Source organism: Salvelinus fontinalis, unplaced genomic scaffold (assembly GCF_029448725.1).
Source record: "Salvelinus fontinalis isolate EN_2023a unplaced genomic scaffold, ASM2944872v1 scaffold_0080, whole genome shotgun sequence".
NCBI lineage: Eukaryota > Metazoa > Chordata > Actinopteri > Salmoniformes > Salmonidae > Salvelinus > Salvelinus fontinalis.
In genome coordinates, this window is record NW_026600289.1 from 40,708 (window position 1) to 112,796 (window position 72,089).

General features: G+C 41.0%; 1 protein-coding gene across 1 annotated transcript; it reads left to right on the forward strand.

Moving 5' to 3' along the window:
- Positions 1 to 20,690: 20,690 nt before the first annotated feature.
- Positions 20,691 to 58,433, forward strand: LOC129842961 (NACHT, LRR and PYD domains-containing protein 3-like). Its single transcript, XM_055911682.1, has 10 exons — positions 20,691 to 20,826; positions 35,535 to 35,651; positions 36,006 to 36,090; positions 36,219 to 36,450; positions 39,988 to 41,752; positions 42,039 to 42,212; positions 51,746 to 51,919; positions 54,745 to 54,918; positions 55,559 to 55,605; positions 56,095 to 58,433. The coding sequence occupies exons 1-10, from the start codon at positions 20,759 to 20,761 to the stop codon at positions 56,625 to 56,627; spliced, it is 3,369 nt and encodes a 1,122-aa protein (XP_055767657.1). The 5' UTR covers positions 20,691 to 20,758; the 3' UTR covers positions 56,628 to 58,433.
- The last annotated feature ends 13,656 nt before the right edge of the window (positions 58,434 to 72,089 follow it).

A 72,089-nucleotide genomic window follows, 5' to 3' on the forward strand; every position in this document is an offset into this window, starting at 1 on the left:
TGTATGTTATCTGACTAGATACTGTATGTTATCTGACTAGATACTGTATGTTATCTGACTAGATACTGTATGTTATCTGACTAGATACTGTGTGTTAGATACTGTATGTTATCTGACTAGATACTGCATGTTATCTGACTAGATACTGTGTGTTAGATACTGTATGTTATCTGACTAGATACTGTATGTTATCTGACTAGATACTGTGTGTTAGATACTGTATGTTATCTGACTAGATACTGCATGTTATCTGACTAGATACTGTGTGTTAGATACTGTATGTTATCTGACTAGATACTGTATGTTATCTGGCTAGATACTGTATGTTAGATACTGTATGTTATCTGACTAGATACTGTGTGTTAGATACTGTATGTTATCTGACTAGATACTGCATGTTATCTGACTAGATACTGTGTGTTAGATACTGTATGTTATCTGACTAGATACTGTATGTTATCTGGCTAGATACTGTATGTTAGATACTGTATGTTATCTGACTAGATACTGTGTGTTAGATACTGTATGTTATCTGACTAGATACTGTGTGTTAGATACTGTATGTTATCTGACTAGATACTGTATGTTATCTGACTAGATACTGTATGTTATCTGACTAGATACTGTATGTTATCTGACTAGATACTGTGTGTTAGATACTGTATGTTATCTGACTAGATACTGCATGTTATCTGACTAGATACTGTGTGTTAGATACTGTGTGTTATCTGACTAGATACTGTATGTTATCTGACTAGATACTGTATGTTATCTGACTAGATACTGTGTGTTATCTGACTAGATACTGTATGTTATCTGACTAGATACTGTATGTTATCTGACTAGATACTGTATGTTATCTGACTAGATACTGTATGTTATCTGACTAGATACTGTATGTTATCTGACTAGATACTGTATGTTAACTGACTAGATACTGTATGTTAACTGACTAGATACTGTATGTTATCTGACTAGATACTGTATGTTATCTGACTAGATACTGTGTGTTAGATACTGTATGTTATCTGACTAGATACTGTATGTTAGATACTGTATGTTATCTGACTAGATACTGTATGTTAGATACTGTATGTTATCTGATTAGATACTGTATGTTAGATACTGTATGTTATCTGACTAGATGCTGTATGTTAGATACTGTATGTTATCTGATTAGATACTGTATGTTAGATACTGTATGTTAGATACTGTATGTTATCTGACTAGATACTGTATGTTATCTGACTAGATACTGTATGTTAGATACTGTATGTTATCTGACTAGATGCTGTATGTTATCTGACTAGATACTGTATGTTAGATACTGTATGTTATCTGGCTAGATACTGTGTGTTATCTGACTAGATACTGTGTGTTATCTGACTAGATACTGTATGTTATCTGACTAGATACTGTGTGTTATCTGACTAGATACTGTATGTTATCTGACTAGATACTGTATGTTAGATACTGTATGTTATCTGACTAGATACTGTATGTTATCTGACTAGATACTGTATGTTATCTGACTAGATACTGTGTGTTATCTGACTAGATACTGTATGTTATCTGACTAGATACTGTATGTTATCTGACTAGATACTGTATGTTATCTGACTAGATACTGTATGTTATCTGACTAGATACTGTATGTTATCTGACTAGATACTGTATGTTAGATACTGTATGTTATCTGACTAGATACTGTATGTTATCTGACTAGATACTGTATGTTATCTGACTAGATACTGTGTGTTAGATACTGTATGTTATCTGACTAGATACTGTATGTTATCTGACTAGATACTGTGTGTTAGATACTGTATGTTATCTGACTAGATACTGTATGTTATCTGACTAGATACTGTGTGTTATCTGGCTAGATACTGTATGTTATCTGACTAGATACTGTGTGTTAGATACTGTATGTTATCTGACTAGATCCTGTGTGTTATCTGACTAGATACTGTGTGTTATCTGACTAGATACTGTATGTTATCTGACTAGATACTGTGTGTTAGATACTGTATGTTATCTGACTAGATACTGTATGTTATCTGACTAGATACTGTGTGTTAGATACTGTATGTTATCTGACTAGATACTGTGTGTTAGATACTGCATGTTATCTGACTAGATACTGTGTGTTAGATACTGTATGTTATCTGACTAGATACTGTGTGTTATCTGACTAGATACTGTATGTTATCTGACTAGATACTGTATGTTATCTGACTAGATACTGTGTGTTAGATACTGTATGTTATCTGACTAGATACTGTGTGTTATCTGACTAGATACTGTGTGTTATCTGACTAGATACTGTGTGTTATCTGACTAGATACTGTATGTTATCTGACTAGATACTGTGTGTTAGATACTGTATGTTATCTGACTAGATACTGTGTGTTATCTGACTAGATACTGTGTGTTATCTGACTAGATACTGTATGTTATCTGACTAGATACTGTGTGTTAGATACTGTATGTTATCTGACTAGATACTGCATGTTATCTGACTAGATACTGTGTGTTAGATACTGTATGTTATCTGACTAGATACTGTGTGTTATCTGACTAGATACTGTATGTTATCTGACTAGATACTGTATGTTATCTGACTAGATACTGTATGTTATCTGACTAGATACTGTATGTTATCTGACTAGATACTGTATGTTATCTGACTAGATACTGTGTGTTATCTGACTAGATACTGTATGTTATCTGACTAGATACTGTGTGTTAGATACTGTATGTTATCTGACTAGATACTGTATGTTATCTGACTAGATACTGTGTGTTAGATACTGTATGTTATCTGACTAGATACTGTATGTTATCTGACTAGATACTGTATGTTAGATACTGTGTGTTATCTGACTAGATACTGTATGTTAGATACTGTGTGTTATCTGAGTAGATACTGTATGTTATCTGACTAGATACTGTGTGTTATCTGACTAGATACTGTATGTTATCTGACTAGATACTGTATGTTAGATACTGTATGTTATCTGACTAGATACTGTATGTTATCTGACTAGATACTGTGTGTTATCTGACTAGATACTGTATGTTATCAGACTAGATACTGTATGTTATCTGACTAGATACTGTATATTATCAGACAGATACTGTATGTTATCTGGCTATGCTCCATGTCATAGGATCTAGGCTTGTTCATTTAGCAGAAATGTAGAAATAGAAATACAACAGACTTTATTATAGTTTCACCAGGAAATCTAACTGAGGCATTTCAACAGTGGCAGAGCAACAGGTAGCCAGGGAGACATGAACTTAAACACATCCCCTCATTCATCTAGAAATATAACAGACTTTATTATAGTTTCACCAGGACATCTACTGAGGCATTTCAACAGTGGCAGAGCAACAGGTAGCCAGGGAGACATGCACTTAAACACATCCCCTCATTCATCTAGAAATATAACAGACTTTATTATAGTTTCACCAGGACATCTAACTGAGGCATTTCAACAGTGATACAGCAACAGGTAGTCAGGGAGACACTTAAACACATCCCCTCATTCATCTAGAAATATAACAGACTTTATTCTAAAAATTAAATGTAGAGTTTATTCTCTCAATACTGCCACTTCATTCTCAAAGTATTACCACGGAGACAACAGAATAATAGGATATGATGCAAAGAGACACCAGACAAGACATAGAGACAGCAACAGAAGAATAGGATATGATGGAAAGAGACACCAGACAAGACACAGAGACAGCAACAGAAGAATAGGATATGATGGAAAGAGACACCAGACAAGACATAGAGACAGCAACAGAATAATAGGATATGATGGAAAGAGACACCAGACAAGACATAGAGACAGCAACAGAATAATAGGATATGATGGAAAGAGACACCAGACAAGACATAGAGACAGCAACAGAATAATAGGATATGATGGAAAGAGACACCAGACAAGACATAGAAACAGCAACAGAAGAACTGTATATGATGGAGAGAGACAGATTGGCTCAATGGCAAGGTCAGAGGTCAGAGGTCAGAGTTTATGTTTGAAGATGTTGAGTGGTGTTTGGAAATACACTGGTGTTATATTCATGGGTTTAGCTGTTGAAATTCCTTCCCGGACCCAACTACTGTCTATGGGCCACCAATGTCTTCAAATCCTAGGGGAGAGAGGAGCTGCTACCCCTGGGGAGAGAGGAGCTGCTACCCCTGGAGAGAGAGGAGGTGCTACCCCTGGAGAGAGAGGAGCTGATACCCCTCGGAAAAGAGGAGCTGCTACCCCTGGAGAGAGAGGAGCTGCTACCCCTGGGGAGAAAGGAGCTGCTACCCCTGGAGAGAGAGGAGCTGCTACCCCTGGGGAGAGAGGAGCTGCTACCCCTGGAGAGAGAGGAGCTGCTACCCCTGGGGAGAAAGGAGCTGCTACCCCTGGGGAGAAAGGAGCTGCTACCCCTGGAGAGAGAGGAGCTGCTACCCCTGGAGAGAGAGGAGCTGCTACCCCTGGAGAGAGAGGAGCTGCTACCCCTGGGGAGAGAGGAGCTGTTACCCCTGGGGAGAGAGGAGCTGCTACCCCTGGAGAGAGAGGAGCTGCTACCCCTGGGGAGAAAGGAGCTGCTACCGCTGGGGAGAGAGGAGCTGCTACCCCTGGGGAGAGAAGAGGAGCTGCTACCCCTGGGGAGAGAGGAGCTGCTACCCCTGGGGAGAGAGGAGCTGCTACCCCTGGAGAGAGAAGAGGAGCTGCTACCCCTGGGGAGAGAGGAGCTGCTACCCCTGGGGAGAGAGGAGCTGCTACCCCTGGGGAGAGAGGAGTTGATACCCCTGTGGAGAGAGGAGCTGCTACCCCTGGGGAGAGAAGAGGAGCTGCTACCCCTGGGGAGAGAGGAGCTGCTACCCCTGGGGAGAGAGGAGCTGCTACCCCTGGGGAGAGAGGAGCTGCTACCCCTGGGGAGAGAGGAGCTGCTACCCCTGGGGAGAGAAGAGGAGCTGCTACCCCTGGGGAGAGAGAGGAGCTGCTACCCCTGGGGAGAGAAGAGGAGCTGCTACCCCTGGGGAGAGAGAGGAGCTGCTACCCCTGGGGAGAGAGGAGTTGATACCCCTGTGGAGAGAGGAGCTGCTACCCCTGGGGAGAGAGGAGTTGATACCCCTGTGGAGAGAGGAGCTGCTATCCCTGGGGAGAGAGGAGCTGCAACCAGGAGAGACTGCGATTCTGCTCGGGAAGAGCTTAACGATTGGTGATTGTTGGGGCACGTCTGGCAGGATCTTCAGTGATGAAGACTGCTGAACTTGCTGATGCTTCACAATATGCCATGGCCGTCTCAGTCACCAGGTCTCAACACAATTGAACACCACCATCAACAAAACACCAAATGATTGAATTTCTTGTGGAAGAATGGTGTCACATCCCTCTAATAGACTTCCAGACAGTTGTAGAATGTATTCCAAGGCACATTGTAAGAGCTGTAAAGAGAGAGGGAGGGGAGAGAGAACAGGCAGAACCTGATATGTAAATGAGCAGAGCACAAGGAAGTAACTTTCAACGACCGAATGATCATTCAGACTCTGTTTCTATTGAGAGAGAGATACAAGGTAAGACGACGATTGTTATGTGTATTAATATAGTTGATGATATTGTTATGTGTATTAATATAGTTGATGATATTGTTATGTGTATTAATATAGTTGATGATATTGTTATGTGTATTCATATAGTTGATGATATTGTTATGTGTATTCATATAGTTGATGATATTGTTATGTGTATTCATATAGTTGATGATATTGTTATGTGTATTCATATAGTTGATGATATTGTTATGTGTATTCATATAGTTGATGATATTGTTATGTGTATTCATATAGTTGATGATATTGTTATGTGTATTCATATAGTTGATGATATTGTTATGTGTATTCATATAGTTGATGATATTGTTATGTGTATTCATATAGTTGATGATATTGTTATGTGTATTCATATAGTTGATGATATTGTTATGTGTATTCATATAGTTGATGATATTGTTATGTGTATTCATATAGTTGATGATATTGTTATGTGTATTCATATAGTTGATGATATTGTTGGTGTACAGGTTGTGCCCAATGTAGCAAAACGTTTGGCAACAGAAACCGTTTAGTCCACGTTGTACAGCGTTTACAGCGTACACCTGTTTTTGTAACATTTAAAACTGTTGGCTGTGGAGTAAACTAATAATAATAACTGGTTTTCTAAAGCTAGCCAGGTTCAGTTAGCTTCACATTCCAGCTCAGGCCTCATCCATCAGAATATACAGAGCGCTAGACAGGTTCAGTTAGCTTCACATTCCATCTCAGGCCTCATCCATCAGAATATACAGAGCGCTAGTCATCAGGAAGGTGCTCTCTCAGCAGAACGGAACATATCTCAATGACTTGACATGTTTTGGTTGTGAGCCTTTTTAAACCTCAAATACACAACAAGTTTTACATTTCCTGCAGGAAAGTTCTTCTGCAGTGGGGGGTGATCAAATTAAGATCCTACATCTTTACACATCATTGTCCTTGGTGATATGGTGCTGCAAGTGATAGACAACATTTAGAGACAGAATACAGACAGAAGAGTTTCCACAAAGTTACCCTACAACATTATACACAACTAGGTAGAGTGAGCATAGAGCTATAAGAGAATGAACAGTGGATATACACATATACAGTACAGTGGATATACAGTTGATGTACAGTACAGTGGATATACAGTTGATATATAGTACAGTGGATATACAGTTGATATACAGTACAGTGGATATACAGTACAGTGGATATACACATATACTGTACAGTTGATATAGAGTACAGTGGCTATACAGTTGATATACAGTACAGTGGATATACAGTTGATAAACAGTACAGTGGATATACAGTTGATGTACAGTACAGTGGATATACAGTTGATATATAGTACAGTGGATATACAGTTGATAAACAGTACAGTGGATATACAGTTGATGTATAGTACAGTGGATATACAGTTGATATACAGTACAGTGGATATACAGTACAGTGGATATACACATATACTGTACAGTTGATATAGAGTACAGTGGCTATACAGTTGATATACAGTACAGTGTATATACAGTTTATATACAGTGGATATGCAGTACAGTGGATATACAGTGGCTATACAGTACAGTTGATATACAGTGGATATACAGTACAGTGGATATACAGTGGATATACAGTACAGTGGATATACAGTTGATATATAGTACAGTGGATATACAGTACAGTTGATATACAGTGGATATACAGTGGATATACAGTACAGTGGATATACAGTGGATATAGAGTACAGTGGATATACAGTGGATATACAGTACAGTGGATATACAGTTGATATATAGTACAGTGGATATACAGTACAGTTGATATACAGTAAAGTGAATATACAGTGGATATACAGTAAAGTGAATATACAGTGGATATACAGTACAGTTGATATACAGTACAGTGGATATACAGTGGATATACAGTACAGTTGATATACAGTAAAGTGAATATACAGTACAGTTGATATACAATGCAGTTGATATACAGTGGATATACAGTACAGTTGATATACAGTAAAGTTGATATACAGTAAAGTGAATATACAGTGGATATACAGTACAGTTGATATACAGTACAGTGGATATACAGTGGATATACAGCACAGTTGATATACAGTAAAGTGAATATACAGTACAGTTGATATACAATGCAGTTGATATACAGTGGATATACAGTACAGTTGATATACAATGCAGTTGATATACAGTTGATATACAGTACAGTTGATATACAGTTGATATACAGTACAGTTGATATACAGTACAGTTGATATACAGTACAGTTGATATACAGTACAGTTGATATACAGTTGATATACAGTACAGTGGATATACAGTACAGTTGATATACAGTACAGTTGATATACACATATACAGTACAGTTGATATACAGTTGATATACAGTACAGTTGATATACTGTTGATATACAGTACAGTGGATATACAGTTGACGTATTGACACATTGTTCTTAGCTCTTCCAGGCTCTATCTATCTCGTCTTGTCTCTATCTCGTCTTGTCTCTATCTCATCTTGTCTCTATCTCGTCTTGTCTCTATCTTGTCTTGTCTCTATCTCGTCTTGTCTCTATCTCGTCTTGTCTCTATCTCGTCTTGTCTCTCTCGTCTTGTCTCTATCTCGTCTTGTCTCTATCTCGTCTTGTCTCTCTCTTGTCTCTATCTCGTCTTGTCTCTATCTCGTCATGTCTCTATATCGTCTTGTCTCTATCTCGTCTTGTCTCTATCTCAATCTCGTCTTGTCTCTATCTCTTCTTGTCTCTATCTCGTCTCTATCTCGTCTTGTCTCTATCTCGTCTTGTCTCTATCTCGTCGTGTCTCTATCTCGTCTTGTCTCTATCTCGTCTTGTCTCTATCTCGTCTTGTCTCTATCTCGAGTCACACCACATCTTGTCTATAGAATTCTACCTTTTAATCACCAACACAAGTCAATTGTCAGCTATAGAACCCATGTCCTCAACACCAGACTAGCTGCAGGGTGCAGAGTGGAGACCATAAAACACAGCATTAGCAGGACAGAAATATCTTACTGTTCGTTAAGGAAATAACTGTTACATATCCAACAAATAAGGTGATACATACTTTTTCCCTCACAGGTTAGAGTGGATAGTCCTTTAGTCTCTATGGACCAGGTGGCCAGTTGGTGAGGGCCACAGCATAGTCCTTTCGTCTCTATGGGCCAGGTGGCCAGTTGGTGAGGGCCACAGCATAGTCCTTTAGTCTCTATGGACCAGGTGGCCAGGTGGTGAGGGCCACAGCATAGTCCTTTAGTCTCTATGGGCCAGTTGGTGAGGGCCACAGCATAGTCCTTTAGTCTCTATGGACCAGATGGCCAGTTGGTGAGGGCCACAGCATAGTCCTTTAGTCTCTATGGACCAGGTGGCCAGTTGGTGAGGGCCACAGCATAGTCCTTTAGTCTCTATGGACCAGGTGGCCAGTTGGTGAGGGCCACAACATAGTCCTTTAGTCTCTATGGGCCAGGTGGCCAGTTGGTGAGGGCCACAGCATAGTCCTTTAGTCTCTATGGGTCAGATGGCCAGTTGGTGAGGGCCACAGCATAGTCCTTTAGTCTCTATGGGCCAGATGGCCAGTCGGTGAGGGCCACAGCATAGTCCTTTAGTCTCTATGGGCCAGTTGGCCAGTTGGTGAGGGTCACAGCATAGTCCTTTAGTCTCTATGGGCCAGATGGCCTGTTGGTGAGGGCCACAACATAGTTCTCTAGTCTCTATGGGCCATGTGGCCAGTTGGTGATGGCCACAGCATAGTCCTTTAGTCTCTATGGGCCAGGTGGCCAGTTGGTAAGGGCCACAGCATAGTCCTTTAGTCTCTATGGGCCAGATGGCCAGTTGGTTAGGGCCACAGCATAGTCCTTTACTCTCTATGGGCCAGATGGCCAGTTAGTGAGGGCCACAGCATAGTCCTTTAGTCTCTATGGACCAGGTAGCCAGTTGGTGAGGGCCACAGCATAGTCCTTTAGTCTCTATGGGCCAGTTGGCCAGTTGGTGAGGGCCACAGCATAGTCCTTTAGTCTCTATGGGCCAGATGGCCAGTTGGTGAGGCCCACAGCATAGTCCTTTAGTCTCTATGGACCAGGTGGCCAGTTGGTGAGGGCCACAGCATAGTTCTTTAGTCTCTATGGGCCAGTTGGTAAGGGCCACAGCATAGTCCTTTAGTCTCTATGGGCCAGGTGGCCAGTTGGTGAGGGCCACAGCATAGTCCTCTAGTCTCTATGGACCAGGTGGCCAGATGGTGAGGGCCACAGCATAGTCCTTTAGTCTCTATGGACCACATGGCCAGTTGGTGAGGGCCACAGCATAGTCCTTTAGTCTCTATGGGCCAGATGGCCAGTTGGTGAGGGCCACAGCATAGTCCTTTAGTCTCTAATGGCCAGATGGCCAGTTGGTGAGGGCCACAGCATAGTCCTTTAGTCTCTATGGGCCAGGTGGCCAGTTGGTGAGGGCCACAGCATAGTCCTTTAGTCTCTAATGGCCAGATGGCCAGTTGGTGAGGGCCACAGCATAGTCCTTTAGTCTCTATGGGCCAGGTGGCCAGTTGGTGAGGGCCACAGCATAGTCCTTTAGTCTCTATGGGCCAGGTGGCCAGTCGGTGAGGGCCACAGCATAGTCCTTTAGTCTCTATGGACCAGATGACCAGTTGGTGAGGGCCACAGCATACTCCTTTAGTCTCTATGGGCCAGGTGGCCAGTCGGTGAGGGCCACAGCATAGTCCTTTAGTCTCTATGGGCCAGGTGGCCAGTCGGTGAGGGCCACAGCATAGTCCTTTAGTCTCTATGGGACAGAGGGCCAGTTGGTGAGGGCCACAGCATAGTCCTTTAGTCTCTATGGGCCAGAGGGCCAGTTGGTGAGGGCCACAGCATAGTCCTTTAGTCTCTATGGGCCAGGTGGCCAGTTAGTGAGGGCCACAGTATAGTCCTTTAGTCTCTATGGGCCAGAGGGCCAGTTGGTGAGGGCCACAGCATAGTCCTTTAGTCTCTATGGGCCAGATGGCCAGTCGGTGAAAGAAAAATATGACCACCCTGCTGCAGGATGTAAATTAAAATGTGTTGTGTATTTGAGTGTATTTAAGCTTTAAAAAGGTTTCTGAAGATGATAAATTTAACTTTTCCATTTTAAAATGGTTCATTATTACAATCCACGTAATAAATCAAATGTCCTCTTCCTGCAGGTTTATTTTCCTGTTGTGGCAAACTGGCTCATATTAAGATCCAACATCTGTAGCAAAATACCTATCAGGATATATATATACCTCTCTAATGTATATGACTCTATCAGGATATATTTACCTCTCTCTAATGTATATGGCTCTATCAGGATATATATACCTCTCTCTAATGTATATGGCTCTATCAGGATATATATACCTCTCTCTAATGTATATGACTCTATCAGGATAAATATACCTCTCTCTAATGTATATGACTCTATCAGGATAAATATACCTCTCTCTAATGTATATGACTCTATCAGGATAAATATACCTCTCTCTAATGTATATGACTCTATCAGGATAAATATACCTCTCTCTAATGTATATGACTCTATCAGGATAAATATACCTCTCTCTAATGTATATGACTCTATCAGGATAAATATACCTCTCTCTAATGTATATGACTCTATCAGGATAAATATACCTCTCTCTAATGTATATGGCTCTATCAGGATATATATACCTCTCTCTAATGTATATGACTCTATCAGGATATATATATACCTCTCTCTAATGTATATGACTATATCAGGATATATATACCTCTCTCTAATGTATATGACTATATCAGGATATATATACCTCTCTCTGATGTATATGGCTCTATCAGGATATATATACCTCTCTCTAATGTATAGGACTCTATCAGGATATATATACCTCTCTCTAATGTATATGACTCTATCAGGATATATATATACCTCTCTCTAATGTATATGACTATATCAGGATATATATACCTCTCTCTAATGTATATGGCTATATCAGGATATATATACCTCTCTATAATGTATATGGCTCTATCAGGATATATATACCTCTCTCTAATGACTATATCAGGATATATATACCTCTCTCTAATGTATATGGCTCTATCAGGATATATATACCTCTCTCTAATGACTATATCAGGATATATATACCTCTCTCTAATGTATATGGCTCTATCAGGATATATATACCTCTCTCTAATGTATATGGCTCTATCAGGATATATATACCTCTCTCTAATGTATATGACTATATCAGGATATATATATCTCTCTAAAATGTATATGGCTCTATCAGGATATATATACCTCTCTCTAATGACTATATCAGGATATATATATACCTCTCTCTAATGTATATGACTATATCAGGATATATATACCTCTCTCTAATATATATGGCTCTATCAGGATATATATACCTCTCTCTAATGTATAGGACTCTATCAGGATATATATACCTCTCTCTAATGACTATATCAGGATATATATACCTCTCTCTAATGTATATGACTCTATCAGGATATATATACCTCTCTCTAATGTATATGGCCTCCCGGGTGGCGCAGTGGTCTAGGGCACTGCATCGCAGTGCTAGCTGCGCCACCAGAGTCTCTGGGTTCGCGCCCAGGCTGGGCTGGGTTCGCGCCCAGGCTCTGTCGCAGCCGGCCGCAACCGGGAGGTCTGTGGGGCGACGCACAATTGGCATAGTGTCGTCCGGGTTAGGGAGGGTTTGGCCGGTAGGGATATCCTTGTCTCAGTATGTAAAATGTAATAAAATGTATGCACTCTACTGTAAGTCGCTCTGGATAAGAGCGTCTGCTAAATGACTAAAATGTAAAATGTAAAAATGTATATGGCTCTATCAGGATATATATACCTCTCTCTAATGACTATATCAGGATATATATACCTCTCTCTAATGTATATGGCTCTATCAGGATATATATACCTCTCTCTAATGTATATGGCTCTATCAGGATATATATACCTCTCTCTAATGTATATGACTATATCAGGATATATATATCTCTCTAAAATGTATATGGCTCTATCAGGATATATATACCTCTCTCTAATGACTATATCAGGATATATATATACCTCTCTCTAATGTATATGACTATATCAGGATATATATACCTCTCTCTAATATATATGGCTCTATCAGGATATATATACCTCTCTCTAATGTATAGGACTCTATCAGGATATATATACCTCTCTCTAATGTATATGACTATATCAGGATATATATATACCTCTCTCTAATGTATATGACTATATCAGGATATATATACCTCTCTCTAATGTATATGACTATATCAGGATATATATACCTCTCTCTAATGTATATGGCTCCATCAGGATATATATACCTCTCTCTAATGTATATGGCTCTATCAGGATATATATACCTCTCTCTAATGACTATATCAGGATATATATACCTCTCTCTAATGTATATGGCTCTATCAGGATATATATACCTCTCTCTAATGTATATGACTCTATCAGGATATATATCTACCTCTCTCTAATGTATATGACTATATCAGGATATATATACCTCTCTCTAATGTATATGACTATATCAGGATATATATACCTCTCTCTGATGTATATGGCTCTATCAGGATATATATACCTCTCTCTAATGTATAGGACTCTATCAGGATATATATACCTCTCTCTAATGTATATGACTCTATCAGGATATATATATACCTCTCTCTAATGTATATGACTATATCAGGATATATATACCTCTCTCTAATGTATATGACTATATCAGGATATATATATCTCTCTAAAATGTATATGGCTCTATCAGGATATATATACCTCTCTCTAATGACTATATCAGGATATATATATACCTCTCTCTAATGTATATGACTATATCAGGATATATATACCTCTCTCTAATATATATGGCTCTATCAGGATATATATACCTCTCTCTAATGTATAGGACTCTATCAGGATATATATACCTCTCTCTAATGTATATGACTATATCAGGATATATATATACCTCTCTCTAATGTATATGACTATATCAGGATATATATACCTCTCTCTAATGTATATGACTATATCAGGATATATATACCTCTCTCTAATGTATATGGCTCCATCAGGATATATATACCTCTCTCTAATGTATATGACTATATCAGGATATATATACCTCTCTCTAATGACTATATCAGGATATATATACCTCTCTCTAATGTATATGACTATGTCAGGATATATATACCTCTCTCTAATGTATAGGACTCTATCAGGATATATATACCTCTCTCTAATGTATATGACTATATCAGGATATATATACCTCTCTCTAATGTATATGGCTATATCAGGATATATATACCTCTCTCTAATGTATATGACTATATCAGGATATATATATACCTCTCTCTAATGACTATATCAGGATATATATACCTCTCTCTAATGTATATGGCTCTATCAGGATATATATACCTCTCTCTAATGACTATATCAGGATATATATATACCTCTCTCTAATGACCATATCAGGATATATACACCTCTCTCTAATGTATATGGCTCTATCAGGATATATATACTTCTCTCTAATGACTATATCAGGATATATATATACCTCTCTCTAATGACTATATCAGGATATATATACCTCTCTAATGTATATGGCTATATCAGGATTCACTTTTGACCATTTGACATCTTGTATTTACTGTTGTTTAGGCTGGTTGAATGAGTTGTCTATGAAAGATACTTCATCTGCCAGAAAACAGGCGGCTGCACCAGTGACTGTAAGTTATGTGATTTCCTCATATGAAATTAAAAGTATGTTTGTAGCCTACGCAGTTACAAAATGGCTGTTGAAACTGTGACACATATTTCTCTGTAACATTAAATAGATGTGTTGGTATGTAGTAAAGACAGGCAGACTCTCGTACTGTAGGTCTAGGCTACCTACCAACTATTATAAGGCTATGATCACTTATCATGCTGACAAACCTGTTGGTCTCTGTGAACTTATCTGAACAGGTTTAAGCTGGTCATCTATGATATGTAGGTTATAGCTGAGGTATAGACCTTGATCTGCATATCACTAACAACCCACTATTATACGTTATAACCTAGTCTACTTTACATAATATAACATCTACATATCACTAACAACCCACTATTATACATTATAACCTAGCCTACTTTACATAATATAACATCTACATATCACTAACAACCCACTATTATACATTATAACCTAGTCTACTTTACATAATATAACATCTACATATCACTAACAACCCACTACTATACATTATAACCTAGTCTACTTTACATAATATAACATCTACATATCACTAACAACCCAATACTATACATTATAACCTAGCCTACTTTACATAATATAACATCTACATATCACTAACAACCCACTATTATACATTATAACCTAGTCTACTTTACATAATATAACATCTACATATCACTAACAACCCACTATTATACATTATAACCTAGTCTACTTTACATAATATAACATCTACATATCACTAACAACCCACTATTATACATTATAACCTAGTCTACTTTACATAATATAACATCTACATATCACTAACAACCCAATACTATACATTATAACCTAGTCTACTTTACATAATATAACATCTACATATCACTAACAACCCACTACTATACATTATAACCTAGTCTACCTTACATAATATAAAATCTCTTACTTGTTGCAAATATACCTTTCTGAATGGATCAATGATTTCCCCCTCAGATCAATCATGTCCGTTTTAGCCCTTCTGTCTACATTCTCAGACAAGTTTAGAAAACAACAGATTGAAAGACAATAAATATCTTACTTTTCATTCACACAAATAATTGTGAGACATGGCCTTGTGTTGCTGCACTGTCTATAACTACCTTAACAAACAGTGACGTATTATTATTATTGTTAATGACAGTTACCATGGAGATGTCATTTCACAACTACATATTCATGTGATGCATTAAAACACCTGACTGTTTCGATATTTCTGTTAGTAAATGTTTCATAAGAGATAATTAATAAATTATAACAATTGACATTAAAGAATTACTGTGTTAACCACAACCAACATGTTGGATCTCTGTTTAGGGGTCACTGTGTTAACCACAACCAACATGCTGGATCTCTGTTTAGGGGTCAGTACTCTAAAATGAGCCTCTCTGGGGAGAGAGAGGAGGGGGGACCTGCCTCTAAAATGAGTCTCTCTGGGGAGAGAGAGGAGGGGGGCCCTGCCTCTAAAATGAGTCTCTCTGGGGAGAGAGAGGAGGGGGGTCCTGCCTCTAAAATGAGTCTCTCTGGGGAGAGAGAGGAGAGACCTGCCTCTAAAATGAGTCTCTCTGGGGAGAGAGAGGAGGGGGGCCCTGCCTCTAAAATGAGTCTCTCTGGGGAACATGACACCAAAGCTAAGAGGTGAGATGACAATTTTTGAAATAATTATTAAGAGTTTATTTCCAAAATGCATCACATTTGTTTTTTTCATCAGAAATGGTTGCTTAAGGGTACCTTCAATATTACTGTTCTCAGATTATCAGTTAATGGATTTTAGATGGGTATATCTTTATTAAATTATTATTACTATTATTACTGTCCTTCAATATTACTGTTCTCAGATTATCAGTTAATGGATTTTAGATGGGTATATCTTTATTAAATTATTGTTACTATTATTACTGTCCTCTTTTTCAAGATGTGGCTGATTTAAACAGACAGAGTATATTTTTAAATTAAGATTATTATTTTATTTTTTTATCCGATTATTTTTTTGGGGCTGCTGGGTAATTTGATATGCATCAAAATCTTCGTTCGTTGCCATCGAATTGAATGAATGCTGCACAGGTTCACTGAGTTGCAAACCAAATGGACAGGTCTAGCTCATTGATTTGTAGATCTGACTCAGTTGCTACCTCAGATTATGAGCCTAGCAGGTGTCGTGAATGAGTTATGTAGTACCCACAGAAGGCCACAGGGAGGAGCAAGAGAGCTATAAACACATACTGATTTTTGCCTTAAAAACCCTAAACCAAACAATCAATCAAATATATTTATAAAGCCCTTTTTACATCAGCAGATGTCACAAAGTGCTGTACAGAAACTCTAACCCTACCTATTACCTATTTTAGCCTTAACCCTAATTATATGGTAGGGTAGCCTAGAAGACTTTTAGAAACTATTTTAGTAATAATATTATGTTAGGAAATACAATTATAGTACTAAATAGTATTTTGATTATTTTGTTCATCAAAACCTGTCTAAGCATTTTGCTTTTTTTGTTTTGCTATTTTATTATATTTATTATTGCAAGGCAGAACACTTGATAAGCAAGACAGATTAGTTTTCTTTTTCAAATGTGTTTTGAACTGGGTGACCTGGAAACCTCTATGTGAATGTCCAGAAATTGGCAGGGGATAGGTGGGGCAGGTTTGAGACTGATCTAAGGAATTAACATGAAAAATACACTTTATTTCTCAGCTGTCTCACCAATGTCTGTACATTAATTAATAACTTTAAAGTGCTAAATATTTTCATTAGATGGCAGCATAAGACCACGAAGCATCTAAAATGGTCACTCATTACTTTAGTTATCAAAATATATTATATTAGGGCTTTTTTGCTTTTGGGAGAGCAAAAAATAGTGACTATAGCAGGTATTGAACCCAGGGTAAATTATCACTAGTCAGAACCTCAACCTTAGTATACATGCATTATAAAAAACATCTTAATATCTGATATTGCGAGTAAACACCCTCGGAATAGAAAAGACAAGAGTGCATCTTCCAGCCCACCAATAAATTACATCATTCAACCCTCCCGGTTAGTAAATTTACCTCAACATGCCCCTGGAGAAGGCAGAGTAACTACACCAGCCTTTTAGCAGGGCTGAGTTGACTACTAGAGAGAGAAGGCAGAGCAGGTCGATGCTGGTTGATGAATTTGACAATTTTTTTATTGGGAAAATATGTTTTTCTCGAACCGAGGTGACTGAATTAATGTTCAGTTTTTTTGATAATCATTATATTAAATATTTATTTACATTCATTAAGTGACTGAATTAATGTTCAGGTTTATTGATAATCTATGTATTAATGAAGTATAATTTCAAAACATGAGCATAAAAACAGGTAATAATAAACATGAATCATCATTATATTACTTCACAGTAATCTGTTAAATGCTTTTTCAGTCTTTCATCTTGCGTTAGCAGTGTGGAAAGGCACAGAAAGAAGCACACAGGAGTTTTCCTGTGAGGGGGAGTGGTGGTGTATCCAGGGAGAAAACTAAACTCATCTTCTGAAATGTCATTAGTGGTCTTATGCTGCCATCTATTGGAATAATTTAGCAACTGCAGTAGTACTGAATAATGTGTAATTCCTTACAAAAGTACTAATTACTAAGAATTGCAAGATATAACATTTTGTAGTTCATTTTTCCACTTACGACCATAAAATAACCATTAGCATAACAAACAATGAAACTGACATCAACCAAAAACACCATACATGTAGTTAATTATATAGAAATAGATATATTTATTTAGATGGGTGACATTATCTGCCAAAGTAACAGCCCTGTAGACAAAGAAGAGCTCTCCAGTAGGTACCAAAAATTCAAAGGACATTTTCTAAAAAGTGACGTTACAAGTTTATCAACGTTCAAAGCAGAATTACTTTCCCATTGTTCCTCAACTGTAGTGTCTGATATACCATTTTCTACCTCTGAGTCTGTACTTCTATCCAATGACAAAAACATAATTTCAAATGTTGCTACATAAGACCGAAAAAAGCCGGTCGGTCACATTTCACTGTGTAAAACCTATCAGTACAACTGATTTCTCTGAGAGTGAGGCAGATATATATATTACTGTATAAAACCTAGCAGTACTACTGATTTCTCTGAGAGTGAGGCAGATATATATTATTACTGTGTAAAACCTAGCAGTACTACTGATTCCTCTGAGAGTGAGGCAGATATATATTATTACTGTGTAAAACCTAGCAGTATAACTGATTTCTCTGAGAGTGAGGCAGATATATATTATTACTGTGTAAAACCTAGCAGTACTACTGATTCCTCTGAGAGTGAGGCAGATATATATTATTACTGTGTAAAACCTAGCAGTACTACTGATTTCTCTGAGAGTGAGGCAGATATATATTATTACTGTGTAAAACCTAGCAGTACTACTGATTCCTCTGAGAGTGAGGCAGATATATATTATTACTGTGTAAAATCTAGCAGTACTACTAATTTCTCTGAGAGTGAGGCAGATATATATTATTACTGTGTAAAACCTAGCAGTACTACTGATTTCTCTGAGTGAGGCAGATATATATTATTACTGTGTAAAACCTAGCAGTACAACTGATTTCTCTGAGAGTGAGGCAGATATATATTATTACTGTGTAAAACCTAGCAGTACAACTGATTTCTCTGAGAGTGAGGCAGATATATATTATTACTGTGTAAAACCTAGCAGTACAACTGATTTCTCTGAGAGTGAGGCAGATATATATTATTACTGTGTAAAACCTAGTAGTACAACTGATTTCTCTGAGAGTGAGGCAGATATATATTATTACCGTGTAAAACCTAGCAGTACTACTGATTTCTCTGAGTGAGGCAGATATATATTATTACTGTGTAAAACCTAGCAGTACTACTGATTTCTCTGAGAGTGGGGCAGATATATATTATTACTGTGTAAAACCTAGCAGTACTACTGATTTCTCTGAGAGTGAGGCAGATATATATTATTACTGTATAAAACCTAGCAGTACTACTGATTTCTCTGAGAGTGAGGCAGATATATATTATTACTGTGTAAAACCTAGCAGTACTACTGATTTCTCTGAGAGTGAGGCAGATATATATTATTACTGTATAAAACCTAGCAGTACTACTGATTTCTCTGAGAGTGAGGCAGATATATATTATTACTGTGTAAAACCTAGCAGTACTACTGATTTCTCTGAGACTGGGGCAGATATATATTATTACTGTGTAAAACCTAGCAGTACTACTGATTTCTCTGAGTGAAGCAGATATATATTATTACTGTGTAAAACCTAGCAGTGCTACTGATTTCTCTGAGAGTTAGGCAGATATATATTATTACTGTATAAAACCTAGCAGTACTACTGATTTCTCTGAGAATGAGGCAGACATATATATTATTACTGTGTAAAACCTAGCAGTACCTCTGATTTCTCTGAGTGAGGCAGATATATATTATTACTGTATAAAACCTAGCAGTACTACTGATTTCTCTGAGAGTGAGGCAGATATATATTATTACTGTGTAAAACCTAGCAGTACTACTGATTTCTCTGAGTCAGGCAGATATATATTATTACTGTGTAAAACCTAGCAGTACTACTCATTTCTCTGAGAGTGAGGCAGATATATATTATTACTGTGTAAAACCTAGCAGTACTACTGATTACTCTGAGAGTGGGGCAGATATATTTTATTACTGTGTAAAACCTAGCAGTACTACTGATTACTCTGAGAGTGAGGCAGATATATATTATTACTGTGTAAAACCTAGCAGTACTACTGATTTCTCTGAGAGTGAGGCAGATATATATTATTACTGTGTAAAACCTAGCAGTACTACTGATTACTCTGAGAGTGAGGCAGATATATATTATTACTGTGTAAAACCTAGCAGTACTACTGATTTCTCTGAGAGTGAGGCAGATATATATTATTACTGTGTAAAACCTAGCAGTACTACTGATTTCACTGAGAGTGAGGTAGATATATAGCATTTAGCAAATACCTATGACTATTTGTCTCTCTGAAAGGAAACCATCAAGTGATAGATTTTAAACAAATACATGTCTGTCATTGAACAAACCCATCCAATGATTTGATAGTGAACAAACAAAACATTCTCTTTCATAATTTCTTTAAGAAACAACAGCAAATTTAAGGACATTTCTGAAAAGTGATATATAAGGTTTTGGAACTCTTCTTATGTTTCCCCATCTGAGCTCAGAGTAGATGAGAGATGTAATGTTTGTCTCTGTTGTGTTGAAGCCCAATCAAGCAGGAGAGACCAGCCTCTCCTGTTCCCAGCTGTGTGTCCATGAAGAGTGACGAGTCTATGGACAATCCTATACTGTTTAGAGAGGGAGACTTTTCTACTGAACAAAGGTAAGAATAACTCATGGGTCATGTTCAGTGAGTTAAACAACACTGTCTCTAGTCATTTCTCCTCTCCCATGTTCACATTTATTTTGGTTGTTTTCATAATCAATAGGCTAATCCTTTTGTCCATTTTCATAGTCCTAAAACAATATTAAACAAACACAACATTTCCTCCCTGTGTGTGTGTGTGTGTGTGTGTGTGTGTGTGTGTGTGTGTGTGTGTGTGTGTGTGTGTGTGTGTGTGTGTGTGTGTGTGTGTGTGTGTACTCCCTGGATGAGGAGATGTATTCTCTATCTTGATAGCCTAGTCAGTTTTACCTTTACCTACATGTATATATTACCTCATTATTACCTCAACTACCTAGTACCCCTGCACATTGACTCAGTACTGGTACTCCTTGTAGTCTCATTATTACCTCAACTACCTGGTACCCTGCACATTGACTCAGTACTGGTACTCCTTATAGTCTCATTATTACCTCAACTACATGGTACCCTGCACATTGACTCAGTACTGGTACTCCTTATAGTCTCATTATTAACTCAACTACCTGGTACCCTGCACATTGACTCAGTACTGGTACTACTTATAGTCTCAATATTACCTCAACTACCTGGTACCCCTGCACATTGACTCAGTACTGGTACTCCTTATAGTCTCAATATTACCTCAACTACCTGGTACCCCTGCACATTGACTCAGTACTGGTACTCCTTATAGTCTCATTATTACCTCAACTACCTGGTACCCTGCACATTGACTCAGTACTGGTACTCCTTATAGCCTCATTATTGTTATTTTATTGTGTTACTATTTCCTTTTTTTATTTCCAAGGTACAAGGACAAGGTAGCACGTCCGGTGAACAGGTCAGTGTTCCACAACCTTAGGCAGACCAGTAGAAACTGGATCAGCAGCACTACAAGGTATCAGGTCTGGTGGATCATGTATCAATACTGATAGGATGGAAAGAAAGGGAGCGCTGCTCTCAGATCAGTTTTCTACATTCAAATCTTTCCTTAACATTATAATTATTTCACATCCTGACCAGGGATCAGCTTATATTATCCCGTTATCTCCATTCAAATCTTTCCTTAATTAGAAGCAATTTTTGACTTGTTTCAACGAACTTTACCGGTACTATTAGGATGTATTGGTCTGCATGTTTGGACGAACTTTACCGGTACTATTAGGATGTATTGGTCTGCATGTTTTGACGAACTTTACCGGTACTATTAGGATGTATTGGTCTGCATGTTTTGAACGCCATTGAGCCAGTGGATTACTGAACAAAACGCGCCAACAAAACAGAGTTTTGGGGATTTAAAGAGGGACTTTATCGAACAAAACAACAATTTATTGTGTTCCTGGCACCCCTTGGATTTCCAACAGAGGAAGATCTTCAAAGGTAAGTAATTTATTTTATCACTATTTTTGAGTTTCATGACACTTGTGCAGGTTATGAATTTAGGCTAATGCAGAAAGTTGGTGAGGCGCTGTCCTCAGACAATCAAATGCTTTCGCCGTAAAGCCTATTGTAAATCGCACAAAGCGGTTCGATTACCAAGATTCTAAGCTAAAGAATCATGTTTGACACTTGTATTTTCATGAATGTTTAATATTAAGAATTTTGTGTTTTGAATTTGGCGCTCTGGAATTTCACCGGATGTTGTCGAGGTGGGTCACTAGGGGGCAGTATCCTGAATTTCGGAGAGTATGGTGTGCCCAAAGTAAACTGCCTGTTACTCAGGCCCAGAAGCTAGGATATGCATATAATTGGTAGATAAAACTGTTAAAATAATGTCTGTGAATATAACAGAACAGAACTGATATGGCAGGTGAAAACCCGAGGAATATCCATCCAGGAAATGGGATTTTTTGATGTGTCAATGTTTTCCATTGACTTGTTATTGAAAAAAGTGGGATTTAGCTCCCAGATTGCAGTTCCTATGGCTTCCACTAGATGTCAACAGTCTTTATACATGGTTCAGGCTTGTTTTTTGAAAAAACATACAAAAATAAGAAGTTTTAGGAAGTGGACATTTTCACTGTCACTAGAGGTTTACGTGCATGAGCTTGTGCGCACTCTCCGTTCTTTTTCAATTCTATTGAATACGCTGTTGTCCGGTTGAAATATTATCCATTATATAGATATTTGACAAAGGATTAACATTATAATTATTTCACAATACTGATGACGGATCAGCACCTAGAGGAATATTACCACCTATGGCTGCAAATATTGAGGCGCCTTATTCTAATGCTTACCCAATAAAAAAGCACTAAATCACGTTAGGCTACACATCATAAAATATATTGAGACAAATTACAGACAGTAGCCTACAAGTAGCAAAACATAACTCAATTGATTGATTGAACATAAAACGTGGCTCACATCAACACCATTGTCCCAGAAACGCAAGATCCACTCCAATTTGCACACCGCCCTAACAGATCTACAGATGATGCAATCTCTATTGCACTCCACACTGCCCTCTCCCACCTGGACTAAAGGAACACCTATGTGAGAATGCTATTCACTGACTACAGATCACCGTTTAACACCATAGTGCCCTCAAAGCTCATCAATAAGCTATGGACCCTGGGACTAAACACCTCCCTCTGCAACTGGATCCTGGACTTCCTGACAGGCCGCCCCTAGGTGGTAAGGGTAGGTAACAACACATCTGCCATGCTGATCCTCAACACAGGGGACCCTCAGGGGTGCGTGCTCAGTCCCCTCCTGTACTCCCTGTTCACTCATGACTGCACGGCCAGGCACGACTCCAACACCATCATTAAGTTTGAAGATGACACAACGATGAGACAGCCTATAGGGAGGAGGTCAGAGACCTGGCTGGGTGGTGCCAGAATAACAACCTATCCCTCAACATAATCAAGACTAAGGAGATCATTGTGGACTACAGGAAAAAGAGGACCGAGCACTCCCCCATTCTCATCGACGGGGCTGAAGTGGAGCAGGTTGAGAGCTTCAAGTTCCTTGGAATCCACATCACCAACAAACTAACATGGTCCAAACACACCAAGACAGTTGGGAAGAAGGGAACGACAAAACCTATTCCCCCTCAGAAGACTGAAAAGATTTGGCATGGGTCCTCAGATCCTCAAAAGGTTCTACAGCTCCACCATCGAGAGCATCCTGACTGGTTGCATCACTGCCTGGTATGGCAGCAGCTCGGCCTCCAACCGCAAGGCACTACAGAGGGTAATGCGTACAGTTCAGTACATCACTGGGGCCAAGCTTCCTGCCATCCAGGACCTCTATACCAGGCGGTGTCAGAGGAAGGCCCAAAAAATTGTCAAAGACTCCAGCCACCCTAGTCATAGACTGTTCTCTCTGCTATTGCACGGCAAGTGGTACTGGAGTGCCAAGTCGAGGTCCAAGAGGCTTCTAAACAGCTTCTACCCCCAAGCCATAAGACTCCTGACTGAACATCTAATGAAATGGCTACCCAGACTATTTGCATTTCCCCCCCCCCCCCCCCCCCCCCATTTTACACCACTGCTACTTTCTGTTATCATCTAATCACTTGAATAACTGTACCTACATGTACATATTACCTCAACTAACCGGTGCCCCCACACATTGACTCTGTACCGGTACCCACCTGTATATAGTCTCCACATTGACTCTGTACCGGTACCCCCTGTATATAGCCTCCACATTGACTCTGTACCGGTACCCACCTGTATATAGTCTCGCTATTGTTATTTTACTGCTGCTCTTCAATTATTTGTTCCTTTTATTTCTTATTCTTATTCGTATTTTTTGATTTACCTGCATTGTTTTAGGGGCTCGTAAGTAAGCATTTCACTCTAAGGTCTACACCTGTTGTATTTGGCGCATGTGACTAATACAATTAGATTTTATTTGATTTAATTATTGCCTAATATAATGGAATGCATATTTTTTTAACCAATTCTGATGGTTGTTACAAGCAGAATTTTGACAATATTACCGTTATATCAACACACTCTTCACACCCGTTTAACAACTCTAAATATCTTTGGCATAGTAGACATCAAGTCCCTTGCCAATAATGTGGTCTACAACGTTGCAACAATGTTCATATTCATCGAACACATCTTACACCCTAGATGCCTTCAAATGCCCAATTTATAGCCACGCCCAATTTAGGATTGTTATTTAACAACGTGATGTTGCGCTCCAAAGGGAGAACTTGAAATAACATGATGTAGATAATGAAATAATCAGAAGAAAAACGTGTTTATTATACACTCTTAGAAAAGAAGGTTCCTTATAGAACCAAAAAGGCTTCTATCACTTCCTTAATATATGGAACCACTAAAAGTGATATATATTTTCGGGTTCAGTGAAGAAGAACCTCTAGAGTTCTGATCAATGAAAGGTTAATGTTTTGAGGATGTGAACCCAGCAGCCCTCCAGTGGTCAGATCAAGTCCACCTGTTTTTTCCAGCGCCGGCCAGGGATTCGAACCAGCCACCTTTCAGCCACAGGTCCAACTCCAACCTGAGTTTCTCTTCAGAAATCTGCCAAAATGAAGACAAAATGCTATGCAGACATACATGGTATCGCTTGTTATACATATGTTATACATAATTATTATACATAAATCATTGTCAAAAGCACAAGACATACTGTTACATGTAGGTCTATATTATTTATAGATTGATCATATAGAAATATAAAACATTATTTTAACTACTCCAAAGCAATTACATGTGGCGCAGGAACCACTGACTTGCTGCATTATTCTATAGTGTTATCAAGACACCTGCTGTTAACTCTTAACTACTTAGGACAGCTCACGAGGTGTCCTGAATATCTGCCGACTAGGTGGGACTAGAGACTTCATGCATAGCTTTAATTTACACCCATAAGTGTAAAATGTCTTTATTCTCAGCACTTATACAACTGTTGATAAAACATTTACTGGAGACAGGAGATCAAGTTGAGACATAGGACGAGGTGTATATTGTATAATAAGGCAGTTTATTCAAAGGTAAAGATATCTGGCAAATCGTGCTGCACGGCCCCGTTCTGTCTGATTCATATTGAATCGTCGGAAAAGAGGGCCCGAAACATATTGTGCAGATTATATATGCAGTAAATGACGTAGGTTGAATCTGGTAGTCTGGCCTTCTGATTGGTCGATCTGGGTCGTGGGTAGTCCTGTTCGGGCCTGGTGTCGACGTTCCATTGGCTCTTAACATAGTTCTCTGTCTTGAGTCACAACCCTGGAAAGAATGTGTATGCCTAATGTTGTTTCAGGGGCCTGTTCTGAGTGGGGGTGTGTGTGTGTCTGTGGTTGGTATCTAATGAGACCAGCATGTGTCTAGGGGAAAGAGGGTGTGTGTGCATGTTGTATAAAAGATAGCGTATGTTGAGAAGTTGTTATAACAAGTTTCCAGTATCTATTACAATTTCTTACAAATCCCCCTCTTCACGTCTTATAGACGTGAATAAACTAGATAAAATTTGTCAGAAGACACATTTTTGATTCCCCCTCTTCACGTCTCACAAGAGACGTGACATAAAAGTAAAAAGACAAAGCTATGGGATAAAATTTGTCAGAAGACAAATGTTTAATTCTCCCTCTTCACGTCTCACAAGAGACGTGACATCTAGTCATCAGAAAGGTAACCAGGTTCACCATCCTCAAAAGCAAGTAATGGAAACATTTGAGCCCTCTCAGTTTGGCTTGGGTCTATAGCAGCGGTGATAACTCTAGTAGCCAGAGTGCGAGCGCATGGAATGCAACAGCAAACACAAAGCACGAGGATAGCGGTAAAAACAGCGATTGAGACAAGGATAGAGGAAACGAGCGTTTTATATTTACCAAAAGCATCCATCCAGCAGTCCCACATAGTGGTATCCACACCTGAGTGTTGTTTCATCTTACCATTAAGGGTACGAAGTCCCTCTAAGGCCAGAGTCAGGCTTCCATCAAAAGCTGTATTGTTAGGAATAAATGTACAACATTGTTCTCCAAACATGTCACAGACTCCCCCTCTTTCTGCCAGGAGCATGTCTACTGCAATACGATTTTGGAAGGTCATAAGAGAGGTTGCCGCCAATTGGCCATGCACAGCCTCAAAACCTTGTTGAGTCCAATTTCCTAGTTTCTGAACATAAAAATGAATGTAATTGATTCGGTCCACATTTTTATTAACTGTGCACCACCAACAGACAGAAGATTCAAATCCAGCTGCCACTTGGTCCACCAGTTTATATTCATCTGGCACCCCCTTTCGGACACCAATAGCATCAATGTAAGTTGAATCGTAAATGAGCAAGGACCAAAAAGGAGACCACTCCAATAACTACACCTGGAGTGGCCAATCACACATTAGTAACGAAAAAACGAGAATATGTTAAACCCTTAGGTCCATCCCTCTATACAACCTGTGCCAGGTGGGCTCGTTGCCACCCGGGTACTTCAAACCTTCACAACAGGGAGGACAAACATCACTTTTTATTCATTCGACCACATCAACTACAGCTAACCAAGGGTCCTCCTCTGTCAGGCCCACTCTCCTGCGAAAGCTTGATTTCGTATCAGCCTCTCCAACTGGAGCATCAAGCAACGGCATCATACCAGAGGCCCTTTCCACATCTGTAACAGACTTCTTCAAACAAGGTATGATACAGGCAACACAGCACATGAGCATACGAAAAACAACAACTAGGGTCTCATCACTGCAGTGTACTTACCAAACCAACCACCCAGCAAAGGGACCAGTCCACTCTCCTCCACACCTGCAAGACCCTTCATCTCCACTGATAACCTTGCCAACCTACTCAGAGCTTTTGAAATGCTCCCATCCGGACTAGTATTGTTAGGGACAAACGTGCAACACTGTTCTCCAAACATTTTACATACACCTCCCTGGTTGGCCAGAATCATGTCCAGTGTTAGTCTATTGTGTCTACTGGTTTGAGAGGTAGCATCCAATTGTTCAGCCATCCCTGTAAGTGCTGTGTGGGTGTATTTAACAAATCATTATTAATTATAGTAGATATAATTGATCCAGACATTTTGTTTTAGCATCAACAATAGCTGGGCCAATGATGGGCATCAGATGCCACAGGCCATCTTTCCTGTTTAATGTCAGGTTTTGGCCAGGACTGTTCAGGTTTTGGTCACTAGATGTCCCCATTGCACCTTTTTTTGTACCTTTTGTTTTTCCTTGCTCTAATTATTGTTTGCACCTGTGTGTCGTTCCCTTGTTAGTATTTAAACCCTGTGTGTTCCTCAGTTCCTTGCTCAGTGTTTGTATGTTAGCACCCAGCCCCAGCCCAAGCCTTGTTCTGAACATATGATTCTCTTATTGGATTTTCCAGAGGTTCTCTGGTTTAGTTCTTGTGTATTTTTGAGTAGTCTTTTGAGGTTTGTTTTTCCCTGCTGTTTTTACCACTTTGTGGAGTTTCTTTGTATTTTGGAGGATATACATTTTGTGCTTCTTGACTTTATGTTTGGACATTGTGGATTTAGATTCTTTGCCTGAAGATTTTGTTCTTTAATTAAACCACCATCTCTAGTACTGCTGTGTCTGCCTCATCTTCTGGGTTCTGACGATTATTAGTGACTGTTTCTCGCACCGGGTCCTGACAGTTTAATGTCTGGAATTCGTGGGGGACCCCTATTGGGACCCCCAACAGGTTGGTGTGAATGTTATCTGTACCCTCGGACCAAGGAGCGTCACATTTCTGCCGTCTCCTGGGTTGGTCCCAGGCCTCTGTGTCATGTGCGGCTCCCAGAAGTTGGTTAGCTGTAACCTCAATAATAGGCAATGGTGTTTATCAGACTGGCCAAAGCACATGTCCCCTGACAATCTCCTTTCAAAATGGGGTCAACCGCCTGGCAGGTCCACACATCCACCATACATCAGCAACACCTCTAGTTAATAGTGACATTAGTGATGCAGGCAGTAGTAGGGAGCCTCCCATAGTCTATACCTCTACCTGTACCAGTGATACAGCTGTAATATCCCCCATATGCCTTAACTCCCCACGGTGCCTTCTGGGGAGGGACTTCTGGGAGCACAAGACTCAGAGTCTTACACAGGGTTGAATTTGGCTTAAACTTTCCAATATGCACATCCAACCTTCCCCATTACTTAGGGCAAATGGGTGAGCAGCCAGAATAGGTCTGGCATGTCCACAAACAACACAGTCCTTTCTATTAAGTGTTTTATAGGCCAACCACATATTCTCCCTTCCCTCATAACCAGTTTCAGTCCCCAATTGGTCACTCTGAGATGTCTTTACATTTATTACCTGTACCAGATTGGAGAGCTTAGGTGATGGCGTGGGACTTGGTCTTGAAGTGGTGGAGGAGGCCGGCTGAACCCTGGTCCGTTGGAACTGGTGGTGGTTCTGGCAGTACTGTGATGGTAACATCCCCATCGTATCCTACTCAGACAGCTCAGGACTACAAGTAGTCCTGTAAAGCCCCATCCTCTCCCAGAGAACACATCACCAGCCAGAGATCAAGCAACACTTTCACTTCTATGAACTTACACAGTGATGAAAGGTCCGGGTCAGGGAATTTTCATTAAGGAGTTGACCCCCGAACTCTATTAGCAACGGTTCTTCTCCTTAACTCTGTGATCATTCGGCAGTGTCAGTGTGTCACCCTCCAAGTGCGATATGCCCACAGGTCGGGTGAATCACCTTCTCCTTTAATTCACCTGTAATGCATAAAATCTTGGACATACAGGTTTGGTTAACAAACAGTTTCTCATTTGTTCTATCTGATTATATATTTAACTTCTATCCCTATTTTTTTGCTAGAAATTTTTAATTTTAAATTAGTTTATTATCCTATAGGCCCCATCCTATCCTAGACCACAATGTACCCCTCCCCCGTTTGATACCTGGCTCTGGCCAGGTATCAACCTTACCTACTCTAAATAATGACTTAGTACATTATAATATAGGAACGTCCCTTTCATTCGCCGCATATCCAATTCTCCCTTGGGCGTACATTCATATCTATTCTTTTCCAATTCTCTGTCAAGTGACTTATCTACTTTAAAATGTATCTGTGCTGCTTATATATGTTAACCCCTTTCTCTCCTATCTTATTTCACAGCCTACTTTGCTCATTTCCTGGTCCACCCTCCCCACTCTACTCTCAAACCTTCAAGGTCTCAACAGTGCGGGGTAGACCCCTCTGTCTGCCCTTTTTTAGTAATAGTCAATAACAACTATGTGTTCCTTTGCAATATTAACTAAGTGTCTCACTGTTTTGACTTTATCTGAAATCATGGATTTAAAAATAATGTCTTATAGTGTCTTATAGTGTCAATCTCTAAAGTCCTTACATAACCTTAATAAACCTATCTCTATCTTCTAATGACCAAAACAAATGCTAACCTTATGGTCAAGAGTTATAAACTCTATTATAATCAATTTACCTCAAAACTAGTATCCCAAATGACACAAATTCATTATTCTCACTACATCCCCCCCGTGAGTGATCAAGTCACAGGAAAATGCAATGAAAATAGGTCAAAAGGTTACACCTACATTCGTGTTCCATACAATATCTAGACATACCAAAAGAACCCTTTATCTTAACCTGTCTAGGATGAGGGTGCCGCTAGCGGCACTCCCCCCCCCCCCCCACTGAAAAACCAGTGCCGCGAAATTCAAAAAAATTTTTTTTTTTAAATATTTAACTTTCACACATTAACCTGTTGGGGATGGGGGCGCTGTTTAGACTATTTATGCTAATGTGGCTAATTTTTTAAACGGCTTCCCACAAAATCCTTGATCGTACAATATGCATATTATTATTATTATTGGATAGAAAACAGTCTATAGTTTCTATAGGAGTTGAAATTTTGTCTCTAAGTGGAACAGAGCCCATTCTACAGCAATTTCCCTGACATGGAGTCAGATTTGAGAAACGTTGGCCACTTTTCTGAAGTCATTTAAACGGGCACTGTCGTTGCTATGACTATACGGACACTTCTTACGTCTTCCCCTGGATGCCTTTACGTGATGACGATTCCAACGGGCTCGATTGCTCGTTCACAGGCCCTACAAATGAAAAAAACCTTTAGCTAGCAAGTCTTTTCTTGCTGCGTAACGCGCGTGGAAGACACCGACCCTCTCCTGTTCCAAGCGTTAGTTTAGCCTGTTATATTTCTCCGGTCATCTTTTCACTCGTTATAGGAGTTACAAACATCACAAAGTAGTTAATTTAAAGCGTTTTATAGCAATTTATATCCGTTTAGTGCGATTTTGGGACATTTATTTTTGCAACGATGTGAAAAGTTGGGAACGCTTTTCAGTTCATCCCGAACGTAGTTGACATTTCCACATGGCAAGAGGACAGCTTTCCACCAAAAGACGATTTCTCCCAAGAAAGGATCCTTTGCCCAAGATACTGATGGAAGAACAGCTCAAGGTAGGACATTTTTATTATGATAAATCGTGTTTCTGTCGAAACATTTTAGTGGCTTAGGACGCCATGTTTTTTGACGTAGCTTCGCTTGGCGCAAACTGTATTGAAAAGTAAGGATAAATTAAAAAATGTAATAACGCAATTGTATTAAGAATTAAATTGTCTATCAATCCCTGTCCACTCTATATTTTTTAGTCACGTTTATGAGTATTTATGTATAAGAGTAGATCACTGTCTAAGTGGCGCAAGGACGTTTTCTTTACCAGCTTGTCTACATTTCACATTGTCTAACCATGATTTTGGTGGCTAAATATAAACATTTTCGATCAAACTGTATATGCATGTTGTAATGTGATGTTACAGGAGTGTCATCGGAAGAATTCTGAGAAGGTTAGTGAAAAAATTAATATCTTTTGGCGATGTTGACTTTTATCGCTCACTTTGGCTAGAATCAATGCTGGGCTGCTAATTGCTATGTGCTAAGCTAATATAACGATTTATTGTGTTTTCGCTGTAAGACACTTAGAAAATCTGAAATATTGTCTGTATTCACAGGATCTGTGTCTTTCGATTCGTGTATGCTGTGTATTTTTACGAAATGTTTGATGATTAGTAGTTAGGTAAACACGTTGCTCATTGTAATTATTCTAGTCCATTTGTGATGGTGGGTGCAATTGTAAACTATGCCATATACCTGAAATATGCACTTTTTTCTAACAAAACCTATCCCATACCATAAATATGTTATCAGACTGTCATCTAATGAGTTTTTTTGTTTGTTAGGGGCTATAAATATCTTAGTTTAGCCGAATTGGTGATGGCTACTGGTGTTGGTGGACAAATAAAAGATGGTGGATTATGCTAATGTGTTTTTAGGTAATAGATGTACATCTTTACATATTGTGTCTTCCCTGTAAAACATTTTAAAAATCGGAAATGTTGACTGGATTCATAAGATCTGTGTCTTTCATTAGCTGTATTGGACTTTAATGTGTGAAAGTTAAATATTTTAAAAAAATATTTTTTTTGAATTTCGCGGCACTGGTTTTTCAGTGGGGGGGGGGGGGGGGTGTGCCGCTAGCGCCACGCTGATCCTAGACAGGTTAAAGTCCAATACAGCTAATGAAAGACACAGATCTTGTGAATCCAGCCAACATGTCCGATTTTTAAAATGTTTTACAGGGAAGACACAATATGTAAAGATGTACATCTATTACCTAAAAACACATTAGCATAATCCACCATCTTTTATTTGTCCACCAACACCAGTAGCTATCACCAATTCGGCTAAACTAAGATATTTATAGCCCCTAACCAAGAAAAAAACTCATCAGATGACAGTCTGATAACATATTTATGGTATGGGATAGGTTTTGTTAGAAAAATGTGCATATTTCAGGTAGATGGCATAGGTTACAATTGCACCCACCGTCACAAATGGACTAGAATAACTACATAGAGCAACGTGTTTACCTACTTACTAATCATCAAACATTTCGTAAAAATACACAGCATACACTAATCGAAAGACACAGATCCTGTGAATACAGACAATATTTCAGATTTTCTAAGTGTCTTACAGCGAAAACACAATAAATCGTTATATTAGCATAGCACAGGTGCAAACATTACCCCAGCATTAATTCTAGCCAAAGTGAGCGATAACGTCAACATCGCCAAAATATATTATTTTTTTCACTAACCTTCTCAGAATTCTTCAGATGACACCCCTGTAACATCACATTACAACATGCATATACAGTTTGTTCGAAAATGTGCATATTTAGCCACCAAAATCATGGTTAGACAATGGGGAAAGTAGCCCAGCTGGTGAGAAAATGTCCGTGCGCCATATTAGACAGTGATCTACTCTTATACATAAATACTCATAAACGTGACTAAAAAATATAGGGTGGACATCGATTGATAGACAATTTAATTCTTAATATAATATATTCTTAATGCGGAATTACATTTTTTTAATTATCCTTACTTTTCAATACAGTTTGCGCCAAGCGAAGCTACGTCAAAAAACATGGCGTCCTAAGCCACTAACATTTTTCGACAGAAACACGATTTATCATAATAAAAATGTCCTACTTTGAGCTGTTCTTCCATCAGTATCTTGGACAAAGGATCCTTTCTTGGGTCTAATCGTCTTTTGGTGGAAAGCTGTCCTCTTGCCATGTGGAAATGCCAACTGCGTTCAGCATGAACTGGAAGCGTGCCCGGCGATTCACAGCGTTTCAGAAATAAATGTCCCAAAATCGCACTAAACGGATATAAATTGCTATAAAACGCTTTAAATTAACTAGCTTATGATGTTTTTAACTCCTATAACGAGTCTTAACATGACCGGAGAAAGATTACTCCCAACACTAATGCTTGGAACAGGTGCGGGTCGGTGTCCTCCACGCGCATAACGCAGCTCCAAAAGAGTGACTAGCTACAGGGTTTTTTAATTTATAGTGCCTGTGAACGCACAATCGACCCCATTCAAATCGTCATCACGTAAAGGCATCCAGGGGAAGACGTAAGCAGTGTCCGTATACTCATAGCAATAACAGTGGCCTTTTAACTGACTCCAGATCAGGGGCCAAAATTTCTGAAATCTGACTCCATGTCAGGGAAATTGCTGTAGAATGGGTTCTGTTCCACTTAGAGACAAAATTTCAACTCCTATAGAAACTATAGACTGTTTTCTATCCAATAATAATAATAATATGCATATTGTACGAGCAAGAGTTTTGTAGGAAGCCGTTTCAAAAATTACAAGATTACCATAAATAGTGACAACAGCGCCCCCAGTAGTTCTCTGTCTTGAGTCACAACCCTGGAAAGAATGTGTATGCCTAATGTTGTTTCAGGGGCCTGTTCTGAGTGGGGGTGTGTGTGTGTCTGTGGTTGGTATCTAATGAGACCAGCATGTGTCTAGGGGAAAGAGGGTGTGTGTGCATGTTGTATAAAAGATAGCGTATGTTGAGAAGTTGTTATAACAAGTTTCCAGTATCTATTACAATTTCTTACACAACCAATTTTCTACTCTGAGACACTTTGGCAATATGGGCCCAGATCTCAAAACATTGTTATAAAAAAAACTTAGAATGTTTGTTTAATATAATAATAAAAAACGAATATTACTAATGTAACCCACTGTAAAGACTGGGTTTAGTTGATTGTGTTGCACTGCTCATGTCCGCGTTCTGGAACTGTCTGCGTCCCCGTTCGGTGTGGCGCCAAGCATATTGTCCGGTTACGCGCAGAGTTGCTGAGGTGATCTTGGGGAATAACGACGAAGTTCACTACAGTGTTGAGACACCGAAGTTTATTGTTCAATTTGCTTTTTTCTTTACGGTCAGGGACAGTATGAGTGTAGCCAGATCCTTTTCACTCTCTATCCTTGTTTCATTTTGTGGTTCACCGGATTCGTCATTTTCAGCGATACGAGGTACAGAACGACCAGCTAGCTAGCCAAGCTAGTCGGTACAGCTAGGTAAGCTAGCTAGCTACTATACCAGCAGCATCCTAGTTAACTTAGCTAACAATACATCATTCTCTCGTTGACGGATGCTGGCTACCTCTGTCCGGTTCTCCTCTCTTCACGAGATGGACGGTAACTTTAGTGTTTAACCCCTCTGTGTCCAAGGAACAATCTTTTTAATATTATTTGCAGGGCGCCTCAATAGCAGGTATTGAACACCGGGTAAATAATCACTAGTCAGAGCCTCAACCTTAGTATACATTCATTATAAAAAATCATCTTAATATCTGATATTGCGAGTAAACAACCTCGGAATATAAAAGACAAGAGTGCGTCTTCCAGTCCACCAATAAATTACATAATTCAACCCTCCCGGTTAGTAAATTTACCTCAACATGCCCCCGGAGAAGGCAGAGTAACGACACCAGCCTTTTAGCGAGGCTGACTACAACGCTCGCGTCGCTAAATTAATTTCGTTATTAAAAATGACACACTGCTCGCGCACGCTAACAAGCGTCTAGAAGTCAGTTCTATTTGTGACGCAGTTCGCGCTGCATCTCCTCATTGGTTTATAGAAGCAGGTACCCACGTGCCATCTCCTCATTGGCTTATAGAAGCAGGTACCCACGTGCCATCTCCTCATTTAGCAAAAAATCATAACTTAACATAAACATAACTTCTTTAAAGAATAGAAGCTAATTTACGATCATTTCTGAAAATGGATATATAGCTTTTTGGAATGAAACTCTTATGTTTCCCCATCAGAGCTCAGAGTAGATGAGAGATGTAATGTTTGTCTCTGTTGTGTTGAAGTCCAATCAAGCAGGAGAGACCAGCCTCCCCTGTTCCCAGCTGTGTGTCCATGAAGAGTGACCGGTCTATGAATCGTCCTATAAACTTTAGAGAGGGAGACTTTTCTACTGAACAAAGGTAAGAAGAACTCATGGGTCATGGTCAGTGAGTTAAACAACACTGTCTCTAGTCATTTCTCCTCTCCCATTTTCCCATTTATTTTGTTGTTTTCATAATCAATAGGCTAATCATTTTGTCCATTTTCATAGTCCTAAAACAATAATAATCAAACACAACATTCCCCCCCTGTGTGTGTGTGTGTGTGTGTGTGTGTGTGTGTGTGTGTGTGTGTGTGTGTGTGTGTGTGTGTGTGTGTGTGTGTGTGTGTGTGTGTGTGTGTGTGTGTGTGTGTGTGTGTGCGTGTGTGCGTGTGTGTGTGCGTGTGCGTGTACTCCCTGGATGAGGAGATGTAATCTCATGTTTTGTCCACAGAAACCAACAGGAGGGATCAGAGTCAGAGATTCTCAGTGGTCAGTCTTCCCAGAGTCATCAAACAGACCTGGCCTCCATATTCAGTGTATGTGGTCCTGTTATGTACATTTGTTTTTGTTTACCTCAAGTAAAGTTGATCTGTCAATCATTCATTAATGTGTTAATGAGAAACATTTATTCTCTTGCTTAACTTATTTACTTGATTTATTCCAGATGCTTGAAGAGAATATTATGACATTAGTGAAGAACGAGCTGAAGATGTTCAAGAGGATTCTTAGTCCAGAACTCCCAGAAGGCTTTGAGAGTCAGAAGCAGGAAGTGGTGGATGCTGAAGATGAGAAGCAGGAGAGCAGTGCCAGAGAGGGGGCTCTGAAGATCACACTGCACGTCCTGAGGAAAATGAACCAGAAGGAGCTTGCTGACACACTGGAGAAATGTAAGATCTGTCTGCCTCATGTTGAATGCTGTTTTATAACATTTAAAAGCTGTAGCTAAAGTACAGCTAAAGTAGCTGTGTAACTCAATGATATTGTAGCAGCCTTAACTAGAGGTCGACCGATTATGATTTTTCAACGCAGACATCGATACCGATTATTGGACGACCAAAAAAGCTGATACCGATTAATCGGCAAATTTAAAAAAAAAAATGTATTTGTAATAATGACAATTGCAACAATACTGAATGAACACTTATTTTAACTTAATATAATACATCAATAAAATCAATTTAGCCTCAAATAAATAATGAATCATGTTCAATTTGGTTTAAATAATGCAAAAACAAAGTGTTGGAGAAGAAAGTAAAAGTGCAATATGTGCCATGTAAGAAGCTAACGTTTAAGTTCCTTGCTCAGAACATGAGAACATATGAAAGCTGGTGGTTCCTTTTAACATGAGTCTTCAATATTCCCAGATAAGAAGTTTTAGGTTGTAGTTCTTATAGGAATTATAGGACTATTTCCCTCTATACCATTTGTATTTCATTAACCTTTGACAATTGGATGTTCTTATAGGCACTTTAGTATTGACAGTGTAACAGTATAGCTTCCGTCCCTCTCCTCGCTCCTCCCTGGGCTTGAACCAGGAACACAACGACAACAGCCACCCTCGAAGCAGCGTTACCCATGCAGGGCAAGGGGAACAACTACTAGAAGGCTCAGAGCGAGTGACGTTTGAAACGCTATTTGCGCGCGCTAACTAGCTAGCCATTTCACTTCGGTTACACCAGCCTCATCTCGGGAGTTGATAGGCTTGAAGTCATAAACAACGCAATGCTTGACGCACAACGAAGATCTGCTGGCAAAACGCATGAAAGTGCTGTTTGAATGAATGTTTACGCGCCTGCTTCTGCCTACCACCGCTCTGTCAGATACTTAGATGCTTGTATGCTCAGTCAGATTATATATATTATCTAGCAGGACACGCTAGATAATATCTAGTAATATCATCAACCATGTGTAGTTAACTAGTGGTTATGATTGATTGATTGTTTTTTATAAGATAAGTTTAATTCTAGCTAGCAACTTACCTTGGCTTACTGCATTCCAGTAGCGTGCCGTGGGCCTGGCGCCTGGGCCTTCAGTGAGGTCTTACACAGTCCCACCCGAATTAATCCACCTGTTATTACCATCATTTAGATGCCATGGCTCTAGACACTAGACATTTAGACAGAAACGCAGTATAACCAGGCGTTGCGTCACCTTGAAATTTACATTTTTTTCAGAGAATTGCAGGGGAAGAGTACAATACAGTACAGTTCAACTAATAGGCAAGAACATAGTCGAGTGCAACAGAGTTATATTAATATTCTTCTTCTATCCATTTCTGGTCCACAAACTTTGAGCTTTAAGTCCCCCAAAAAATAAATACAGTGTGTTCACTAAACAGCGCATTGTCGCACCCAAAGCAGTTTCACCGTGATGATAAAGACACATAACTATTCACTGAAAATAAAAAACAAAATTTGCAACATAGGCTATTTGCCATTTTATTTTGTTAATATATAGGCTATTTAATATTAACGAAATAAAATGCGAAACATACATACACATTTAACAAAAAATAACATGCATTGTATGCCTACTCACCAAATACTGATTATTAGACAGTTGCGTGCGCTTAGGGGATCGTGAGAAAAATGCTGCAAGGCCATTGAGGCAAAGAAGACCTTGCATTCTTTAAGCTTTGAGGCTCCTTGAGTCAGTACTAAATTTTGTCGATGTGCATAGCAGTGAATGAATAAGGCCATCGGTGCCCTCTCCTTAACTTTAGCCTGCACCCCATTGAGTCCAGATGCCATGACTGCTGCGCCATCAAAACACTGTGCCACAACTTTATCCAGACTACATTCATTTTCCTCCAAGAAACGGAAAATAAGAGCGGCAATGTCATCAGCTCGCTTGCCGCTTGTCACATCTTCAAACCGGATAAATCGCTCCTTGACTCCTGTGTCCGTCACATAACGCAGGACGAGTGAGAGCTGTAGCTCCACTCTGGTGTCCCCAAACGTTTTCAAAAGCACCATTGCTTGTAAGTGTGAGCCATTGACAGCGCTCATAGTTGAAACTTTGAAAGTGGCGAACGAACGAACCCCTTTCCGCCTGTGACAGGCTTTGTGGCGTCGGGCGACCTCTCCTTACAATGTCTAACTTTTCTTGAAAAGTTCGTCTTGAGAATGGCGTTATAATTATATCCTCGACCAAATCGATATCTTCTCCTCCTTCCGCCATTGTGGGTTCAAAAAACAGTAGAACGCGAATTAATTCGTTTATCAAATTTAGTTTCCTAGATCTGCATAGACCTGCCCATAGGACCTACCTCTCAATATTGGTAATCCAATCAAAAGACGTGGACGCCCTAGGCCTGCTAGCTGGCTCCTGTGTAACACTGGAGCCAGCCAGCAGGCGTACAATAGCCAACTCTAAAGCTGATTGGTTGACACAAAATTTTAATTTCCATTCACTTTAAGCTACAAGCGCCCGCACTGTTGATTCTGAAGGCCTGAGGGCAGATTTTAGACCCCTGGCAACACATGATGGCTGAATATGATTGGATAAAAGATCTAACGTAAAGACCAGCCCTCCAAATCTCAACCTGGGGCTGGAAGCAGTGCAACCAAGAGGAAAGCTATGAAATGAAGAGTATAACTCTTACTCTGGGGAATAATTTAATACATATTTGTGGGAAAATATATTTTAAAAAAAAAGATATATTCTGATGATGTTTAGGCCAGCAGAGAAGGCCTTGCAGGCCCTGACGGCCCACCACTGCTGCATTCGCGTAACAGGCAGTCTCCTTGTGGAGTGCAACGAGAGAGAGGCAGGTCGTTATTGCGTTGGTCTAGTTAACCTGAAGGTTGCAAGATTGGATCCCCCGAGCTGACAAGGTGAAAATCTGTCATTCTGCCCCTGAACGAGGCAGTTAACCCACCATTCCTAGGCCGCCATTGAAAATAAGAATGTGTTCTTAACTGACTTGTTAAATAAAGGTGTAAAAAAAAAAAAATGACAAAATCGGTGTCCAAAAATACTGATTTCCGATTGTTAAATAAATAAATAATGAATAAAGAAGGGGAAAAAAGAAAGGTGTAAATAAATAGATAAATAAATAGGTGTAAATAAAGGTGTAATCTGCAAAATCGGTGTCCCAAAAAAATCTGCCCTAATTAATCGGCCATTTCGATTAATCGGTCGACCTTTAGCCTTAACACAACACCTAGTGACCTCATCAAGTAGCAGCAGGGATGTGTTGTGGTGATTAATTTAGAGAGAGAGAGAGACAACATTAATAATACCATCAATAATACCAATAATAATATAATCAGTCACACCAGTCTGTAATGCATTATGAAAACATTTACACATTTATACAGTCAGTTAAGAGAAGAAATTATGATAATGTAAAACGTTATAACCGTCTTACAATACTGTAGTCAATAAAACAGACGTAATATTAATATCCTCTGTGATATTTCTAGATTCAGATGAGCTTGCTGTGATTTGCCAACGTGAACTCAAATCTAATCTAAAGAAGAAGTTTCAATGTGTATTTGAGGGGATCGCTAAACAAGGAAACCCAACACTTCTCAATAAGATCTACACAGAGCTCTACATCACAGAGGGTGGAACAGGAGAGGTCAATAATGAACATGAGCTGAGACAGATTGAGACAACAACCAGGAAACAAGCAAGACCAGAGACTGCAATCAAATGTAACGACATCTTCAAACCCTTAACTGGAAAAGACAAACCTATCAGAACTGTGCTGACAAAGGGAGTCGCTGGCATTGGAAAAACAGTCTCTGTGCAGAAGTTCATTCTGGACTGGGTTGAAGGAAAAGCAAATCAGGATGTCCAATTTGTATTTTCATTCCCTTTCCGGGAGCTGAATTTGATGAAAGAGGACAAACACACTTTCATTAAACTTCTCAATCACTTCTCAATGGAAACCAAACAATCAAGAATCTCCAACTACAACAAGTACAAAGTTCTGTTCATCTTTGATGGTCTGGATGAGTGCCGACTGCCCCTAGACTTCCAGAAGAACAAGATCTGTTGGGACGTCACAGAGTCAACCTCAGTGGATGTTCTGCTGACAAATCTCATCAAGGGAAATCTGCTTCCCTCTGCTCTCCTCTGGATAACTACCCGACCTGCAGCAGCCAATAAGATCCCATCATGGTGTGTTGACCAGGTGACAGAGGTACGAGGGTTCAATGACCCACAGAAGGAGGAGTACTTCAGGAAGAGATTCAGTGATGAGGACCTGGCCAGCAGAATCATCTCACACATAAAGACATCAAGGAGCCTCCACATCATGTGCCACATTCCAGTCTTCTGTTGGATTTCTGCAACAGTCCTTGAACACATGTTGAAACAGAAGAGAGAAGAGATGCCCAAGACTCTGACTGAGATGTACACACACCTTGTGGTGTTTCATACCAAACAGAAGAATGAAAAGTATCTTGGGAAAGAAGAGACAGATCCACACTGGAATAAAGACAGCATTCTGTCACTGGGAAAACTGGCTTTTCAACAGCTTGTGAATGGCAATCTGATTTTCTATGAAGAAGACCTGAAGGAGGCTGGCATTGATGTCAATGAAGCCTCAGTGTACTCAGGATTGTGCACACAGCTCTTTAAAGATGAATGTGTGCTGTACCAGGACAAGGTGTACTGCTTTGTTCATCTGAACATTCAGGAGTTTCTGGCTGCTGTATATGTGTTCCTCTCATTCATCAACAATAATGACAATCTAATGGACAAACTGCAAACAAACAACAAGTCTGAAATTACTTTCTACAAGAGTGCTGTGGATAAAGCCTTACAAAGTGAGACGGGAAACCTGGACCTTTTCCTCCGCTTCCTTCTGGGCCTCTCACTGGAGTCCAATCAGAAGCATTTACGAGGTCTACTGACAAAGACAAGAAGCAGCTCACAGAGCCATGAAGAAACAGTCAAGTACATCAAGGAGAAGATCAGGGAGAATCCCTCTCCAGAGAGGAGCATCAATCTGTTCCACTGTCTGAATGAACTGAATGACCATTCCCTAGTGGAGGAGATCCAAAGATACCTGAGCTCAGGAAGTCTCTCAGAAGACGAACTGTCACCTGCACAGTGGTCAGCTCTGGTCTTTGTGTTGCTGACTTCAGAAAAGGAGCTGGATGCGTTTGACCTGAAGAAATACTCCAGATCAGAGGAAGGTCTTCTGAGGCTGCTGCCAGTGGTCAAAGCCTCCAGAGCTGCTCTGTGAGTAAATAAAATGACATATAAGAACAAATCATCAGGAAGCAATATTCAGTTTAGAGAAAATTATGTATTATAATATGAATATAATATTATATTGAATAACATACTGAATCAATGCATTGATGTTTACATTAGTATAACAAAATGACCATATAGTTCTAGAAGACAGAATATTAATCTATATGTTGTTTGGGAGAATTAACGAAATGCATCTACCATTTTCCTTCTACACTACTGGTGTTAAATTAACAGTGTGTTTGTGAAGTCATGATGATCTCTTTGTCAGGCTGTCAGGCTGTGGAGTCACAGAGAAAGGCTGTGCTTCTCTGGTCTCAGCTCTGAGGTCAAACCCCTCACACCTGAGAGAGCTGGATCTGAGTAACAATGACCTGAAGGATTCAGGAGTGAAGCTGCTCTCTCCTGGACTGGGGAATCCCCACTGTAAACTGGAGACTCTGAGGTCAGTATTCCTGTAGTTGGTCAACAAGTAATAACTGTTCACCAGATCCATATGTGTTTACCAGTCACACATAGTCCACACAATATGTGTTTGGAAAGTGAAGCTTACAGTTTTACATTTGGTGTTATGCTCCAGCATTTTGGATTTTATGTAGAATGTTTCATATTAGGTGACAGTACAGAATGTCACCTTTTATTTGAGAGGATTCATATATGTTTTACCTTTTAGAAATGAAAACACTTTATGTATGTACAGTGGCTTGCAAAAGTATTCACCCCCCTTGGCATTTTCCCCCCAAAAATTGCCTTACAACCTGTAATTAAAATAGATGTTTTGGGGGTTTGTATCTGTTGATGTACACAACATTCCTACCACTTTGAAGATGCTAAATATGTTTTCTTGTTAAACAACCGATAAATAATAAGAACAGAGAACTTGAGTGTGCATAACTATTCACCCCCAAAGTCAATACTTTGTAGAACCACCTTTTGTAGCAATTACAGCTGCAAGTCTTTTGGGGTTTGTCTCTATAAGCTTGGCACATTTAGCCACTGGGATGTTTGACTATTTTTCAAGGCAAAACTGCTCCAGCTCCTTCAAGTTGGATGGGCTCCGCTGGTGTACCGCAATCTGAAAGTCATTCCACAGATTCCCAATTGGATTGAGGTCTATGCTTTGACTTGACCATTCCAAGACATTTACATTTTTCCCCTTAAACCACTCGAGTGTTGCTTTAGCAGTCTCAAAATCACTGGAAGACTGAAACAGGTTTCCCTCAAGAATTTCCCTGTATTTAGCGCCATCCATCATTCCTTCAATTCTGACCAGTTTCCCAGTTCCTGCCGATGAAAAACATCCCCACAGCATGATGCTGCCACCACCATGCTTCACTGTGGGGATGGTGTTCTCGGGGTGATGAGAGGTGTTGGGTCTGCGCCAGACATAGCGTTTCCCTTTATGGCCATAAAGCTAAATTTTAGTATCATCTGACCAGAGTACCTTCTTCCATATGTTTGGGGAGTCTCCCACATGCCTTTTGGCGTACGCCAAACGTGTTTGCTTCTTTCTTTTTTTTAAGCAATGTATTTCTTTCTGGCCACGCTTCCGTAAAGCCCAGCTCTGTGTAGTGTACGGCTTAAAGTGGTCCTATGGACAGATACTCCAATCTCTGCTGTGGAGCTTTGCAGCTCCTTCAGGGTTATCTTTGGTCTCTTTGTTTCCTCTCTGATTAATGCCCTCCTTGCCTGGTTCATGAGTTTTCCCTCTCTTGGCAGGTTTGTTGTGGTGCCATTATCTTTCCATTTTTTAATAATGGATTTAAAGGTGCTCCGTGGGATGTTCAAAGTTTCAGATATTTTTTTATAACCCAACCCTGATCTGTACTTCTCCACAACTTTGTCCCTGACCTGTTTGGAGAGCTCCTTGGTCTTCATGGTGCCACTTGCTTGGTGGTGTCCCTTGCTTAGTGGAGTTGTAGACTCTGGGGCCTTGCAGAACAGGTGTATATATACTGAGATCATGTGACAGATCATGTGACACTTAGATTGCACACAGTTGGACTTTATTTAACTAATTATGTGACTTCTGAAGGTAATTGGTTGCACCAGATCTTATTTAGGGGCTTCATAGCAAAGGGGGTGAATACATATGAACACACCACTTTTCTGTTTTTAATCATTTTTTTTATTTCTCTTGACCAATTTGGACTATTTTGTGTTTGTCCATTACATGAAATCCAAATTTAATCTATTTAAATGACATGTTGTAATGCAACAAAATAGGAACAACGCCAAGGGGGATGAATACCTCTGCAAGGCACCGTAGTCTACCATTTGAAGAAGTCTTCATTATTTGGACATATTCACATATATTGTATTAAAATAGTCATACTTTTAGTATTTGGTCCCATATCTGTGATTCTACTAACTTGTTGAATGTATTTGCAGTTTGTCTTGGTTGTGTTTTGGATTATGTTTTTCCTAATAGTTTGGACATATTCACATATATTGGTAATAGTGAGAGGTTAGCATGTTTTGTTGTAGACTCTGTTATTGGTAATGGTGAGAGGTTAGCATGTTTTGTTGTAGACTCTGTTATTGGTAATGGTGAGAGGTTAGCATGTTTTGTTGTAGACTCTGTTATTGGTAATGGTGAGAGGTTAGCATGTTTTGTTGTAGTCTCTGTTATTGGTAATGGTGAGAGGTTAGCATGTTTTGTTGTAGCCTCTGTTATTGGTAATAGTGAGATGTTAGCATGTTTTGTTGTAGCCTCTGTTATTGGTAATGGTGAGATGTTAGCATGTTTTGTTGTAGCCTCTGTTATTGGTAATAGTGAGATGTTAGCATGTTTTGTTGTAGCCTCTGTTATTGGTAATGGTGAGAGGTTAGCATGTTTTGTTGTAGTCTCTGTTATTGGTAATGGTGAGAGGTTAGCATGTTTAGTTGTATCCTCTGTTATTGGTAATAGTGAGATGTTAGCATGTTTTGTTGTAGCCTCTGTTATTGGTAATGGTGAGAGGTTAGCATGTTTTGTTGTAGCCTCTGTTATTGGTAATGGTGAGAGGTTAGCATGTTTTGTTGTAGTCTCTGTTATTGGTAATGGTGAGAGGTTAGCATGTTTTGTTGTAGTCTCTGTTATTGGTAATGGTGAGAGGTTAGCATGTTTTGTTGTAGTCTCTGTTATTGGTAATGGTGGGAGGTTAGCATGTTTTGTTGTAGTCTATGTTATTGGTAATGGTGAGAGGTTAGTATGTTTTGTTGTAGCCTCTGTTATTGGTAATGGTGAGAGGTTAGTATGTTTTGTTGTAGCCTCTGTTATTTGTAATGGTGAGAGGTTAGCATGTTTTGTTGTAGTCTCTGTTATTTGTAATGGTGAGAGGTTAGCATGTTTTTTTTGTATCCTCTGTTATTGGTAGTTTGGAGAGGTTAGCATGTTTTGTTGTAGCCTCTGTTATTGGTAATGGTGAGAGTTTAGCATGTTTTGTTGTAGCCTCTGTTACTGGTAATGGTGAGAGGTTAACATGTTTTGTTGTAGCCTCTGTTATTGGTAATGGTGAGAGGTTAGCATGTTTTGTTGTAGTCTCTGTTATTGGTAATGCTGAGAGGTTAGCATGTTTTGTTGTAGCCTCTGTTATTAGTAATGGTGAGAGGTTAGCATGTTTTGTTGTAGCCTCTGTTATTGGTAATGGTGAGAGGTTAGCATGTTTTGTTGTAGCCTCTGTTATTGGTAATGGTGAGAGGTTAGCATGTTTTGTTGTAGCCTCTGTTATTGGTAATGGTGAGATGTTAGCATGTTTTGTTGTAGCCTCAGTTATTGGTAATGGTGAGATGTTAGCATGTTTTGTTGTAGCCTCAGTTATTGGTAATGGTGAGAGGTTAGCATGTTTTGGTGTAGTATCTGTTATTAGTAATGGTGAGAGGTTAGCATGTTTTGTTGTAGTCTCTGTTATTGGTAATGGTGAGAGGTTAGCATGTTTTGTTGTAGCGTCTAACTTTCTCACTCATATTATTTTTAATTATTGTTATTTCACCTTTATTTAACCAGGTAAGCTAGTTGAGAACAAATTCTCATTTGCAACTGTGACCTGGCCAAGATAAAGCATAGCAATTCGACACATACAACAACACAGAGTTACACATGGAATAAACAAAACATAGTCAATAATACAGTAGAACAAAAGAAAACAAAGTCTATATACAGTGATTGCAAATGAGGTAAGATAAGTGAGTTAAGGCAATAAATAGGCCACGGTGGTGAAGTAATTACAACATAGCAATTAACTTCTACTGCCTCTGAAACCCGGATCCGGGTTCCCCCCCACCCCCCCACACACTGATTAGCATAGCTAGCATAGCTTCACAAGTAGATAGTAGCATCTAAATATCATTAAATCACAAGTCCAAGACACCAGATGAAAGATACAGATCTTGTGAATAAAGCCACCATTTCAGATTTTTAAAATGTTTTACAGGGAAGACAAAATATGTAAATCTATTAGCTAAACACGTTAGCAAAATACACCACTTTTCTAACTCCATCAGTTTCTTACTACTTCAGGTGCTATCACCAATTCGGCTAAACTAAGATATTGATAGCCACTAACCAAGAAAAAAACTCTTCAGATGAGTCTGATAACATATTCATGGTATAGGATAGTTTTTGTTAGAAAAAAGTGCATATTTCAGGTAGAAATCACAGTTCTACATTGCAGCTGCAATCTGAAATAGTGTTGGAAGCAGCCGGAATAATTACTGAGACCGACGTCAATTACCAAAAGAATCATCCTAAAACACTTCAGAAAAATAGACAGCCTACAGCAATCGAAAGACACAGATCTTGTGAATCCAGACAATATTTCAGATTGTCTAAGTGTTTTACAGCGAAAACACAATATAGCATTATATGAGCGTACCACAATAGCCAGAATCACAACCGCATTTACCAGCTGTAAATGTTAGCGATCGTAACAACCCAACAAAAGATATATAATTTGACTAACCTTGATATACCTCATCAGATGACAGACCTGTAACGTCATATTACACAATGCATATAGCTTTTGTTCGAAAATGTGGATATTTAGCAGCACAAATCGTGGTTATACTATGTAATCACTACAAACATTGCATGTATTCTGGCCGGCGCCATTTTGGATTAGCGCCTATTCTTATAAAAATACTATTCATAAACTTGACTAAAAAATATAAGTTGGACAACAATCGAAAGATAAATTAGTTCTTAATGCAATCGCTATGTTAGATTTTTAAAATTAACGTTACTAGACATATAGTGTGCGTTGCAGCCAGACCAGTGCCTGCAAAAGTGGCGCGCAAACACTATTACATTTTTCCACATAAATACATAATAACATCATAAATAGTTCCTACTTTTGGACGAGCTTCCATCAGTATCTTGGGCAATGTGTCTTTTCTTCAAAAGAATAGTTGCTTTGTTGTAAAACGTCCTCTTCACCTTTGGAACTAGCTGCTACCATTAGCTATGTCGCACACACATGTCCAAATCCTCAAACTAGATACAAAGGAAATTCAGAAAAATAGCACTATACTCGCATAAACTGATATAAATCGGTTTCAAATAACATCGTTATGATGTTTCTAACACCTATATTTAATTAAATTACAGACGGATAAATCTCTGGTCGATAACTGAGCGTTCCAAAATTTCATCCTGAGTTCTTGCCCTGCGCCATGACGAACGAGACAAAGAAAGGTACTCTCGTTCCATCCGGCTTTATAACCTCGGACAGCTACGTAGACAGACCATTCCACTTCTCATTGGTTACTGACATCCAGGGGAAGGCGGGTGCAGTTCAATTCCAGCCATAGGATATACACAGGCTTTAAAACTGAACCCAGATCAGAGGATAATTCTCAGACCTTCGCAAGTCATGTCAGGATTTTTGCTGTAGAGGGCGTTCTGGGTCACCCACAGACATAATTAAAACGGTTTTAGAAACTAGGCAGTGTTTTCTATCCAATATTAGTAAGGATATGCATATTGTACGATCAAGAATTGAGCAATAGGCCGTTTAATTTGGAGACCAAAATATGCTAATGCGGAACAGCACCCCCTATAGTTGCAAGAATTAAACACTGGAATGGTAGATGTACAGAAGACGAATGTGCAAGTAGAGATACTGGGGTGCAAAGGAGCAAGATAAATACAAAAATACAGTATGGAGATGAGGTAGATAGATGGGCTATTTACAGATGGTCTATGTACAGGTGCAGTGATCTGTGAGCTGCCCTGACAGCTGGTGCTTAAAGCTAGTGAGGGAGATAAGAGTCTCCAGCTTCAGAGATTTTTGCAGTTTGTTCCAGTCATTGGCAGCAGAGAACTGGAAGGAGAGGCGGCCAAATGAGGAATTGGCTTTGGGGGTGACCAGTGAAAAACACCTGCTGGAGCGCGTGCTACGAGTGGGTGCTACTATGGTGACCAGTGAGCTGAGATAAGGCGGGGCTTTACCTAGCAGAGACTTGTAGATGACCTGGAGCCAGATGGTTTGGCAACGAGTATGAAGCGATGGCCAGCCAACGAGAGCGTACAGGTCGCAGTGGTGGGTAATATTTGGGGCTTTGGTGACAAAACGGATGGCACTGTAATAAACTGCATCCAAGTTGTTGAGTAGAGTGTTGGAGGCTATTTTATAGATGACATTGCTGAAGTCGAGGATCGGTAGGATAGTCAGTTTTACGAGGGTATGTTTGGCTGCATGAGTGAAGGATGCTTGGTTGCGAAATAGGAAGCCTATTCTAGATTTAATTTTGGATTGGAGATGCTTAATGTGAGTCTGGAAGGAGAGTTTACAGTCTAACCAAAAACCTAGGTATTTGTAGTTGTCCACATATTCTAAATCAGAGCCGTCCAGAGGAGTGATGCTGGACGGTCGGGCGGTTGCGGGCAGTGATCAGTTGGCCAGAAGTATACAGAATGGTGTCGTCTGCGTAGAGGTGGATCAGAGAATCACCAGCAGCAAGAGCGACATCATTGATGAATACAGAGAAGAGAGTCGGCCCGAGATTTGAACCCTGTGGCACCCCCATAGAGACTGCCAGAGGTCCGGACAACAGGCACTCCGATATGACACACTGAACTCTATCAGAGAAGTAGTTGGTGAACCAAGCGAAGCAATCATTTGAGAAACCAAGGCTGTTGAGTCTGCCAATAAGAATGTGGTGATTGACAGAGTCAAAAGCCTTGGCCAGGTCGATGAATACGGCTGCACAGTAATGTCTCTTATCGATGGCGGTTATGATATCGTTTAGGACCTTGAGCGTGGCTGAGGTGCACCCATGACCAGCTCCGAAACCAGATTGCATAGCGGAAAAGGTACGGTGAAATTCGAAGTGGTCGGTAATCTGTTTATTAACTTGGCGAAGACCTTAGAAAGGCAGGGCAGGATAGTAATAGGTCTGTAGCAATTTGGGTCTAGAGTGTCCCCCCCCTTTGAAGAGGGGGATGACTGCGGCAGCTTTCAAATCTTTGGGAATCTCAGACGATACGAAAGAGAGGTTGAACAGGCTAGTAATTGTGGTTGCAACAATTTCAGCAGATAATTTTAGAAAGAGAGGGTTCAGATTGTCTAGCCCGGCTGATTTGTAGGGGTCCAGGTTTTGCAGTTCTTTAAGAACATCAGCTATCTGGATTTGGGTGAAGGAGAAATAGGGGAGGCTTGGGCGAGTTGCTGTGGGGAGTGCAGGGCTGTTGACCGGGGTAGGGATAGCCAGGTGGAAAGCATGGCCAGCCGTAGAAAAATGATTGTTGAAATCCTCAATTATAGTGGATTTATAGTGGTGACAGTGTTTCCTAGCCTCAGTGCAGTGGGCAGGTGGGAGGAGGTGCTCTTATTCTCCCTGGACTTTGCAGTGTCCCAGAACTTTTTTGAGTTTGTGCTACAGGATGCAAATTTCTGCTTGAAAAAGCTAGCCTTAGCTTTCCTAACTGCCTGTGTATATTTGTTCCTGACTTCCTTGAAAAGTTGCATATCACGGGAGCTATTCGATGCTAATGCAGAACGCCACAGGATGTTTTTGTGCTGGTCAAGGGCAGTCAGGTCTGGAGTGAACCAAGGACTATATCTGTTCCTGGTTCTAAATTTTTTGAAAGGGGCATGCTTATTTAAGATGGTGAGGAAGGCACTTTTAAAGAATGACCAGGCATCCTCTACTGACAGGATGAGGTCAATATCCTTCCAGGATACCCGGGCCAGGTCGATTAGGAAGGCCTGCTCGCTGAAGTGTTTTAGGGCGTTTGATAGTGATGAGGGGTGGTCGTTTAACCCCAGACCCGTTACGGATGCAGGCAATGAGGCAGTGATCGCTGAGATCTTGGTTGAAAACAGCAGAGGTGTATTTGGAGGGCAAGTTGGTTAGGATGATATCGTTGAGGGTGCCCGTGTTTACGGATTTGGGGTTGTACCTGGTGGGTTCATTGAAAATTTGTGAGAGATTGAGGGCATCAAGCTTAGATTGTAGGATGGCCGGGGTGTTAAGCATGTCCCAGTTTAGGTCACCTAGCAGCACGAGCTCTGAAGATAGATGGGGGGCAATCAGTTCACATATGGTGTCCAGGGCACAGCTGGGGGCAGAGGGTGGTCTATAGCAAGCGGCGACGGTGAGAGACTTGTTTCTGGAAAGGTGGATTTTTAAAAGTAGAAGCTCGAATTGTTTGGGTACAGACCTGGATAGCAAGACAGAACTCTGCAGGCTGTCTCTACAGTAGATTGCAACTCCACCCCATTTGGCAGTTCTATCTTTAATCAGATTCAGATCTGATTAAACTAACTCTTAGTTCCCTGATTCAGATCTGTTTAAACCAACTCTTAGTTTCCTGATTCAGATCTGTTTAAACCAACTCTTAGTTTCCTGATTCAGATCTGTTCAAACCAACTCTTAGTTTCCTGATTCAGATCTGTTTAAACCAACTCTTAGTTTCCTGATTCAGATCCGTTCAAACCACCTCTTAGTATCCTGATTCAGATCTGTTCAAACCAACTCTTAGTGTCCTGATTCAGATCTGTTCAAATCAACTCTTAGTTTCCTGATTCAGATCTGTTTAAACCAACTCTTAGTTTCCTGATTCAGATCTGTTTAAACCAACTCTTAGTTTCCTGATTCAGATCTGTTCAAACCAACTCTTAGTTTCCTGATTCAGATCTATTCAAACCAACTCTTAGTTTTATTATTCATTATTTATTTATGATTTGTATTAATCAAGGCATAATCAGGATTCATTTAGTATTGTTTAGAAACGTGTTATCTACTCACTTAGACAGAAAATGACTCCAGTCATCATCCACAGTTCAGTTACTATTGGGCAAAACACAACCCAAAACACAACCAAAACAAACTGCAAATGCAACCAATGAGTTTGGGACCAAATACTACACTTTTGACTACTGTAATACACTATAAGTAAATTGATCAGAATATTTACGACTTCTTCAAATTATCAAAGTATGGGGGGACTAGATACATAAAGTGCTTTTATTTCTAAATGGTGAAACAGATATGTATTAAAATCCTCTCAAATTAAAGGTGACATTATATACTGTTACCTCATATAAAACATTTGATCTGAAATCCAAAATGTTGGAGTATAGAGACACATTTAAAATGTTTTCTTCACTGTCAAAATAGATATGATGTGGACTGTTTACTCAATACAATCTAAATCTGATACCTCACTGTCATTATAGATATGGTGTGGACTGTATACTCAATACAATCTAAATCTGATACCTCACTGTCATTATAGATATGGTGTGGACTGTATACTCAATACAATCTAAATCTGATACCTCACTGTCATTATAGATATGGTGTGGACTGTATACTCAATACAATCTAAATCTGATACCTCACTGTCTGTCTTTTGACTGATACTGCTTTTTAAACTGGTCTGGCAGGTTTCAGGACACTGATATATCTGAATATGTTAAAAAATATATACTGCCACTATTTTCACCACAAAAGAATATCAGTGTGATTTTAATATGATTTGACTCTTTGCAGGTTGTCAGGCTGTCTAGTCACAGAGGAAGGCTGTGCTTCTCTGGTCTCAGCTCTGACGTCAAACCCCTCACACCTGAGAGAGCTGGACCTGAGTAACAATGACCTGAAGGACTCAGGAGTGAAGCTGCTCTCTGCTGGACTGGGGAATCCCCACTGTAAACTGAAGACTCTGAGGTCAGTATTCCTGTAGTTGGTCAACAAGTGATAACTGTTCACCAGATCCACATGTGTTTACCAGACACACATAGTCCACACCATATGTGGTTGGACAGTGAAGCTTACAGGTTTACATTGTGGTGCAATGCTCCAGCATTTTGGATATGAGATACAATGTTCCATATTAGGTGACAGTACAGAATGTCACCTTTTATTTGAGGTTAAAGGTGAGAAGTTAGCATGTTTTACTTTTCTAAACGGTAAAACAGACATGTATTAAAATACCCTCAAATAAAAGGTGACACCCTCAAAGAATAGCAGTGTGGTTTAAGACACAAGGCGAGACCCAGATGACACGGGAGGCAGATGGTTAGAGTCTTTGATATTTATTAATATACTAAAAGGGGTAGGCAAGAGAATGGTCGTGGACAGGCCAAAGGTCATAACCAGATCAGAGTCCAGGAGGTACAGTGTGGCAGGCAGGCTAGAGGTCAGGACAGGCAGAATGGTCAGGCAGGCTAGAGGTCAGGACAGGCAGAATGGTCAGGCAGGCTAGAGGTCAGGACAGGCAGAATGGTCAGGACAGGCAGAATGGTCAGGCAGGCGAGAGGTCAGGACAGGCTAGAGGTCAGGACAGGCTAGAGGTCAGGACAGGCTAGAGGTCAGGACAGGCTAGAGGTCAGGGCAGGCAGAATGGTCAGGACAGGCAGACTCGAGGTCAGGACAGGCTAGAGGTCAGGACAGCCTAGAGGTCAGGACAGGCTAGAGGTCAGGACAGGCAGAATGGTCAGGACAGGCAGACTCGAGGTCAGGACAGGCAGAATGGTCAGGCAGGCTAGAGGTCAGGCAGAATAGAGGTCAGGACAGGCAGAATGGTCAGGTATGCTAGAGGTCAGGACAGGCAGAATGGTCAGTTGACTCAAGGTCAGGACAGGCAGAATGGTCAGGCAGGCTAGAGGTCAGGCAGGCTAGAGGTCAGGACAGGCAGAATGGTCAGGCAGGCTAGAGGTCAGGCAGGCTAGAGGTCAGGACAGGCAGAATGGTCAGGCAGGCTAGAGGTCAGGACAGGCAGAATGGTCAGGCAGGCTAGAGGTCAGGCAGGCTAGAGGTCAGGCAGGCTAGAGGTCAGGACAGACAGAATGGTCGGACAGGCTAGAGGTCAGGACAGGCAGAATGGTCAGGCAGACTAGAGGTCGGACAGGCAGAATGGTCAGGCAGGCTAGAGGTCAGGCAGGCTAGAGGTCAGGACAGGATAGAGGTCAGGACAGGCAGAATGGTCAGGCAGGCTAGAGGTCAGGCAGGCTAGAGGTCAGGACAGGCAGATTGGTCAGGCAGGCTAGAGGTCAGGCAGGCTAGAGGTCAGGCAGGCTAGAGGTCGGACAGGCTAGAGGTCAGGCAGGCTAGAGGTCAGGCAGGCTAGAGGTCAGGCAGGCTAGAGGTCGGACAGGCTAGAGGTCAGGACAGGCAGAATGGTCAGGCAGGCTAGAGGTCAGGCAGGCTAGAGGTCAGGACAGGCAGATTGGTCAGGCAGGCTAGAGGTCAGGCAGGCTAGAGGTCAGGCAGGCTAGAGGTCGGACAGGCTAGAGGTCAGGCAGGCTAGAGGTCAGGCAGGCTAGAGGTCAGGCAGGCTAGAGGTCGGACAGGCTAGAGGTCAGGACAGGCAGAATGGTCAGGCAGGCTAGAGGTCAGGACAGGCAGAACGGTCAGGCAGGCTAGAGGTCAGGACAGGCAGAATGGTCAGGACAGGCTAGAGGTCAGGACAGGCAGAATGGTCAGGCAGGCTAGAGGTCAGGACAGGCAGAATGGTCAGGCAGACTAGAGGTCAGGGCAGGCTAGAGGTCAGGACAGGCAGAATGGTCAGGCAGGTACAGAGTCCAGAAAACAGGCAAGGGACAAAAACTGGGAGGACTATCAAAAAAGAATAGAAGCAGGAGTAGGACAAAACGCTGGTTGACTTGATGAACATACAAGACGAACTGGTACAGAGAAACAGGAAACACAGGGATATATACACCAGGGAAACACAGGGATATATACACCAGGGAAACACAGGGATATATACACCAGGGAAACACAGGGATATATACACCAGGGAAACACAGGGATATATACACCAGGGAAACACAGGGATATATATACCAGAGAAACACAGGGATATATACACCAGGGAAACACAGGGATATATACACCAGGGAAACACAGGGATATATACACCAGGGAAACACGGGGATATATACACCAGGGAAACACAGGGATATATACACCAGGGAAACACAGGGATATATACACCAGGGAAACACAGGGATATATACACCAGGGAAACACAGGGATATATACACCAGGGAAACACAGGGATATATACACCAGGGAAACACAGGGATATATACACCAGGGAAACACAGGGATATATACACCATGGAAACACAGGGATATATACACCAGGGAAACACAGGGATATATACACCAGGGAAACACAGGGATATATACACCAGGGAAACACAGGGATATACACACCAGTTAAACACAGGGATATATACACCAGGGAAACACAGGGATATATACACCAGGGAAACACAGGGATATATACACCAGGGAAACACAGGGATATATACACCAGGGAAACACAGGGATATATACACCAGGGAAACACAGGGATATATACACCAGGGAAACATAGGGATATATACACCAGGGAAATAAGCGACACCTGGAGGGGGTGGAGACAATCACAAGACAGGTGAAACAGATCAGGGTGTGACATGAATATGGAGAAAAATATACTTCCACTATTTTCACCACCAAAGAATATCAGTGTGGTTTTAATATGATTTGTGTCTTTGCAGGCTGTCAGGCTGTCTAGTCACAGAGGAAGGCTGTGCTTCTCTGGTCTCAGCTCTGAGGTCAAACCCCTCACACCTGAGAGAGCTGGACCTGAGCTACAATCACCCAGGAGACTCAGGAGTCAGACTGCTCTCTGCTGGACTGGAGGATCCACACTGCAGACTGGAGAAACTCAAGTATGTAGAGGGTTTATGTCAATGTTCATATCAGACATGTTTGACTTATCAGGCTAGTTAAGACTAACATTCTGACCACCACTTGGACAAAGTTATATGTTACTGTGTGTGTGTGTGTGTGTGTGTGAAACACACACACACACAAAGACACACCCACACACAAAGACACACACACACAAGACACACACATACACACTGGACACACACACTAGACTCACACACACATACACACACACACACACACACACACACACACACACACACACACACGCACGCACACACACACACACACACACACACACACACACACACACACACACACACACACACACACACACACACACACACACACACACACACACACACACACACACACACACACACACACACACACACACACACACACACGCTGGACACAAACACTGAACACTCACACACACAGACAAACATTCTTACCAACACTTGACCGTGTGTCTAGTGTGTGCGTGTGTGCGTGTGTGCGTGTGTGTGTGTGTGTCTGTCCAGTGTGTGAGTTATATGCTGTGTGTGTGTGTGTGTGTGTGTGTGTGTGTGTGTGTGTGTGTGAGTGAGTTCAGGTGTATCCCTCAGTGACTGTCTGTTCTTCTGCTTACCGCTACAGTGTGGAACATGGTGGAGAGAACAGAATGAAACCTGGGATTAGAAAATGTGAGTGTTGACTGCTGTGAAGAATATGACTAAGAATAAGTCTTAATTCAAGTTAAGTCAAAGTCAAAGACCACCATCATTACTTACTTGGTCATATTAAATATCAGCTGTAGTTCTACAGAAGCAGAAATCAGGGACACCAAAGTTTACAAAGAGTTGCTTTGACAATGTGTGTGTGTGTGTGTGTGTGTGTGTGTGTGTGTGTGTGTGTGTGTGTGTGTGTGTGTGTGTGTGTGTGTGTGTGTGTGTGTGTGTGTGTGTGTGTGTGTGTGTGTGTGTGTGTGTGTGTGTGTGTGTGATTAATGGGAATAAGTGTGTTTTATATTACCATACAGTATAACATATGATCATTCAACAAGTCTCAAGTTACCTTAACTTCTCCTTTTGATACCTAGAAACATCTACATTAAATGAATTAGTGAAAAGTGAGTTAACATTCTAATGTGAATGATGATGATTTCTAATATTGTGTCTGGTTTCATCCATCAGATGTCTGTGATCTCACACTGGACCTAAACACAGTAAACAGATTCTTCTCTCTGTCTGAGGAGAACAGAAAGGTGATATGTAGGAGAGAGGAGCAGCCGTATCCTGATCACCCAGAGAGATTTGAGGACTGGAGACAGGTGCTGTGTAGAGGGGGTCTGACTGGGCGCTGTTACTGGGAGGTAGAGTGGAGTGGGGGAGGGGCTGCTATAGGAGTGACATATAAAGGAATCAACAGGAGAGAAGGTGGTAATGACTGTGGTCTTGGACACAATGACAAGTCCTGGAGTCTGTTCTGTTATGACAACGGTTACATTGCCTGGCACAATAATAATCCCACTACCATAGACGTCCCCTCCTCCAGCTCCCACAGAGTAGGAGTGTATCTGGACTGGCCAGCCGGCACTCTGTCCTTCTATAGAGCCTCCTCTGACACACTGACCCACCTGATCACATTCACCTCCACATTCACTGAGCCCCTCTATCCAGGGTTTGGAGTTTGGGATGATGGTGACTCAGTGTCCCTCTGTCAGTGATACACACACTGGACACACTGGACACACACACACACACTGGACACACACACACACTCACACTGGACACACACACACACTGGACACACTCACGCTGGACACACACACACACTCACACTGGACACACACAGACACACTGGACACACACACACACACACACACACACACACACACACTCACGGTGGACACACACACACACTCACACACTGGACACACTCACACTGGACACACACACACTCACACACTGGACAGATACACACACACTGGACACACACACACACTGGACACACACACACTGGACACACACACACACTGGACACACACACACTGGACACACACACACTGGACACACACACACACACTGGACACACACACACTGGACACACACACACACTGGACACACACTCACACTGGACACACACTGGACACACACACACACTCATACTGGAAACACACACACACACACACACACACACACACTGGACACACACACACACACACTGGACACACACACACACACACACACACACACACACTGGAAACACACACATACACACACACACACTGGACACACACACACACTGGACACACACTCACACACTGAAAACACACACACACTCACACTGGACACACACTCACACTGGACACACACACAGACACACTGGACACACACACTCACACTGGACACACACACAGGACACACACACACTGGACACACACACACACACACTGGACACACACACACACACACACTGGACACACACACACACACACTGGACACACACACACACACACTGGAAACACACACATACACACACACACACACACACACACACTGGACACACACACACACTGGACACACACACACACACACACTGGAAACACACACAGACACACTGGACACACACACAGACACACTGGACACACACACATTCACACTGGACACACACACACTCACTGGATACACACACACACACACACACTGGACACACACTGGACACACACACACACACACACTGGACACACACACACTCACACTGGACCAACACACACACTGGACACACACTGGACAGATACACACACACTGGACACACACTGGACAGATACACACACACTGGACACACACTGGACAGATACACACACACTGGACACACACACACACTGGACACACACTGGACAGATACACACACACTGGACAAACACACACACTGGACACACACTGGACAGATACACACACACTGGACACACACACACACTGGACACACACACTCACACTGGACACACACACTCACACTGGACACACACACAGACACACTGGACACACACACACACACTGGACAGATACACACACACTGGACACACACACACACACTGGACACACACACACTGGACACACACACACACACACTTACTGGACACACACACACACACACACACACTGGACAGATATACACACACACTGGACACACACACACTGGACAGATATACACACACACACACACACACTGGACAGATATACACACACACTTGACACACACACACACACTGGACAAACACACACACCCACACACACACACACTGTAGAAACACACACACACACACACACACACACACACACACACATACACATGCGTGTCTTCCTATAATTGTGACAATAACAATGTTAAAATACCAATGTGATCATTTGTTGTCTTTTATGTTGAATAACAAATTGTATAATTATATATGGACATACGCTCCATAGTTGTACAAGTATTCAAGGATATATTGTACTTTTCATAATAAAACATACTTGAAACAAGAAAAGCATGTTAATTGTGAAAACAGTTTGGTTATTGATGTTACGTTTCCTCTGTCAGGTTAACGTTAACCTGCGATTGGTTGAAACATGAAACTAATATGAAATGAAATACAAAACAATTAAATATGTGGAATTGAATTAACAGGGGTGCAGTTTGGACAATCACCACTTGATGTCAGTGTTAAACCAGAAGTGATGAAAACAACATCACTGCAGAGAGAGAGAGAGTCTAATATACTGATATACAGTTCATTCAGAAAGTATTCAGACCCCTTGACTTTTTACACATTTTGTCACGTTACAGCCTTATTCTAAAATGGATTACATAGTTTTTTCCCTCATCAATCTACACACAATAACCCAGAATTACAAAGCAAAAACTGTTTATTTTATGTGTGCACATTTCTATTTAAAAAAACTTAGATATCACATTTACATAATAATTTACATTTACATAAGGCTTGTACAGTGCTCTCCATGCTGGCTTTACCTTGTCATCATCACCCTCCAGTACATATCACCAGTCCCCTTTAGTAACGGTGGTTACCGTGTCATCAACACCCTCCATTACATATCACCAGTCCCCTTTAGTAACGGTGGCTTGTACAGTGCTCTCCATGCTGGCTTTACCTTGTCATCATCACCCTCCATTACATATCACCAGTCCCCTTTAGTAACGGTGGTTACCTTGTCATCATCACCCTCCTTTACATATTACCAGTCCCCTTTAGTAACGGTGGCTTGTACAGTGCTCTCCATGCTGGCTTTACCTTGTCATCATCACCCTCCATTACATATCACCAGTCCCCTTTAGTAACGGTGGCTTGTACAGTGTTCTCCATGCTGGCTTTACCTTGTCATCATCACCCTCCATTACATATCACCAGTCCCCTTTAGTAACGGTGGCTACCTTGTCATTAACACCCTCCATTACATATCACCAGTCCCCTTTAGTAACGGTGGCTTGTACAGTGTTCTCCATGCTGGCTTTACCTTGTCATCAACACCCTCCATTACATATCACCAGTCCCCTTTAGTAACGGTGGCTTGTACAGTGCTGGATATTGGGTGAAATCCTTAGTCTTGGAAATGGGGCGTCTTCATCTTGTCTTTCTGTAGTAACTCTTGACCATAATCCTCTCTTCTGCTGACAGAGCCTTCCTGCAACGTCCCAGCAGTTGTCCAACAATCCTTTCTGACCTCAACCCCCAATGTTCAGCCACCCGCCTCCATCCATTAATGTGGGCCCATCCATGTCCATGAACTTCCTGAGGATGATGCCTTAGGCCCAGCCATGTCCATTAAGTTCCTCAGCGTGATGCCTTAGGCCCAGCCATGTCCATTAACTTCCTGAGGGTGAAGATTTTGCCGTTCAGCTGGATCCTGGAGAAGTGCTGAACAGCTTCAGTTGTACAATCCAGTCTTGCCCCAAACACCAGAGGTTCCTCCAGCAGCCAATGTACTGACTCAGCCTTAGTGTGTCTGGACACCTTCATTATACTCCAAACACCAGAGGTTCCTCCAGCAGCCAATGCACTGACTCAGCCTTAGTGTGTCTGGACATAGTATGGTAGTATGGTGCTCCGGACATGGAAGTCTGGATGCCCCCTAAAATCATTTAAAACCGTTTTGAAAAATCACACCTGGTAACCCAAAACATGAAACATATAGTTTTTTGGGACTTTTTTTGAAAACCTCCATAAATCACTCAGGCCGGACCCCATTGACTTGGGGCCGTAGTATGGTGCTCCCATAGCGGACATGGATGTCTGGATGCCCCCTAAAAGCATTTAAAACCGTTTTGAAAAATCACGCCTGGTAAGCCAAAAATTGAAACATGAAACATGAAACATATGACTGGGATTCAATGTACTGTGCATTTGCAATATGTTTCAATGGGCATATAACATGATGAATTTGACATGCTCAGAAATACTGCAGGAATCTGAAATTGACTGGGCCGATAAACTCGGGATGGCCGGGCAGTGATTCTGGTTCCTCTCCATTGCTCGTTGGTGTTGATTTCAGAATGTTATTTTGGTGATGGTACCTCCTTGTTTAACTTCTCTAGGCTAGCTGGGACGTTAGCGTCCCATCTGGCTAACATCCGGTGAAATAGCATAGCGCAAAGATTCTAAATACACCATTCTTAGTATTAAACGTTCTTGTAAATACATGTATCTAACATCATTTAAAAGCTTATCTACTTCTTAATCCAACAGTGGTGTCAGATTTCAATAATGCTTTTCGGCGAAAGCATACCTTACGATAATCTGACGACAGCGCGCCAGACACGCAAGTATAACTAGCATTTTCCAACCAAACAGTAGCGTCTCAAAAGTCAGAAATAGCAATAAAATTATCAATTACCTGTAAAAATCTTCTTCTTTTGGCAATACAAAAGGTCCAATCTTCACAATGAATGGTCATTTTGTTCGATTTTTTTTTTTTATAGCATAACACGACACATTTTGTAAACGGCTTGTGTCATGAGTTTCGACTCCTTCAACTTTCGACGAAACAGTTGATGTAATTACTCACACTAGATGTACCTGTATCTAGTCAAGGTGGGTTTCATTGTAATCCTCTGTTTGTTAGTAACACAACCATACATGATTGTTATTTCTACGGGACATATTGACCGAAAATAACTGATTTGAACACACCAAACAACAACCTCATTGAGCGCCTATGACATGACCAGTGATTCTTTGATTGACTGTATTTTGGCCCAATGACCACTGATCGTCTTGAAATCTAGTTTGGTAGAGAGCCAATGAGCCGAGGTAAACAACAATATCTAATGGTTATATCTGGGAAGACCCGGTCTTGAACGAAAGTCACGCGTTACGCAGACATTCGCCATTGAAATTTCTACCCGAAGGAGCCACGTTGTTTGCGCTAACATTCGCCATTGAAATTTCTACCCGAAGGAGCCACGTTGTTTGCGCGTTAGCAGTATTGAGTCAAGATCATTTTCCTCTATATTATTGAAATAATTATGGCGAGTAAATCTGGAAAATCAAAGGCAAAGTCCAGCTATACAGATCTACATGCAATTATTGATGAGATTGCTAGAGAAAGTGACACAGATTTACAAGAAGATGTATCAGATTGTGTGTCAAGTTTGGACTCCCAATTTGAGGACCTGTTTTTGTATGGAGAAGACGCAATTCTCGATTGGTAAGTAACTCTCATGCTGTTGTTTGAAAATAATACCAAAATGATTTTGTTTCACTACTCAATATATAATCTGTGTGTCTGTATATATGAGATATTTTACATTTATTTGATCTAAACATGGAATAGAACCACAGATCCCCAAAATGATTTTGTTTCACTACTCAATATATAATCTGTGTGTCTGTATATATGAGATATTTTACATTTATTTGATCTAAACATGGAATAGAACCACAGATCCCCAAAATCATTTTGTTTCACTACTCAATATATAATCTGTGTGTCTGTGTCTTTATTTCACAGTCCCTCCGATTCTGATTGGGAGCCCCCACTGCCAAGTTGCCCATCCCCCAGGGGAGCTTGTTCATTTAGCCGGACCCCTGCTGTCTCCGGCTCCACATCTACCCCCGCCCTGCCAGGTGTGACAAAGAAGCGGCGATGGGGAAGAGATACACCTGCAATCAGAGAGGACGAGGGTCGTTGGCACTCTGTGCTGGAGGAGGATGTGGCACCTCCACCTCCATTATTCAGACCAAAGAGGCCCAAAGCTGGATATGACATCTAAGTATAGCCCCATGCAGCTTTTCCAGCTGTTTTTCACCTCATCTGTTGTTGATTCCCTGGTGTTGAACACTAACAAGTATGGTGCTAAGAAGCAGGCAGGCAAGAAAGAGGGATGGAAGCCCATTTCCATATCAGATCTTTTTTGTTTCCTGTCAATGGTCATTTACATGGGTATTGTGAAGTTGACAACCCTGAAAGACTACTGGAAAACTGCTCCCCTCTATCAACTAGCATTCCGAGAGCTGCTCATCCAGGAGCTTGCTTGCTACAGCAAGTCTACTGCAGCACCTTCTGGCCCCTCTACCTCTGCTGTTCACCTGCCCAGATTCATCTCTGCAGGCATGAATGTGCCTCAGGGAAAAAAGGGCACTGTGGGGAGACGTAGTTGTGCCCTTTGTCACAGGAAATGCCCCATCACCTGCACCACCTGTTCAGTAACCCTCTGCTTTACAGCAGAAAGAGACTGCTATTGGGCATGGCATCAGCAGAACAATATTATGTAGAGGACTGAGGGTCTTCACAATATTGTATATTATACTTTGAATGTGTGTAAATAGTTACCCTTGTTATTTAATTTTTTTTCAAATTTTCAAATTTTGATATTATTATTATTATTTTTTGTTGGGGTGTGTGTTATAATAGCATTTTAGTTTTTTGTATATAGTAATTTAGTTCAAAATGTATCACTGTACCAATTTGGCCATTTGGGTACATTTGGGCAACTTGTGTGGGACACCTGGGTGACTACATGCTCAATGTCATGTAGCTCACTCGTTCCTGAAGATATAGTTTTGAAACTTTTTTCTAATACTGTTGCCATCTTATGTTCTGCATCAGAATTATCCCCAGCATCATATCTGAATGTTTGCCTGTTCTTGTTCAGTTGAAAGATGATGCAACAACAATAAAAACAAAAAACGTATGTTTATTTCCTTTCCTTTCTTCTACCAGATCTATTGTGTTATATTCTCCTACATTCAATTCACATTTCCACAACTTTCAGAGTGTTTCCTTTCAAATGATACCAAGAATATGCCTATCCTTGCCTCTGGGGCTGAGCTACAGACAGTTAGATTTGGGTATGTCTTCAGGCGGAAATTGAGAGAAGGGGGGGTATCCCAAAGAAGTTAAACATATTGCAAATGTACAAAAGTCAACTAGCAAGTCATCAGTATCCATCAGTCAGTTAGATATTTTCAGACACCAAACTGATACAAACTGACAACATACCCACTTTTTCCAAATTGTTTAGAAGCCAACTATCACATATTTCAGAGCAGGCCCAAAATTCACAGCACCTTCAGTTTAAACCATAATAAAAACATATAACACGTAGTTACGTTCTAGCTGCAGGTCCAGTTCTGACATTATGTGTAGGCCTATGTGAGGCGATCTCGAATCCCAAGTTTCGGGTTGATAGGTCATTCGGTGCCCGAGCAAGACCTTAATTGGTGCTGAATATCCACCTTTTTCCATGCCTTGCTACGGGGTCCTTGAATGAGCTATCGGACAGATACGTTGGGGTCCGTCTCTATGAACCGAGCCAGTTTCAATGCACCTAGTCTTGCGACTCTTAGACTTTTCTAAATGTCGTCATTTTCGTAATGGTCCAAATGAATTGAAGTCATTGCAAATGTACGAGGCTGTTTCTCGGTCCGAGAACCTTCTAGAGCCACATAACTCACCACGCACTATCGACCTGAGCTCTAGAACTGTTTTCTAAAGTTTCAGAACTCTAGGTCAGACGGTTCTTTAAAAGTTTGAACAAAGGTAACTATTGCAGGCTCTCTCTTTCTCTACATCCCACACTGTGTCCCTCTGTCCTGGCTGTGTGTGTGAGCTGTGTGTGTGAGAGAGTTTTTCTTGGAAATTGTATGGGAGACATGACTGATTTAAGTTCATGAGGGTTGCCTAATCACACATTTAAAGTTTTGGAAAGATCTGACTTTTTTAACCCTTCGAAACAGCACCTATAACCCAATTGTAAGGCACTTCCGGTTGGCAAAGGAACCTATAAGTAAACAAATATCCTGGTATGTTTTTACAGAATCCTGAGTTTTAAGTCTATATGTTAATAAACTGTGATAGAGGTCACTATGTAAATGTATTACACTGGGATAGAGGATCACTTTGTAAATGTATTAAACTGTGATAGAGGATCACTATGTAAATGTATTAAACTGGGATAGAGGATCACTTTGTAAATGTATTAAACTGGGCATTTGACCAATTCCAGTCCCCTTCCTCCCGGGGATACTTTTTGAGAAGCTCAGTTCTGAGATACTCAGTTCTGGTGACCAAATAAAAGTACATTCTACTCCAAAATGTATCAAAATAAAATGATGCTGACACCATCTAAAATATAATTTACACCTCCAGAAATAAGCCCAATAAGATATTGTTAACAATGTTAAATGATTTTAACATATTGAACCAAAAATCTGTTTGGATGGTATATTATCAGCTAATAGCAATATGCATTACCATCTGTATCAACTGATGCAGCATAGTGTCTATAAATACATAGGCTGAAGCATGGGGTTTGTCTGTCTACATTATCACCTGTATCAACTGATGCAGCATAGTGGCTATAAATACATAGGCTGAAGCAAGGGGTTTGTCTATCTACATTATCACCTGTATCAACTGATGCAGCATAGTGACTATACATACTGGTCTGATAAACACTCCTAACAACCCCACCACTAGGAGGTGTCCACATGGTAGGAGGTGTCCACATGGTCTGATAAACACTCCTAACAACCCCACCACTAGGAGGTGTCCACATGGTCTGATAAACACTCCTAACAACCCCACCACTAGGAGGTGCCCACATGGTCTGATTAACACTCCTAACAACCCCACCACTAGGAGGTGTCCACATGGTATGATAAACACTCCTAACAACCCCACCACTAGTAGGTGTCCACATGGTCTGATAAACACTCCTAACAACCCCACCACTAGGAGGTGTCCACATGGTCTGATAAACACTCCTAACAACCAGACCACTAGGAGGTGTCCACATGGTCTGATAAACACTCCTAACAACCCCACCACTAGGAGGTGTCCACATGGTCTGATAAACACTCCTAACAACCCCACCACTAGGAGGTGTCCACATGGTCTGATAAACACTCCTAACAACCCCACCACTAGGAGGTGTCCACATGGTCTGATAAACACTCCTAACAACCCGAACACTAGGAGGTGTCCACATGGTCTGATAAACACTCCTAACAACCCCACCACTAGGAGGTGTCCACATGGTCTGATAAATATTCCTAACAACCCCACCTCTAGGAGGTGTCCACATGGTCTGATAAACACTCCTAACAACCCCACCACTAGGAGGTGTCCACATGGTCTGATAAACTATGTTTTGTTCTAGGGTTATATTTCTATGTGTTTGGCCTAGTATGGTTCCCACAATACGAAACAGGCTACCTAAATATGGTTCCCAATTAGAGAAAATGACAAACACCTGCCTCTGATTGAGAACCATATCAGGCCAAACACATAGAAATAGACAACTGGTGGTACCGGGCTGGGGACATGCACCTCAGGGTGAGTGCGGGGTGCTGGAACTGGAGGCCTGGTACGTGGTGCCGGCACCGGAGGGCTGGTGCGTGGGGCTGCCACAGGAGATCTGGTGCGTGGGGCTGCCACAGGAGGGCTGGTGCGTGGAGAAGGCACCGGATAGCCCGTTCCGTGGAGGCGCATTACAGGTCTCGAGCACCGAGCCTGCCCAACCCTACCTGGCTGAATGCTCACCGTAGCCATGCCAGTGCCAGTGCGGCGAGGTGGAATAGGTCGCACTGGGCTGTGCTGGCGAACCGGAGACACCATGTGTAGGGCTGGTGCCATGTACCCTGGCCTGAGGAGACGGACTGGAGACCAGATGCGTAGAGCCGGCTTCATGGCACCTGGCTCGATGCCCACTCTAGCCCGGCCGATACGAGGCGCTGCTATGCACACGTACTGGAGGCACCATGCGTATCTCCGCATAACACGGTGCCTGCCCGGACCCTCTCTCTCCACGGTAAGCACTGGGAGTTGGCTCAGGTCTCCTACCTGACTTAGCCACATTCCCCGTGTTCCTCCGCCCAATACATTTTTGGGGCTGTCTCTCTGGTTTCCATCCGCGCTTTCTTGCTGCTTCCTCATACCACCGCCTCTCGGTTTTCGCTGCCTCCAGCTCTTCCCGAGAGCGGCGATATTCTCCAGCCTGTGCCCAAGGTCCCTTGCCGTCCAAAATCTCCTCCCATGTCCAGGAGTCCTGCGATTTCGGCCGCTGCTGCTGCCCGTTACCACGCTGCTTGGTCCTTTGGTGGTGGGTGATTCTGTAACGTTCTTCGTCGGGCGAAAGAGAGGAGGACCGAAATGCAGCGTGATGATTATCCATTTTAATAAGAATTCTTGAAACAACGAACAAAAAACAATAAACCGACAAATGAACGAAGACGAAACAGTCCCATATAGATAACACAAACACAGGAACAACATAACAGGAACAATCACTCACAACCCACAATACGAAACAGGCTACCTAAATATGGTTCCCAATCAGAGACAACGACAAACACCTGCCTCTGATTGAGAACCATATCAGGCCAAACACATAGAAATAGACAAACTAGACATACAACATAGAATGCCCACTCAGATCAGACCCTGACCAAACAAAACATATAAACATACAAAGCAAACTATGGTCAGAGCGTGACAAATCCAAGCTTTTGTGAGTTTAGCTTTCAATGCTACAACAGCTAGCCCAAAATTAGCATGGTCACGAAAGTCAGAAAATAAATTAAATGAATCGCTTACCTTAGATAATCTTCGGATGTTTGCACTCACAAGACTCCCAGTTACACAATAAATGTTATTTTTGTTCGATAAATATTACTTTTATCACAAAAAAACACCATTTGGGTTGCGCGTTATGTTGAGAAAACTACAGCCTCGTTCCGGTCCTGAAAGGAAGATGAAAATTTCCAAACGTATCAGATTATTAAGAACAAATTCTTATTTACAATGACAGCCTACACAAGGAAAGTAAGATGACTCTGTGGGACTCCCAATTACAGCCAGTTGTGATACAGCCTGGAATTGAACCAAGGTGTATGTAGTGATGCCTCTAGCACTGAGATGCAGTTCCTGAGACCGCTGTGCCACTTGTTAGCCTGTACTTGTGACCAGAAAAAGGTCTACAACCTAAAAAAAAATGCATGTTCTCTTTTTCAAGATGTGGCCGATATAAAAGACGTTATTTTACAAAGTTTAAGAAAAAAAATGGATTATATTTTTTTCTAAATGACTGCTGGGTAATTTGATATGCATCGAAATCTTTGTTCGTAGGCATCGAATTAAAGGGACAGTTGTAAATCATGCAGCGCCTTGTGTCATGATCGCAGATTTTAGAGAAACAACAAATATCGGTACATATAAGTGTCTTATATCGTCTGAAAGCTTAAATTCTTGTTAAGCGAATGCTGCGCAGGTTCACTGATGTGCAAACCAAATGGATAGGTCTAGCTCATTGATTTGTAGATCTGAGGCAGATTTAACCTCAGAATATTTTTGAGCCTAGCAGGTGTTGTGAATGAGTTATGTATGTAGTACACACAGAAGCCCACAGGGAGGAGCAAGAGAGCTATAAACTCATACTGTTTTTTGCATTACAGTTTTTTACGATTGCTGACACTACAATTTAACTTTTCCCACAATTAGCAAAACCTTACACTCAAGGAGAAAAACACAAGGCTAGATTTGCACAACTGTAAGCATATTGTCAGCTTCACACTATTTGCAAAACATTACACACAGTGATTTGCAAAACACTAAACACACTTGTATACATCAGAAACAGAAGTATATCATAATGTCAGTTCCTTGCAATTCAAAAGCACTGACTGTCAAATTACCACACCTATGAGCCAATCTGTTAAACACAGCCATCAGGTGCACAAACACATGATTGCTAAATTGTAGACACACCAATCAGGTTTAAGCACTATAAAAATGCAGCAGGTAGGTTCACCTGCCTTCAACCAAAATGCCTTCAACCAATATAATCAATGTCACAGGGCAACGTGGGGGTAACATCACCCTTTGCACTGCCATTTCACAGCATGGGGTTGCCCTCCATCATGCCAAAATGGGCCCTTAAAACACACCTCACATTCTCGCATTTTTGGACCGATTGCACCACATCGTCACAGCAGGTAATGAAATGCACCAGATGCAATACACGGTCTTCTGGGACAATGTGTCATTCCACCGCTCTGCTTTGGTCCAGAACTGGTTTCAACACCATCCACAGTTGACAGTACTATACCTTCCACCATACTCTCCGTTTCTAAACGGATCGAAGAGTTTTTCCCTGCATGGCGGTGGAAGGTTTACGATCTCCAGCCCCAGGCTCAGGTACCCCTCATTCAGGCCATGGAGGACGCCTGTGACCAAGTCGACCGCCGCAGCTGTGCAAGGATGGATTCGACATTCAAGACGGTTCTTCCCGCGTTGTCTTGCTAATGACGATATTGCTTGTGATGTTGATGAAATTCAGATCCAGCTAGGCGAAGAGATAATGTATAGTATGTTTACTGTAGTATTTTCTGTACAATATTGTCAGTTTTTATCTGATTATTTTTTATGTTTGTTGTTGTTGTTATTTACTGTAATTGTAACCTGTACTGGATACAGTATTTTAAGTTTGTCTGTTGTTTGCTGAGCTAACAGTGTTAAGCACACTAAAGTAGTAGCATGAAAACTGGGACATGTTTTGTTGTGATTCTCCATGTTGACATGTTGACTGATTTGGGTATATGGAGAGAAATAAATGATATTTTCCTCAGTCTGCAGCATTGGTCTTGTGTAGTGTTTGTATAGTTGCACTTTCTCTGTGTACTTCATTTACACTACTCTAATCACTGACAATTAGACTTGCTAAAAGTGTTTTAGGTTAGCAACAGCAGTGTGTAACTGGTTCAAAAAGATTGAAGTCATATGAAATGTGTGTGTTTCGTATGGTAACAAAATATCATTTATATGAAGTCGTGTATAGTTTTGACAAAAGTGTTCCATTTTGCAAATGATCTGAAGTGTTGTGCTACTTTGGTGTAGGGTTGTGCTAATTGTGTGTAGTGTATTGACAAACCGGGCACTGTTTTCAAAATTGTGCTTAAACAATTGAAAAAAACTGTAATTGTGAAAACAGTTTCGTTATTGATTTCACGTTGCCTCTGCCAGTCGCAGGTTGACGTTTGTCATGAATCTTGACCTGGAGGCAGAACTGTGTGATTTCCTCTAGATATGCCAGCTGCAAAGTCAAAATTGGCTGTGGAAAATAATGTTGTTTTATAGTCTTAATTTAAGGGAAGGATGAGCAGTGTGGTTGGGGTTGAAGTTAGGATTAAAATCAGATGTTATTACTTTGTGCCTGTTCCATCTAGTGACCACTTTGCTGAACTGCCTCCAGGGCAACATTCATGACAATAAATGCCATCCCCTCCTTATCTTTACAAGGCTGCAGAACATGCAAGCTAGTGATGTGGGGGTTCTCTCATAACCCTCAGTCCCCAGGTGGGTAGATGGCAGGTTGTATAAAGAGAAGCTAGTGATGTGGGGGTTCTCTCATAACCCTCAGTCCCCAGGTGGGTAGATGGCAGGTTGTATAAAGAGAAGCTAGTGATGTGGGGGTTCTCTCATAACCCTCAGTCCCCAGGTGGGTAGATGGCAGGTTGAATAAAGAGAAGCTAGTGATGTGGGGGTTCTCTCATAACCCTCAGTCCCCAGGTGGGTAGATGGCAGGTTGTATAAAGAGAAGCTAGTGATGTGGGGGTTCTCTCATAACCCTCAGTCCCCAGGTGGGTAGATGGCAGGTTGTATAAAGAGAAGCTAGTGATGTGGGGGTTCTCTCATAACCCTCAGTCCCCAGGTGGGTAGATGGCAGGTTGAATAAAGAGAAGCTAGTGATGTGGGGGTTCTCTCATAACCCTCAGTCCCCAGGTGGGTAGATGGCAGGTTGTATAAAGAGAAGCTAGTGATGTGGGGGTTCTCTCATAACCCTCAGTCCCCAGGTGGGTAGATGGCAGGTTGTATAAAGAGAAAACAATAGGCTATATAACAAAATCCATAAATGTATAATTATTGTGCAATTTACACTAAGTGTACAAAACATTAAGAACACCTGCTCTTTCCATGACAGACTGACCAGGTGAATCCAAGTGAAAGCTATGATACCTTATTGATGTCACTTGCAGATGAAGGGGACGGGACAGGTTATAGAAGGATTTTTAAGCCTGGAGACAATTGAGACATGGATTGTGTCTGTGTGCTATTAAGAGGGGGAATGAGCAACACAACATTTTTAAGTACATTTGAAAGGGGTAGGGTAGTAGGTGCCATGTACACCGGTTTGTGTCAAGAACTGCAACGCTGCTGGGGTTTTCACGCTCATGTTCCACCACCCAAAGGACATCCAGCCAACTGGACACATTGGAGTGTTGGAGTCAACATGGACCAGCATCCCTGTGGAACGCGTTCAACACCTGTAGAATCCATTCTGTTCTGAGGACAAAAGGGGGGAACTCAATATTAGGAAGGCGTCCTTAATATCTAGTGCACTCAGTGTATAACCTGTAGACTACACTGCTCAGTTAGAGTAATATCTAGTCCACTCAGTGTATAACCTGTAGACTACACTGCTCAGTTAGAGTAATATCTAGTCCACTCAGTGTATAACCTATAGACTACACTGCTCAGTTAGAGTAATATCTAGTCCACTCAGTGTATAACCTGTAGGCTACACTGCTCAGTTAGAGTAATATCTAGTCCACTCAGTGTATAACCTATAGACTACACTGCTCAGTTAGAGTAATATCTAGTCCACTCAGTGTATAACCTATAGACTACACTGCTCAGTTAGAGTAATATCTAGTCCACTCAGTGTATAACCTATAGGCTACACTGCTCAGTTAGAGTAATATCTAGTCCACTCAGTGTATAACCTGTAGACTACACTGCTCAGTTAGAGTAATATCTAGTCCACTCAGTGTATAACCTGTAGACTACACTGCTCAGTTAGAGTAATATCTAGTCCACTCAGTGTATAACCTGTAGACTACACTGCTCAGTTAGAGTAATATCTAGTCCACTCAGTGTATAACCTGTAGACTACACTGCTCAGTTAGAGTAATATCTAGTCCACTCAGTGTATAACCTGTAGGCTACACTGCTCAGTTAGAGTAATATCTAGTCCACTCAGTGTATAACCTATAGACTACACTGCTCAGTTAGAGTAATATCTAGTCCACTCAGTGTATAACCCATAGGCTACACTGCTCAGTTAGAGTAATATCTAGTCCACTCAGTGTATAACCTGTAGGCTACACTGCTCAGTTAGAGTAATATCTAGTCCACTCAGTGTATAACCTGTAGGCTACACTGCTCAGTTAGAGTCCGTCATAAAAGCTGATAGTATTTCAACCACATCAAATTTGCATCCAAGTCAAACTGAAATCTGATCAGAAACATGTTGGGTCTTTTACAATGAAGATTGGCCACTAGAATATTACCAGTTTATATTCATAACTAAAACTTCACCTCATTTTAATATTCTGTCATAAAGAGCACATTCAAATTAATAACTAAAATAAAATAATGGTTTACTTATCTCAAAAGGTTAAATGAAAAAACGACTATGAAAAGTGCCTATTAAGTTCCAAATAAAGTAACGATTGACAATAACAGGGTTTGATATTAAATCATGTATAAATCCCTTGTGACTGTCACACCCTGATCTGTTTCACCTGTCGTTGTGATTGTCTCCACCCCCTCCAGGTGTCGCCCATCTTCCCCATTATCCCCTGTGTATTTATACCTGTGTTCTCTGTTTGTCTGTTGCCAGTTGGTCA

Excerpts from the sequence above, each read along its gene's own strand:
- LOC129842961 (XM_055911682.1), top strand. The coding sequence starts at position 20,759 with ATGAAGAGTGACGAGTCTATGGACAATCCTATACTGTTTAGAGAGGGA. Across the intron at positions 35,652-36,005 it reads GACTTTTCTACTGAACAAAG|AAACCAACAGGAGGGATCAG; the intron begins GTAAGAAGAACT and ends TTTTGTCCACAG. Across the intron at positions 36,451-39,987 it reads ACTGGAGAAATGTAAGATCT|ATGAGCTTGCTGTGATTTGC; the intron begins GTCTGCCTCATG and ends TTCTAGATTCAG.